Below are 71,314 nucleotides of genomic sequence, written 5' to 3'. Positions count from 1 at the left end.
CATCTTCATTCTCCTCTTGATCATCAAACTTCTTTTGAAGACATGCATCTTTGTGCTCTTGATCCTCCTTCTCCAAATTTAAAGCAAAACTTTTGTCTTTCATATGAACATTGAACAATTCTTTGTTGTGTATATCTTTAATCACACAATTTTTATCTTCAAATAACACTTTATAGCCTTTTCCTAATAATTGAGAAACACTCAACAAATTTTGGTTAATATCAGGAACGTATAAAACATCAGATATTAATTTAAAACCTGAATGACTCTTAATAGCAAGTGTTCCTTTGCCTTTTACTGCAAGGTGTGCTCCATTTCCCATTTGAACTTTAGAGATGTTAGTTTTGTTGAGTTCTTTGAAGAGTTCTCGATCATAGGTCATATGATTTGTACAACCACTATCAATAATCCAAGCTTTTGAGGGTTTTTTGGTCATAAAGCATGACATTGAAAGTAGTTATTCTTCTCCCTCTTCTTGTTGATCTTCAACAATGTTGGCTTCTTCTTGTTGCTCATGAGATTTGCATACATGTTTTAGGTGTCCTAATTTTCCACAATTGTCACATTTTACATCAGGTCTCCACCAACATCTTTGTTGTGGATGATTAGTCTTTTTGCAATAAGGACATAGTGAAAAAATTTGAGTGTTATTATGTTGACTGTTCTCTTGAAACAATTCCTTCTTCTTGTTTTTGCCACTATTTTTGTTCTTCCATTTGGCTAAATATACACCATCCACGGATCCTTCTTCTCTCATAAGTCTCCTTTGTTCTAATGCTTGCAATGCATGTAACACTTCTACCAAAGTGATCTTACTCAGATCCTTTGTGTTTTCCAAAGCTGCTATTGAAGCTTCATATCTTTCAGGTATAGTTACTAGAATTTTTTCAACAATTCTAGAATCAAGAAATTGCGTTCCTAGTAATCATACCTTATTAGCAATGCCAAGCAGTTTGTCAGAGTATTGTTTGATTGTCTCTGTCTCCTTCATTCTTTGTATTTCAAATTCTCTCATTAAATTTAATACTTGCATGCTTTGAATCCTTTCATCTCCAGCATATTCTTCCTTTAGATAATCCCAAATTGCTTTTGCCGATTTGAGAGTCATGATCCTTGTGAAAACATTTTGTGAAACACAAGCAAAGAGACAACTTTTTGCCTTTGCCTTCTTGATTTTCCTTTCTTTGTGAATTTTCATTTGGGTTACGGTAGGATTTTCTGGCAACGCGGAAACATCATAATCTTCTTCTACAACTTCCCAGAGATCTAAACCTTCTAGGTATGCCTCCATTCTCACCGCCCAAAGATCGTAACTTTCTCCATCAAAAATAGGTGAGGAAATTTGTGAAAAGTTTGTTTCTGCTTCCATCTCCAAGATCGTAACCTTAGCTCTAGATACTAATGATGAGGTTATTTTTATGGTATTTGTCTGAGAGGATATTTTATGAGTGTTATTTTTATAATTTTATTACAAACATACTCCACAATGATGAGATATTGTCCACTTTGGGCCTTAGCCCTCACGGTTTTGCTTTTGGTCATCACCCAAAAGGCCTCTCAATCATTGAAGTATGTTTGTATTATATAAGTTGTTATTTGTTGTATTATTTTATCGATGTAGGACTTGTTTGAATCCCAACATACACAACCATGGAACAATACCACAACAACAAGTTTTGATCCTTGGACACTTAGATCAATGAGGCAACACTGGTTGCATATTCAGGTGCCAGAGTTTTGAAAAGAGAAACAAGAAAAAGTATATGATGTCCATCCAAATTTATTCGCAGAAGCGAAGCACTGAACAATTGGTGTGCACTCACACAATAATTAATTGAACTTGAGAGATGGTGTTGTAATTGGAGACTCGATCTTTAGGATAAACAAATAAATGAATATATTTAAAATATTTTAAAATTTTTGTCTTTCGAGTTGGAAAGTGCAATGATTAGAATGGATTTTTTATACCTCTTTCTTTTTTAGCTTCCTTTTCCTATTGTGTCTTTTTAATATCAAGAAAAACAAAAGAAAAAAGGCATCAAAAGATACTTTTCATTTAAAGTTATATGTATTACAATATAATTTATTTTAATAATTTATTAGTTAAATTTTTTTAAAAGTTGCCGTAACATTGTCGCCTTTAAGTTAGAGAAATCAAATCCATACTTAGAATACTGCAATTATGACATATAACATTGGTAAATAATTTTTAGTTAGAAGTTACAACGAGGAATATTTAAATAATATTAACTTCTAAGTAAATTATGGCTGCTTATTTAACTTGTTCCTTTCCATCATATTGTTATGCGAATTTATTAAATAATGTAAATATTTTATAGGTTCAAGAGGGGAAATCTATTTCCAAATTCCAACTTGTATTATGCTTATGAAAGGTCACCAAGTTTCAAAAAGAAACAAAAAACGGATTTTTGAGGTCAAAGGGTCACTGAGAATCATCCGATGAAATTAACAGAATTTTATATCATAGTAAAAAAATTGAAGGTACACCTAAAGAGCAGTTCACACAAGTATTAGACGATAGAATTGATAATAGAGCTATGTCAAAAATTTGTTTGATTATATAAATCAATAAACAAATATAAAACTAATGACACATGAGACTTGTTGTCTTTTGAAATATTAAATAAAATAAAGAAAAAAGTGATGATACACAAATATAAATGAGAGAGTACCATATTACATCGATATAAATGTATTAAGTAATATGTATGTAAAAAAAAGTTATAAAGCTAATAGTTTAAGATTTTGAATTAAAATATGATAAGGATTTATTATGATTTTAATAGTTTTTTTTTTCTTTTGTATTTAACATTTTTGTATTCTCATCTAATACATTGAAGAAGGAATGTAAAGTGATAAACTTATTGTTTTCCGTCATTTTGATGTGCACAAACACAAAGAATGGAAGAAAAAAAAGGTTTCTTGTTAAAAAGTTAATCCACCCAAATCCGATGAAATTAGTTGGTGCACACATGTTTAAGCACAAAAATGTGTATCTTAGTTTTATTTGTGCAGCATTTACTATTTAAATAATGAAGTTATAAATAAAATATTATTTATTAATTTAAATATTTTTTTTTCTTTCTTTCTTTTTAGATTCTTCCATACCAAGCAATTTAAAAGTTATTTTATTTCTTTTCACTTTCTTCTTTGAAATAAAACATATCATTAAATTTCATACCTTAGAAGATGATATTGTTATCTATAAGTGGAGGTCAAAGGAGCATCCAATTTAAGATGGGTGTTTATCTTGAATTCGAACAATTCCTTTAACATTGGGTGATATCCAACATAGAAATTTGAGAATTCTTGAGACACTGTGACTTATGAGTTAAATTGATAACTAAGATATTTCAAATTCTTTATCATAAGGGAGATATAAGTATAATAATGGGAATTTGGTATGTTACTTGGCCAACAATGTAAATTTTAAGATAAAATATGACATTTTAGGATCTAACTAGGGAGTTTAAATCCGCTATTAAGAAATGTTCTCAAACAAATATTGTGAATTTTATTTTGTACCATTTTATTTTGCTAAATTTTATTCAAATCTCCTAACATAAAAGATTGGTTTTCTTTTATATATACCATTTGTGTTTATTTTTTATTCTTATAATTTCATAATATTTTCTTTTTAATTTTTATAACAATAGATGTTACATAGGGATGAAAAAAAAAGTTAATATTTTTTAACCCTTAGTTAAATTCTTATTTTTGTCAAATGAATTCAAATTTTAAATTTAAATGAATATATTTGTTTTTTTTACCTAGCCTAGCAATATTATTAATATCACACAATAATTTCTTAGACATCGCTTTCACCGAAATACTTATTTCAATTCGTTAGCAATCAATTTACATCATAAATTATTCACAATTTCTTTTACATTCCCTTTGTTAAAGATTAACATAGGTATCTCAAACCATTCATATGGTCAAATACTTAAAGATAAAATTATCCATCTTCACCATTCACAGTTGCCTTTTTATAACTTGTTCTTTTATGGTATTAAGTGGTCCAAACATATAATTATGTACATTCTTTCAAGTTGATCTTAATTTTGTTAAAAATTCAAGATAATAATTTACAATTTTTATGTTGACCTTAAAAGTCAATTTTATCATCTACTAATTTTAAAAATATAAAATTGCAACGTTTCAACCTAAAATTAATAGTTTGACCTCTACTCCCTAATTTAATTGTAACCTAAATTATGAAATTCCTTTTTAGGCAATTTTAGTGGTATTTGAAAGATAACATATAAGACTACAACTCTTTTAAAAACATAGAAAGTTAATTCAATTATTTAAAATGGTTATACAAGCGTGCAAGTGGGTGCACGACCTATCATTTGTTGTCTTGGGAGAGAAATTCATTGTAGGGAAAGGCGAAAATCAAACATTATGAACCCTAAACTCCAACTAATCGACAAAAATATCGATTAAAGCTTAATACTATTTTTCTATACTATCAAAATTCAATCTCAATTTAACATATTCATGCAATTGACATCAATATTCACTTTGTAGTATAAATTAAGGGTTTCTTATAGGAATTACAATCACATATCCTTAAATAATTTAAATTACATGAAATTACTAAATTATATAATTTAAACATTACATATAACCAACATAATTATATATTTATATTAACTTTGCAAACAATTCAAATTTCACAAGATTAGTTTGATACTCAAAATAAAACTTACATATAGGCTTAATATATTAATTAAAACACTATATAATCACATTAAAGACAAAACATAATAAAGTCACAATTTGAGATTTTTTTGTCATATGATTCATACAATAAAGAAGAGACTCAAGTCAATTTTACTATTCAACAATTATCCCACATTTAGAGCAAAATTATCCACTTCTCCTTATCTGGATGAACAAGTATGGATCTCCCGATGATCTTTAACACAAAGTAAAAACTCATGTAACCTCTCTTAAAACTTTTAATCCATTAATAAACACAAATAAACTATAGTTATTCTTTCATTCTTTTAAAATATTTTAAACTTATAATCAACACGTAATCTCGTGGAGGTTTCGTAAACTCGTATCGTAAACTCGTAAGAGTTTACTTAATAGAAAAATATGTTAAAAATACATAAAAATAACATAATAACTGTCATTTAATTTCATATTAAAGTAAAATAGTAAATTGCAACAAATAAAAAATAAAATGACAGCAAATAAAAAATTAAGAAAAGATTAATATGTTAGATAGAAAATAAAAATATATTAGATAGAGAATAAAAAGGAGAAAGAACACGGTCTAATGCAACTCGCGGAAGAGCACGACACTACTCGACTTAACGTCCGCGCGGAGAATGACGAGTGCGGCTGCGAGCATTGACAGCGAGTGACTGCGACTCTCGGAGAACAACGCACAGAGGAGGAATGATGCGCAGAGGAGAAGCAGCACCAGCGGCGCGAATGCGCAGAGGAGGCGCGGCATGGTACGGATCGGAACGACGCACGGAGGAGCAGCAGCACGGCACAGATCCGCATAGATCAAAACGATGCACAGAGGAGCAGTAGTATGGCGCGGATCCAAACGATGCTCGAAGGAGCAGCGATGTGAAGGAGAAAGACAAACATAGGAAAACCAGACAATGTGCCAAGGAGAGAAGAAAAGAATGAACGACGAGGTTACCCTTAGAGTTTTGAGGTTTGGTAAACTCGCAGATCTCATTGTAAACTCGCGATTTCATGCAAGATTACTCAAGTTTACCCGAGTTTACTCAAAAACGAGTTTACCTCCGAGTTGTCCCGTTTTATTTAATAAACTCTTAATCTCAAAAGATATTACGAGTTATAACTTGAGATTGACAACCATGCTTATAATTAATATATAAAATAAACATTTTTTTTCAAAATAATTATGAATAAAATAAAACACATAAAATATATTTTCTAAAATATATTTAATTACATAATTAATTAAAATACATTTTTTCTCTAAATATTTTATATAAAAAAATAACATTCAAAACATGAATTTCATCGATAAATATTATACAAAATAATTTCACAAATATATATTATTCAATTTCAAAACACTCGTAATAATTAAAAGCCTTTAAAATATTTTATAAAGTTCATTTAATCAATAAAAATATTCTTTTAAAAATTTTAGAAAATTAAGAGTGTTACAATATACTAACAAACTTTTTTTTAACTGAACAAAGATTTTAATTGAATATTACTAGATTTTGATGCATTTTAAAAAAAATATTAATTATCTGTTAAATATTACCAAATTTTAATGTATTTTTTTTAAAAATTAATCATCTTCATTAAATATCATGTAATTTTTTATTTAAATTGAATATCATATTTTTTTATAATAATTTTTTTTAAAGTCTTTAAAATTTTAATCTAATACATTTCTTAAAAAAGTGTCTAGCGAATTTGCATTCGTTTGGTTTCAAATTTATTGTGTTAAATAGTCCTTTTTAATTAAATAAAAACATTTGACTACATTTTAAGAAAAAAAAAATAAATTTAAATTATGATTATATATGAGAACATGCATCAATTATCAATCCGCGTAAGATTATTCGATTTTTTTTTATAGAAAATACTTGTAATTTTAATCATAATTATTTAGGTATATTTTTTTCCAAACTGTTTTGCTTCAATGTTGTTAATGGGTAATCCCACAAAAATATCTAACTTCATGTTTTGACATTTTCGTAGTGTTGTGACTGTATGTTTGTGTGAAAAGGAAATTGATATTTTGATTCATGAAAGATCGTGTACACAATCATTTTAACTTTTTAAAAAATGCTCGATTGATTGTAAAAATATTTCAAATGAATTAATATCCATGCAATGTTTTAAATATTTTTTTAAGCGAGCGTAGAGGGCTCTTAGATTTTTTTCTCTCTCTAAAGTTTATTTATTTTATTATTATTATTTTTTTATTTATAAAAATTATAATAGTAACAATAAAATTTGAATACAAGATATTGTGTATGCTTTCGTAATTTCTCCTATTAATCTCACCTAATAGTTCGTTTTAATATTATTTTAATTATATTTATATATTTTATTTAATTTAAAACAAATTGAAAGACCTTAATAGATAAATTTTATATTCAATTAAATTTAAAAAAATTTAGTTAGATTTTACTTATTATTTTTTTTTTATCAAAACATATTCATCTAAAATGAAATCTTAATATATTTATTAAATATAATATAATTAAAATTTACAATAAGTTATATTTAAAAATACTATATGTAAAGACCCGGCTGGTCACTACACCCGGCATAGCACACTAGAAATACCAGACAGATAGAACAAGTATATAAATATAAGATCTAGAATATATAGATATACAAGGTTCCAGTCTGACTAGAGTTAAAGTGTACTAAAGAAAATTACAACCAAATGCTACTATCCCAAGTAGCCACAAGCAAAATAACATCACCAAGCAAAACAGCTGCAAGGTCCGCCAGAGACTCACCACAAGACGCCCATCTATTCCTGCCCTGCTCCCATACATAGTATGATCATTGCAGTCCAATAACATGGAAAGCAACAAAAGGGTAAGCTAGTGAAATAAAAATTCAACATACAATTATATAAATATCAATATAAATAACAACAGATACAATTATCAGCACACTTGTACAGCTTATACCACTCAACAATATCAACACCGCAATGCGGCAATATCAGCACTGCTCAACAACAACAACAGCACCACTCTAGTGGCTATAACGGCACCGCAAAGCAGCAACAACAGCACCGCCTTAGCGGTTAGAATCAGCACCACATGTGTGGCTAACAACAGCACCGACTTAGCGGCTATAATATCACCCAACCCAGCATATCTCAGCACAACACAACACAATACAGCACAGCACAACAATTCAACAAAATTATTACTTTCTACAATTCAGCCCAACGGTCTATAATTCCGCTATACTATATAATTTCTCTTATTAATCCATTGATTCCAGCTCAACAATACACCTCTAATACCACTAACATATTTATCTCAACTTTATCTCCTAATCATCACAGCATATTCATCAAATTCACTTGGCTCAGCATATAACATCATTGATTAACAATTTCGGCACAACTCAACAGTCAACATCATATAGATCATCATCTCCTTGCGCGCTCGGCGCACTCGAGGTCGCGCCCAGCGCGGCTCAACCCGAGAGCACCAAGGCTCTCCCGCGCCTGGCGCAATTCCAAATTGCGCCCAGCGCCTGCCTGGCAGAGACTCAAGGAGTCTCGTGCGCCCAGTGGGGCCTAACCCGTGCCCAGCGTGGGGAAGGCAGAGACCTACCAGGGTCTCGCGCCCAGCGCAATTCACAATTGCGCCCGACGTGCTCTTGGCAGAGACTCCCAAGGAGCCTCCGCGCCCAGCGAGTCCAAACGTGCGCCTAGCGCGGTCCAAGTATCCCAAAAACATGTTACTCTTGATATCGCGCCCAGCGCAGCTCGAGTCACGCCCGGCGCGGGCCAACCAGAGACTCCCATTTGCAAGCTCGCCCAACGCACACAGCCTTGCGCCCGGCGGGCTTGCCTAAACAGAGTCTCCTGGTGGTCGCGCGCCCGGCGCGAAGAACAGCGCTCAGCGCGAACTCATCAGTAACTTCCCCAAGTTCGAAAAATTGCTCAAAACCTGCAAATCTTAACAGAAAACAAGCATGCAATCCAGCCAAAATGCCACATTCTCATCAAACATCAAGAAAAATACCTTATTTTCCACATGCAACCACAATCCAAGAATTTCCTCAAAATTTCTCAAAAATCCTGAAAACCCCAAAAGCTTAACTTTAGAAGTTCTCAACCAAAATCATCAATTCTCAGCTGTTTAAATGAGTCCCCAGACCCCCCTTTAACCAAAACACAGCATAAAACTAACTTCCCTTACCTCAAAATGAAGATCGCAACTTCCGGGAATGAGAAAGGAGAAGAAGGAGAAAAGCTCCACGAAGAAGAAAGTAACCCACGCCTCAGTTAGTCCTCAACACCCGAAACAACACCTTGAATTCACACCCCAAGGAGAAAGATTAGTGAAGTGAGGAGGGAGGAGTAAGGAGAGTAAGGGTGAAGGGAAATGGAAAGTGAGTGGGAGAGGGGGGTGTCGGGGAGAGAAAAAAAAATCAAAAGGGGAAGTAGGGTCTCACACTATATTTGAATATATAATTATATTTAAAATAAGTATAAATAACCATTTTTAAATATATAAATTATCTTTTATATTTATGATAAATAATTTATATTATATATATATATATTATTAATAATTTATTTTAAAATACTAATATTTAATTAATAAATAATTATGATAAATAAAATAAAATTAAATAATTAAAAAGAAATCTCTATAAAACTTTTCGTCGAAGAAAAATTCTTAAAAATACTTTCATATAATATAAAGATTTATATTTAATATATAGAGATTAATTCTAAAATATTAAGTTAGATTTATATATTTATAATTCATAAATTTTATAAATATAAAAGTGTATTAAAAATATTAATCATATCTCTTATTTTTTTAAGCTTTTATTTATATAAATTAAAATAGTTATATAAAAATATTTTTAAGAGTTATTTTTTAATAAATTATTTCTAAGAATTATTTACATATTTTATTATATCTTGTTAATGTAACGACCCGCCTAGTCGTCACACAACAAAACACCACAACACCACATCGAAAAGAGCATGCATATATATAAGCAGCTGAAATATATACATAAGGTATAGCCTGAGGCTTAAAATCAAAGTACAAAATATAGCCCAAATAGCCAAACTAGTGGCCAAAACAACATAAACATCAAACTCCATCTGCCAGCTGCAGACCTGCCTACATACATCAACCTATCTCTGCTCTGCTCCCATACACAGTATGATCATTGCAGTCCAAACCATATGGAAACAACAAAGGATAAGCTAGTGAAAAGAATAAGCATATATAGATATATAAGTACAACAATTATAAACAACTACAGCTTATCAGCACATCATCTATTTCAACAATCATCAGCATATAACTCATCACATATACAACTCACATCATTCAGCAAAAACAGCAGTAAACAAACAATGCGTCGTCATGCATATCAGCTCGGAGATCTCCTACAACAGCTCAACCTTACGACCTAAATAGCTCAGCCTTACGGCCTACAACAGCTCAGTCTTACGGCCTACAACAGCTTAGCCTTACGGCCTATAACCGTTTATATCAGCATGCAACACAACATAACATCATACAGAATACAGCACAACTCAACTTTATACAGCACAGCTTAAAGATCATAATTCAGCATAAACATCTCACAGCACAGCAAAATCATCACTCAGCATTAACAGCTTAAATCAACTTAAATCAACATATAACAACATATATAGAAAGATTACATCTGCGCCCGGCGCACTCATGATCGCGCCCAGCGTGGCCTAACCAGAGACTCCAAAGAGTCTCACATGCCCGGTGTGCCAAACCCAAGGAAGGCAGAGACCTCCCCAAGGTCTCATGCCCGACGTGCCAAACCCAAGGAAGGCAGAGACCTCCCCAAGGTCTCACGCCCGACGCAATACCAATTGCGCTCGGCGCCACCCCTGGCGAGACTAAGTCACGCCCGACGCAACACCAGAAAACCCAAAAAGCTAGTTACTTACTGATATCGCGCCCAGCACAGTCCAACCACGCCCGGCGTGGGCCATCCAGAGGCTCACATTCTCAAGCTCGCCCGACGCACACAACCTTGCGCCCAGCGGACTTGCCCAATGAAGCCCTCTAATGGTCACGCATCCTGCGCCAAGAACTGCGTCCGGCGTGATACCAAGCAGCAACTCACCAAGTTCGCAAATTTCCTTCAAAACCTGCAAAGATCAACAGTCCAAACACATGCAATCCGCCCAAAACTCCACATTTTCATCAAACAACACAAAAACCAGATCATTTCAGCATGCAATCATCAAACAAGAAAAACCCCAATTTTTTCATCAAACCCCGAAAACCCATTTTCTTCAAAACAGCTCCTAAATCAGCCAATCATCCAACAATTCATGAGTTTCTAAGCTCATGTCCACACAACCAGCAATAATCTAGCTTCCCTTACCTCAGTGAAGAGATTCCAAGCTCCGGGAAGAGAAAGGAAGAAGGAGAAGAAGGAAATGAAATGGCTCCGATTTTCTCAGCTAGCTCCGCCTACTCTTGATCAGCACCTTCAACCCAAAGAGAAGAAATCAGCAACAAGGATTGAGAGTGAACAACAAGGTGAGTAGAGAATTTTGGGGAAAAATAGTGTATGAGAGTAAGAGTGAAAGTGAAGAAGGTTGGGGGAAAAGAAAATGGAAGTGAGGTCTCACAGTTAATTTTAACTTCTAAATTAAAATTTAATATATTTTAAAATTGTCAATAATTAAAATAATATTACTTCACAACATAAGTTATTTATCATAAATTTAAAAATATTATAAATTTGATTGTAATATAAATTTTTAAATATTTATTTATTATAATTTTAACCATATAAAATAAACATTTTTATTTTATATTATACATATTAAAATACTAATTAATATAAAGAAGCAAACTAAGAGTATGTCTACCGGATTTCTTGAGCGATTCTTATCCAAATAAGATCACATTGAAGTGTGTAGCTTGACGCTTAATAGTTTTAGTAGGTCTACAAATTTTTTTTTTAATAATAAATGATATTTATATGATAAAAAATTAAATTACATTTATGAGATAAAAATAAATATTATGTAATAGTGTGACTCCTTTCAATGATGTATAATAAATAAAAATAAGTAATATATAATGAAGACATGCATTTAAAATATGTAAATAATCTTAATTATAACAATAAATTAGATTTTTCTTTCGTTATAATTATAAATAAAATTCATTAATTTTTAAAGTTATTTAATAATAATTTTTTTTTTTGTATTTTCAATTAACTTTATTTTTATATATTCACTTATAATTAATATTAAATATAATAATTAATTAAAATAAAAAATATTTATAAATAAAATAAAAATTTATAACAAAAATAATTAAAAACAACTCGTTTAATTATTATTTTTATTAATATTTTATTTTATATTATTTATAATTAAGACGAAACTAATATTAATAGGAAATGATATAAGAAGTGTATGTAAAAAGAAGAATGGAGGGAAAAAGAAAAGAATAAAAAAAATCTTTAAAGGGTATGTAAGAGGCGTTTCTATATTGGGATTAGGTATACTCGCAAGTCGCAATTTATTTCATTCATTTTTTTCCGCTCCTATTCCAAGTCTGCAGCTGAAGTAGCAAGTTAGTGCGCGCGCTTGCCAGTTAAAGGTTTAGGGTATTGGCAATCTCAATTCTGAATTGAGCTGAGCAGACATGGTTAGAAAACATGGCTGGCAATTACCTGCTCACACTTTTCAGGTATACTTTTCTCCCTTTTTCTTCTTCTTCTTCTTCAAATTCTCACTTCTTTTTTTGTTAGGGTTTGCTGGAACCACCAATTCATGCTTATCTCCATGTGGATTCTTACATCACGTGTCTTTATTGCCTAATTCTTGTAATTGCGTGTTTTATACACTTCTTTTTTAATTATGTATACTTCCTTTGGTTAACGCTTGACTTAGCCACTGCCTCGGAAAAGTCCACTCTGGTTGTTGAGTAATGTCTCAAGTTTTTAATATCCCATGACTTAGGGCTATTTGATTCTGTTTTGGATGCCCCACTTTGGTACTACTAAGGGTTGAAAAACTGTTTATGAAAACAAGAATGGAGCTGGTGAAATTTGGATGAATTTATTTCCAACTGTTTTGGTAACTGAAGAGGAGAAAGCTTATTTGTAATAATAACAATCCAGACTTTGTTTTTCTGGAGCGAATATGAGGTATGCTGTGTATGCTTGGGAGGGTAAGAGAGGGGACTATAATTTATCCCAATACATAAAATAACTGGTTTAATGTTTATAAGGCTACATTGCCCGTGTACTGTTTGAATTACAAAATTAATTTTGATCCTTTTGTCGATGGCAACAACAAAAGCCTTATTCCATCGAGCATTGTAGATTCTGGGTCTTGAACCCCGGGTCCCTATATTTGATCCTTACATCAGTAAAATATATCCTAATGCTATTTTTCCATATTTTTGTTGATTTAATGTTTGTCATTTTGGTTTCACTGACTTGTATTTCAACAGTTGCAGGCATGTCGAGTTATTTGTCTAATTATTGGTTCTTTCATGAATAGGTTATTGCAATTACTGTATTCTGCTTGTTGGTGATTGCTTTCTATGCTTTTCTTGCTCCCTTCATCGGAGGTCATTTATGGGAATACATCTTCATTGGTGTTTACTCTCCTGTGGTATGTAAATTGCCTTTATATCACTCCACCTCGTTTATTATATATTACTTGCTTACCTACAATAAGCAGGGCTGATGTTGTTGTGTCATACTTGTGGCATTGCAGGCACTCACTGTGTTCATTCTTTATGTCAGATGCACTGCAATTAACCCTGCAGATCCAGGCATTATGTCTAAGTTTGATCCTAGAGGGGGAAATAGGTTCAATTCGGCTCATGATTTATCAGGGAAGCATCATGTTTCCGAACATGATGACATTGCTGCCAGAGAGCAATATTCTCCGTCATCTGCGGCCTCCAAAAGGTCTATGACAAATATGAGCAAGAAAAGTTCTGTGGAAGATCTTGAAAGGGTAGATAATTCAAGGGAACAAAATAACCGAAACTCATGTAATGCAATTGGAGGAATTTGCTGCATATTATTTTCACATGAAGATTGCCGGAAACAGGAAGTTACAGCTGATGAGCAGGCTGGTGGTGAAGATGCTCTGTTCTGCACTTTGTGCAATGCTGAGGTATTGCATTGCGATATATGATTCTTTGGTGCATTGCATTATATATTTCAATTTTAGTTCTTCCTTGTCAGTTTGGCTGAAAGTGATATTTATTATATTTTATTTTATTCATGAATTGACATTAATTGAATATACTTTCATCATCCCTCACCAGTAAAATAATAAATCATGGGTACGTTGAGAATATTTTTCAAAATTAGATTTATTTCTTTGAGAAATGCCATGTTTTGTTGATATAAATTGAGTCAATTATCATTTTTCTGGAAAAATGTATTTATGTTCATATTATTCAGAATGAACTAGTAAGCTTGGTTTTTTTTTTTCTCTTGTTTTTGCAGTGTTATGGTTTTGAATCTGATGAATTTATTTATTTCGTTTATTCTTCATTTTTTCCCATTTAAGGACATTGAATTCTTATGTTTTTATTTTCTTCTTCTCTTCAATAATCTCTCTCTCTCTCTCTCGCTCTCTCTGTCTATTAAATATTTTGGGTTTTGGCTAAAACTTTTCTATCTATTTGTGATCCTAATTTAACTCAGGATTTGGGAATCCATTTGCTCCCTTTTAAACTGAGGTTTCCCACTTTCCTATGCATAAACATTGATGGAAAGGGAAGGATGGCTTGGCATTAAGTTCAACTGAACTGGTTTCCAAACACACACTAAGTGGTAGATATACTGGAGAATTATGGGCCCTTTTGCTTTCATTCTCTATATTTGGAAATTTCTGCCTATAGAATTTTGGGACACAGTTGATTACTCTAATGTTATCAACATCTGTAGTTTCATGCAGCTGTCAGTAGAGGCATTTTAGAGAGATGTAGCTTTTAAACAATGGATCTCCGCTTCTCGCTCAGTATGTATATTTCATGCCTTGTGTTTTGTGTTTTGCAGGTGCGCAAGTTCAGCAAACATTGTAGAAGTTGTGATAAATGTGTTGATGGCTTTGATCACCATTGTCGGGTATGATTTGGTGTGCTGAGTGAAGCATACATCTTGGAGTATTATCCAATTTTGGTATAGTATTTTTATCATTTTTTTTTCAACTTTGAGTTTCGCCTGATGCATCACATTGCTGCAGTGGCTTAACAATTGTGTGGGTCACAAAAATTACAGCTCTTTTATTGCTCTCATGGCTTTTAGTCTTGCATGGGTATGTATATTGGTTCTCACAAATTATTTATTATTTAAAAGCAATAATTTGTTTTGCTTGCTAATAATGCCTCTTGTACATTATTCTTTTACATTTCAGCTAGTTATTGAAGCTGGAGTGGGTGTTGCTGTTTTCGTGCGTTTCTTTGTAAACAAGAGAGGAATGGAATCTGAAATCATTGATAGACTTGGAAATGGATTCTCTCGTCCCCCATTTGCAACTGTTGTGGTATCTCTTTTATTTGTTTTATATTATATCTGTTATATAACAAATGGTTATTATTAAGTATATTTAGAAATTTATTGTTATATTTCTTGTTTCAATGTGTAGGCTGTATGTACTGCAGTTTCTATCTTGGCTTGTGTGCCTTTGGGTGAGCTTTTCTTTTTCCACATGATACTAATCAGGAAGGTCAGTGATTCAGTAGCTGAGAATCTGAGGTTGTTTTTCTGTTCTTTTTTCTTCCCCACCCCCATTCTTTTGTACACAGTTTGTGCTGCTTGGCTAATCTAATTTGATTGAGGGAACTCTGTACAATGAATCTTAAGATACATATGGTGGAGTTTCAGAAAACTCATCTAGAACTAGAAGAGCATTTTTCAAATGAGTTTGTATTCATAATTTTCCCCCTTCCAATTACTTGAAAAAGAACATAACAGTTTGGTCTCAGCACAGAAAAAGTGATTCTATGAAAAGGCTTTTTTTAATTTAATTTCTGAAGCTACTATTTTAGCTTTTGAGGAAAACACAATCAATTTTTTTAAAAGGTTTTTTTCTTTTTTCTTTCTTTTAAACTTCATCATTATATTTTTTAAAAACACATCTTTTAATTAGAAATTCGCTTTTTCTTTTTTAAAAAACACAAATAAAATGCCCTTAATTGTCAGCTTATTAGTAACAGAAAACTCATTTGATTGTTTTTATGGGATAACAGAAGAAATATTATATTTGATTTAAGAAAAATTATGATATAGGGATACTAAGACAGAGGAATGTAAATCGACCTCCTAAACAAAATGGCATTATACATGGTGCAAAACTAAATAAAAAGAAACTGGAATATCTGAACTAGAAAAGAAAAAAACCATTATGGTTAGTTACTTGAAAGCATTTTTGTGGATTATGTCTGGGATGTTTTGCTTCCACCCTGAGATTTACATAGCACTATAAAATCACATTTTAGTTGACCATTATTTTAGTCGTTTCACACATAAGAGTAATATCCTCATCTTCCCTCCTTTCTTGTTGTTGGATCAGGGCATCACAACCTATGAATATGTTGTAGCAATGAGAGCCATGAGTGAAGCACCTGCAGGGGCATCTGTGGATGAGGATTTGCCAAATGTACTTTACTCTCCGACAGGCTCAGCCACAACTGGATTGAGCGGAGGAAGTTCTCTTGGTTTGCAGTATAAAGGGGCTTGGTGTACCCCTCCCAGGGTATTTGTGGATTATCAGGTACTTGGGTTGACATTTGTTTCCCTTTGAATAGTTATTCATTAAGTTATAAGTAAGTTATGCTACTATATTAAATACCCAAAGATGCTTGTTGACTTGTCATTTGATATGATAGATTTGTTTTTAGGAAACTATAGTGAACAAAAAATTGGAGGGGCAGGGATGGGGGATGAACTATATATGTATTATGTAATAACCACTTGTGCAACCTTGACTGAATTTATATAGCACTGTTATGTCCAGTCCTTGTAGAAAACCAAATTATGACATGGCAAGTAATATTGTAGAATTTACAAATTATATTCCCATTGGTTTGCCTAATTAGTGAATTTTCATGCCTTTATTTAATTTATACCTTTTTTTTTACTTGATAACCCTTTCATATGTTTTTTATTCAAATTACATGCTATTAACACTTTCCTCATTGTTTTTCTTGACAAAATAAAAATGATTCATGTGGCCTGCCTTACATGTGTTTTAGGATGAAGTTGTGCCTCACTTAGAGCCTGGAATGCTACCGTCAACTGTTGATCCAGATGCAGCTGGGATTGCAGAAAGAGGGCAAAAGTTGCCAAAAAGACCTGTTCGTATCAGTGCTTGGAAGCTTGCTAAGTTGGATTCACAAGAGGCAGTGAGAGCAGCTGCAAAAGCCAGGGCATCTTCTTCAGTTTTGCGACCTGTAGATAACCACCGTCTACCGGAAGCAGAATTGAGCTCTAGTGGCAACATGAGCATCAGAAGTAGTTTGAGCACAGAGACTGGAACTAACAAGGAAATAAAACATGAGTTGAGATTGTCTCCGGTGAGAAATTCTATTGCTCCTAGTCAAGGAAGTCGTGATGAATACGAGACTGGAACCCAAAGTATGAGTAGTTTCAGTAGTCCTAGCCATGTTCAAGAGGCAGTAACACTCAGCCCTCTTCCACAGGGTCGCAGTTTGGGTGGCTTCAGGGCAGGTACCTCAATTCCTAGTTTGGTGCCTGAGCGTCCTTTAACTTCTATAGCAACTTTGTCAAACTTCAGGAACCCAACATCTAATCCTTCTCTTGGATTTGATGGGAGAACAACAATGCCAACAGTGCCAAAAGGAATTGGCAATGATCCATTGTTGCTTTCAACTTCTAACACGTCTATTCTAAGAGATGTGAAACGGACATCAGTCGTTTGGGATCAAGAAGCTGGCAGATATGTGTCAGTTCCATTATTGCCCTCAGAAGCTCGAAATAGGCCATCCATGCGAATAGAGTTGCCAAATTTAAATGCTGAAACAAGCGGTATTGGTAGAAAACCAGCGATTCCTCCTCAGGAGTTGCCATCATCTGCACCCAAGTCTCCTGGGCAGCAGCACATACAAAATCTGATGTATACAGGAGATTCTATCTTTTATGGAGGTCCATTTTTGAGTGTCCCTGTCAGAGATGGTTTGAAAAATGAAAGACATTTGGCATCAGGGGATGCCCAAGATAGTAGCATATCAGTGAACTTGCCCCAAGAGCCAAGATATAAAAGGGATTCACTTTCAAATCAGCTTCCCGTGTTTGTCCCTGGTGGTGGGTTTGAGAATACCCTTCAACCTCGTTCTGGCCTAAATTAGCTTAAGTTGGTTTGAGATTCCAATGTGTGGGACATAGTTTTTGTTGGAATCGAGAGGATAGTGAAGAGCAATTAAAAGGATCTATCTGGTAGACACCTTTCAGACCATACAAATGAAAAGTATGTATGGTGGACAACTTTTGAGTTCTGACTCCAACGGCAACAGGTGGTTGTTTGTTGGGCCTAATCATTTAGGATTAACATGTCTGTCCTGTTGCAGCCTGTACGTTTGAGATACATCAAAAATGCCTCTGGGCGTTTAAGGGAACGAAATGAACCTCATTGTTCCTTTTGCTGAACATGCCTTGAGAAATGTGAATCTTCCGCGACGCGGTAGATGAAATCTCAAAGCAGTTATCACCATGGCATGAGCCTCCTTAATGGGTTTTAATTTATTATTGTAGCTTTTGTTCCTCTAGGTACTAAAATTGTCACTACTTGCTCTTTGTCAATAGAATATTGTTTGGCTTGTAGATTGCTTTGTTCTCTCTTCTTTTGCTATAGATTTTCTGCCACATGTCATTTGATTTAAGGTATCCTTATCCTAGGCTCGTACCTATCTACAACAGAAAATGGCCTAGTCTGGTTTCTGACAAAATACTCCTAAGTCCTCACTGATTGATTGGTTTGTCATGGAAGGTTTTGTCGTAGCCAAGTTTTGCAATTCTAGAAGCAGCATCACGACACCCGTCGGTATAAATATTGATTCGTAGATAGAGGAAAATTTCCTATAATTTTGAAATAATTGTTTAAAGTTGCGAATGAAAATTTTTAATTATTAATTTTTAATTTTAAAAATATAAGTTCATTAGTTAACAGTTAATTATATTATTCTGTAACTATTTTTTTTTGTTTTGTTTATTAGATGAAGATAAAATAAAATAATATTTTCTTAATTTTTAAAAATAAAAATAATGTATAGTAAGTCAATCATGTGTACAAAACATCTTATGAATAGCATGAATGTTTGGTTTTATTTTTCCTCAAAATTTTATTTTTAAATTGCTGTGTTGTTTTATTGAACTTATTTAATAAGATGTGTTTAATGTGTCAGAAGCATATTATAGATATGTGGACTCACTTTGTTAGGGGATTTATTGTTCACGATGAACGAAAGGTGAACGAAAGGTGAAGAAACTTGACGTTTGTTTTCGCTGATTTGCACTGAAAGAAAAGCAAAGAAAAGCGAGAGAACCTGCGTGGCCTCTGCCCAAAAGTTGAAAAGAGATGAAGTTCTGCCATGCTCATGCATGCAGAGACTGTGCCATGCAACAGAGGAATTGTTGCCATGGTTCACGGGCCTTTGTCCTTCGTTTGAATGGCACAGTGACGCGTTTGAAATGAGACTGAATGGGTCTCACTAGTCACGCGTTTATAAGAGACTTGGAAGCTCTGTGTGTGTTGTGTGCTCGTGCGAGGGTGGTTGTTGCTGCAATGATTCTCAACGGGGCAATCATTGTAGGTAAGCTTCATTTATTTATGCATGAGGGAGGGTAGCCGAGGTATGAGAATGAAGAATAGAGGGTAAATCGCGGTGAAAAACTGAACTCCCAGCCAGCATAATCGATTATGCATGACACATAATCGATTATGGTAGCATATTTTTTGCTTCTAGACGCGTTCCTTCCTCGTCGCTGTTGTGGGGTTGTGGGGTTGTTAGGATGATTTTGTGCTTCTTGTTTCATTTGTTTATTTGTTTTTTAATTCTATAAAATCCAATCAGCTTACACCCTTTCTTTAATTATATTTTATTAGTTTAATTAATTAATTAATTTGTACTCTAATTTGATGTCACTTTGGCCATTGTCGGTTGCCATTGCCAACTTTTTTTTTTAATAAATAAATGGCCACTGTTATAATGTCCCTTCCCGTGAAGGGAGCCTATTCAATATTTAATATAATACATTAGTGGGATTTATTTGCGGATAATATATAATGTGGGTCAAAGTTTTGTTTGTGCATGGATCCTATTTCTCTCGGGTCTGTCAAATGTCACATTAATTTGTTAATGAATAATGGTTATTTAATACTTTTTTTCATATATATATATATATATATATATATATATAAAAGTGAGAAGATAGAAAATATTAATATTTAATTTATATATATATATATATATATTTATGAATAATTAAAAAATAAAATAAATTAAAAATAAATATTCGTTGATTTTGAAGATCAATGGTTAGTTATATATATATTTTTTAAATTGATTTGGTTCTAATTATACTCTTGATTTTTGATTGGCAACTCTATTCTATTGTTAGACTTATATTGTTACATTTCTAGTATACTGCTGGTTCCATTGGTTAACTTATAATTAACATAAATTTTAATTATAACCTTCAACTTTTTGCAATTGTTAAAGTTCGGTTATTATTTATTATTATTTATTATTATAAATATTATTATTATTATCATTATTATTAATATTATAATTATTTATTATAATTAGTATCATTATTATTTATTATGATTCTTATTATTTTTCTAATATTTATTATTATTATTATTATCATTATTTATTATTTTTTAATAAATTATACCTATTAATATAATTTTATTGTAATTATTATTATTTACAATAAATAATATTTACTCATTTTTAATTCAAGAGTAAAAGTGTAAATTACATATTCATCTATTAAATTTTTAATTTTTATCTATCACATCAATTAATTTTACACAAATTCTCACAAATTTTTCACTTACTTTCCACTATCTTTCCCTTAATCCAAACAACCTCACTTTCCACTCTCTTTCTCTTCAAATCTTTCTTTTTCCACTCTCCCAAATCCATCCTTCAATCCAAACACAACCTTAAGGTGAGTGAACCAGTTAACATGTGTCAGCTTATTCTTTTTATAGTTTTTAAATTTAATTTTCCCTTTTTATTATAAGTTTTCTTATTTTTTTTTTAATTTTCTTACTTATTTTGACTTTGTTATTATGAATTAGTATGTTATTAGATTTTTGTATTTATATTTTCCTATTTTCTATATATTTTTAATTAAGTGAACTAAATGATGAGTTAACAGTCATGACAAACTGAGTTTGTAATTTTTAATTCACCAAAAAAGTAAGACAAATTAAATTAATTTATTTCATTAATCATGATATTAATACAAATTAATTATTATAAAAAATAATAACTAATTTTTATTGCGTGAATCGTAAGGACACATAATATATATATATATATATATATATATATATATATATATATATATATATATATATATATATTATAATTCATTTCTTCGAGTTAGTTTATTATGATATCTCTATAAAAAAATATATATTACATATTGAAAACATATGCATTTTTAATTAAATTTTATCTATCAAATATTAAGAAATAGTTAGGATGAAGCTTAAAAAATCAATCATGTATTAATAACCAAGTATAGATCCTCTTTGCCAAGTTGATTTATGCTATTGCTCACTTTCGCATCATTTTTCTTAGAGGATCTTATAAAACTATTTTAAACTAAATTATTTTAAAAACTAAACTGAATTAAATTATAAAAAAATGAACTATTTTTAAACGAAATTATATTTTAAGTTCAGTTTAAAAAGTTAAACTACTAAAATGTAGTTTAGTGCACTATAGTTATAAAAAAATTAATATAATAACTTTTGCATAATTGTTGTATTCATTTGTACAATTAATGATTTTTTTAATAAATAAGGCTATATATTTTTAAAATATTTAAATGTTATCCAATTATACATTAACATGAATAAAATGTTATCTTTTTAATAATTATTTGATAAATTATATTTATAATGATTTTTATGGATTTTATTGTATAAACAATGTGTTAAAATTAAACTTTCTTTTAAAACACATTTTCTATAAATCAAATTATTTAACATTTTAGAAAAATTTTACGATAAATTTAAATCATGTTTTCTTGTTTTAAATTATTTTATCTATGTAAGATTCATCTTTACTATTTTTTTTAAACATAAAGAGAAAAATGATATTTTTTAGGGGTCTCATGTTTTTCCCTCTAAATATTTAACATAACTACATATTTATATATACTTAAACTCGAGAAAATTGATCAAGTTGAAACTAATTCCTTTCCAATTAATAGGATTATTCAAAAATTATTTCAAACTAAACTACAAGAAGATTAAATAGAACTAGACTATAAAAAAATACTCAATTGTATTTTTTTTTATAAAAATTAAATTGAAATTAAGTTTGGTTTTAAAAATAAAATTACTGTAAAAATCAATTTTATTCAATTCAAATCACAAGAAACAACTTGATTTAGAGTACAAAAATAGTTTAATTTAGTACAAAGTATAGTTTAAGTAGATGGAACATCAATTCTATAACTACTATTTATGTGAACTTAAACTATTTTACCTTAATTTTTAGTAAACGATTTTAGTTGATTTATCATTTAAAAGATTTTAGTTCTTCCATTGAAATAAAAAATAAATTTTTTATAATGTAGTTTAGTTAAATTTATAGTAAAAAAAAAAGAAATTTAGATTAGTTTGAATTATAGTATAATTCAAACTTTTAAAATTATAATTCACTAAATTAAGAAATAGTGTGATTTAATTTTTTTTGAATTATTTTATATAACCTACTTTTATATTTCAGTATAATTAATAGATAGTTTACTTCAACCTTTTTAAACACGTCTAATTTTCTCCTCCTACCTTCTTCAATGTTTTTGAGATTTGCCCATGTCCTGTCATAATTGTGGATTGCAAACCTTTCTTTTGTCCCTTTATATAAATTGACCAAGGAATGCAACACAATACTATTCTCCTTTTGCTTTTTGCCTACATAGTTAGACGATTCTTATGGATTGATGTATGACTTCTTACAATAATTACATTATGATAAATTCATCGATTTGAGTAGTAGTCACCAACCAAGTATTCTTTATTTTTCTAGTAATTTTTCGTGTGTCTCTAGGATTATATTTAAACGTTTAATCTAAAGATTAAGATAAATGTTCAAACTAAAAAAGAGTGTTAAGATATATTCACACATTTATTTATTTTTTCTACCATTTTAAATTATCTTTTACTAATAAAAATTAAGATAGATAATGGTATAATCACTCCAATTTAAGGTTATTAGTTTTGTTTAGATAAACTTTATAAAGGATTTTACTAACAGACTGCTTTAAGACATTTATAAATTCAAACTTAAAAAATGTGTTTGTTATTAATAAGACGCAACTTGGTGAGCCATTTTTGTTGACATTGTTTTGTGGATCTTTGAATTGGCATTTTAGACACCTATAAACTTGCAATTTCACCTTAAAATGTAGAGGGGAAAAAAAAAACCAGAAGTAACACGGAGTTGCTTTAGGTTTACTCATTTTCATTATCTATTTACGAACACAATTTATGAATGTAGAGTGAACAAATAAACAAAGAACTTTTTTTATTATTTATAATTTTTAATAGAAATTAATACTTATTTTTATTAAAAATGACACATTTTATTACATACATTTTTTTTACTTACATATGTTTTTAGTCACCATAATATACACATTTTATACTTTTAATCTTGTAAAATAATTATTGATTTGATCTCTATAAAATTTTATTTTATAGTTTTAGTCTCTTATACTATTTATTGATGATGTGATAAATATTTATTGAAAAAAATTAATGACTAAAATAGTAAAATAAGATTATAGGAATCTTATTAAAAATTAACATTTTATAAGGACTTAAAGTAATATCAAGAATTAAAATTAAAAAAAAAATATTTTATAGATACCAAAACTAACTCAGAAAAATTATAGAAACTAAAAACATAAAACGAGTATATTATAGAAACTAAAAACATATTTAATTCATATTTTCTTCTCCCATAATTAATTAAATAAATATAGATAAAAAAATATTTATTTCATATGAATAGGTGTTACACATAGATCATGATAAAAGAGAATAATTATATATATATATATATATATATATATATATATATAACTTTCTAAATATTTTCACGTTTAAGTATAATGAAAATGTTAAAATATAAATAATTTAATATTTTTATCGTAAATTTATTTATTTAATTATATTTTAACATTGTAATATATATATATATATATATATATATATATATTATAATTAAATAGGTCTAACATTGTTAATATTATAATATTATAAATATTATTTATACTTATAGGTTTTGGTAACCACCCTTTTAATTTTAATTTTTGTATTGAACACTACTATTTTTAGATTTAATAAATTTTATTCTTTTAAAAATAAATTTTTATTTTTGTATTAGATATTATTATCCATAGATTTAACAAAAAAATTTCTTTCAATTTTTTAAAAAAATAAATATATAAGACATGAAGTATCTCTTTCTCTACTAATATTACATAGTTAATATTATATTTAACCAACTTTTTTTATAAATTTAATTTTAGTCTTTTTAAATAAATATTTTTTTAAAAAATTTAAATATGTCATTCTTATTAAATAAGTAAAGACAAACCAAACTTTAAATAAGTTAGATCATAAATTTTTACTTCTCAACTTATTCGTAATTTTAATGATTAGTGACTTGGTATAACAATTTATTTAAGGAAAGTGTTATCATTTTCTAAATTTTCTTAAAATGTATTTTTTATAAAAAAATAATAATAATTGAATTATACTCTTAAATCCTAAATGAATTTTTCCTGCAATACAATTATTGTTTTTCATATGAATTAGTATTTACAAAAATACATATCACAATTAATCCTTATCATACTACTATTTCTTAATTTCTATAAATTAACTTTAAACAATTAGGGATTTAAGAGAAAGGGAGTAGTTGGCAATGGTAAGGCAATACAAAATTTGATGAGAGAGGACCTAACAAACGGGCAAGTAAAGTAAAATATGATGTGATGTGGTTTTTGGGAAAATGATAAGAGAATTGGGAATTCCATAAAAGCATTGATGAAACGGTGGTAGGATTTTGTGAAGTGCCACCTAAGAATCCACAAGTAGTGATAAATGTTGAATCTGATTTTGGACGTTTCCTTAACTTGCTTGTCTGTTTGTCCTAATAGAAGAAGAAGATAATCCAATTGTATGGTCATTGCTTTTGAAAATAAAACAAAACCATGTTTTGGAACTTCCTTGCCATTCTCACTCTCACACTAAGCAAAACCGAGGGCAACGTTGTTTGTCTTTGTCAAGGCATGTTTGTATTCACGTAACCTTTCCGAATATTAAAACTCTTTCGGCCACCCCTGATTCCCTACCCACCTTAGGTTAAAGACAAAACAAAACATTAAAGTGCAAGTTTTTGTCACAAAACAAAAGAAAGACGGGTTCTAGAGAGAGAAAGAAAGGGACACTTTTGGAGAAACAAATAAAGATAAACAAACTATTAACAGAGATAAAAAATATAGATTTCGAATCACATTTATTAATAATTTTTGGTATATATAATAGTCACTTTTGTGAGATGATGATAATGTAAAATTATATTATAATAATTTTATATACTTAATTTTTATTTAAAATATAAAAAAAATTGGATGGAAAAGATTTAACAGAGAGCATAATAATTCTGCAGCACGTAATAAATAATAATAGTAATAGTTTTTGAAGAAAGGGAGAGTTTCGGAGAAATTTGTAATAGTGAGTTTGTGACAAATTCCACAGTCCACTGAGGCTGAGGTGTGAAGGACAACAAAACAATAAAGACAAAAGGGACCCTTCACGCATTGTCGACAACGTAGTCATGAACAAGTCGCTGAAACCAGAAGAAGAACAAAGGTCCAAACATTGAAACTCACTCCCTTAGAAGCAGAACAACCAACCCATTGCGGTTCTGGCTTTTTCACTGTTCCAAGAGGCAAATTTTGGATTTTTCTGGGGGCTTTTTCTCGATTATTCTTCAATTTCAAAACCCCCAAGGGATAAGCGTTTCCTCGTTACAATGCCTTCTGTTTCTGACCTGGTTTTGGTAGGTTTCCCTCTTCTTCTTGTAACTGTTTCCGTGTTTTTCTCCATGCTTTTTGCGTGATTTGTGAGAATTACTGGACCCTTCAGTTTTTGAGACTATAAGAAATAGATAAGAGTGGTTCAGGATTGTGCTTCTGATCAAAGTTTGTAACATGGGCAGTGCAGGTTCTTATGATCAAATCCTCTTCTTCTTTGCTTCTCCTACTTTGCTTTGAATTTGTGTTTTCTTCCTCATTCTGTCTTCACTCATTGGATTCTCTAAACTTGTCCCATGCTTTGTAAAACCTGAGATTTGTTATCTGAATGAGTCTAATTTTTTAAGGTTTTTATTTTTATCTAGTAATTTCTCTGTGACTACATTCTTTCTCTTTCGTGCTATTGACAACCATCACCGTTCATTGTTTCCAAATTCCTGAAATTGTTGTTATTATTGTTACATGGGATTTATGTTGCAAGAAGGGTCGTCTTCTGTAAATTCTTCACCCCTGAAGCTCTTCTCCATGATGTCACTTTCACCTAGCTTAGGTTCTCCCAACAATCTCTTGCTTAGAGAGATGAAATCCGAGGAAAGGGGTTTGTACTTGATCCATTTGTTGCTCACTTGTGCAAATCATGTAGCTGCTGGTAACCTTGAAAATGCTAATACCACCCTTGAGCAAATTTCCCTGCTTGCTTCCCCTGATGGGGATACTATGCAGCGAATCGCGGTATATTTTATGGAATCACTTGCTGATCGGATTCTTAAAACATGGCCTGGGATCCACAGAGCCCTCAACTCAACCAGAATGACCATGCTATCCGAAGAAATTCTTGTTCAGAAGCACTTCTTTGAGCTTTTCCCCTTCTTGAAGGTGGCGTTTGTTCTCACAAATCAGGCCATCGTTGAAGCAATGGAAGGGGAGAAAATGATTCACATAATTGATCTCAATGCTGCTGAAGCTGCTCAGTGGATTGCACTCCTTCAAGTTTTGAGTGCGCGACCTGAAGGCCCTCCTCATTTGAGGATCACTGGGGTTCATCAGAAAAAGGAGATTCTGGACCAGGTGGCTCATAGACTTACTGAAGAAGCAGAAAAGTTGGATATACCATTCCAATTCAACCCTGTGGTAAGCAAATTAGAAAATCTTGATTTTGACAAACTTCGTGTGAAAACTGGGGAGGCACTTGCAATAAGTTCTATTCTTCAATTACATTCCCTTTTGGCCTGGGATGATGAAGCCATGCAGAGAAAATCTCCTCATCTTTTAAAAAGTTCAAATGGAATTCACCTGCAAAGAGTCCTGCCAATGAGCCAAAGTACATTGGGTGATTTACTTGAGAAAGATATGGTAAATGGGTATACCCCAAGTCCTGACTCAACCTCATCATCACCAGCATCTTTGACTGCTTCAAATTCAATGAGTATGGAGACTTTTCTTAATGCCTTATGGGGATTATCACCAAAGGTCATGGTTGTGACCGAACAAGACTCTAATCACAATGGTCCAACTCTGATGGATAGGCTACTGGAAGCTCTATATTCCTATGCAGCATTGTTTGATTGTTTGGAATCCACTGTATCAAGAACATCATTGGAGAGATTAAGGGTGGAGAAGATGCTTTTTGGTGAGGAAATAAAGAACATTATTGCATGTGAGGGATCTGAACGAAAGGAGAGACATGAAAAGCTGGACAAGTGGTTCCAGAGATTTGATGTAGCTGGGTTTGGTAACGTGCCTTTGAGCTATTTTGGCATTTTGCAAGCAAGGAGGTTCCTGCTGAGCTATGGTTGTGAAGGATATAGAATGAGGGATGAAAATGGTTGTGTGTTAATTTGCTGGCAGGATCGGCCAATGTTTTCAATATCCGCTTGGAGATCTAGGAAGTAAGAATTAAAGGGATATATTGATGGTCTTTTTTTTCTTTCTTTACTTTTTATAAGTGTGTTTTATCCTTATGGTGATGATTATTCTTCAAGATCGTTTTTTAGAGATACTCCTTATTCATTGCCTGGTAAAACCCTATCAAGAAAGAAAATTGGAAAGACAAAGAAAGGGTAGAAGGACAGAAGAAATAGAAGTTTTACTAGGGATTCTGTTTATGGTTTCATTTTTTACAGCTGATCATTTTATTTTTATTTTTATTTTTATGAACTCCTGTACCCTAACTTGTATCTAGTATATCATATATAATATGGTTTTGTTTATTTACTTGTTTAGAATAAGTTTGTTTTCAGAATTCTAGGACATGTGTCGGTTCTCTTTCAGCGAATGTTGCAAGTTGGCTTTTAGTGGATTTAGATGAGTCCTGAAAAAGCATTGCCATATAGGGGTGCTCAAGAAATTAGGTGGTTCATTCCTAATATATACCATACAATTTAATGAATTTATGCTTTTGCTGCTTTGGTCATAGTGACGACTGACGTATGTCATGTTTGAAAGATCGGTGAATTGTTGTCTGATATTTCGTGTAGTGGTGACAGATAAGCCAACTGGCTTAAATGCTTTTTGACTTTAGTATGATACATGCGATGCATCCGAACGCAGCCACATACACACCAAAATAAAAACATCACTTCCCCCATGTTATCTTTTTCTTCTGTTTTGCTTTTTTGGTTGGTGTGGTGCCTGTTGGAAAATTGGGGCGAGTAATCAATTCACAAATATTTAAATAATAGGGTGTGGTGAAGTTCTGTTGTTGACTAAATAAGTCACTTTTTGAAAGTGCTGAGGGAACACTTGTTTGTCAGAGAGGTAGTCAATTAATAATAAGGTAAAATCTCTCATCACATAAAAGACTTCTATGAGAAGCACCAAAAAAATAAGAATCCTCTTGAGCTCACCCTTCATCTTTATCAAAATACTATGTTTGCAACTGTTTTTGACTGTACAATCCAACATTTTCCATGGTTGAGATTCTATACTTCTTTGATAAAGCTATAGGCATCTCAATCCTGGAAGAGGAACTTTGCCTTTTCAATTGGTGATAATTCTTGCGTGAATTGGGCGTCAGAATTGATTCATCAGGATTAAGCTTGTCGGAATATCTATCTTTTCTTTTTGGGAATCAACCAACAAGGTTAATTGGCAAGACTTGACATAAGAACGTATTTTAGATGCATGTTTTTCTGTCATCGTTATTGTAATTGTGTTGAACCACTTTGCATGAGCTACATACATAACGAGCAATATGTTATATGTTTGTGACATGACAGACTAGTATTTTCCCAAATTCGTTGTAAAAGACTAAGGATGCTATGGGCCCTGGAGAGGTTGAGAGTAATGACATTGGAGAATAACATGGGCCCACTGTCGAACTCATCCACAAGAGTGACACACAAGCTTCTTTTCCCTTTCAAGTGCTTGGGTCAGAGACTATGCCAAGTTGAACCAATTATTCAATGGCCCAATTTATCAATAGACTGGTTTTTATTAAGTGAATTTGATTGATGTTTTATCAAATAGGCAGTGAAACTTATATGATTTATCAGGTTTAACACAAATTTTATCTAGGGTTAAATAGTAATTCATTGACCATGTAAAATAATTTTACATTGTCATCCAATCATAATTTATCATAAATAATGAATTTGATAGACTTTTATAATAACTAACTTAAAAATCACATAAATTGTAATTTTAATTGATTGACTGTATAATTTTTTTTCACTAACAATACATGACCATTACACTTTTTTATCAAATAAAAAAATTAAATTTAGAAGTGTTTCATTGATTTCTTTTTATTATGATGTAAACATTAAAGAAACAGTATTTATATTTTTTTTACAGTGAAAACGATAAGAGAGGAGTACGCAATAAGATAATTGATGTGATGTTGAGACTTGAGAGACAGGGAAAAAATAATATTACAAAAAATTGTTGTATGAATAATGTAATTCCTAACATTATTATTGAGGAAGAAAAAGTTGGAATGAATTTTTATTTCTACATTAAATTATGTCCTGTGTATCTAACCACCTCGCGCGGCTTCATTCCCTTCTAAAAAAGGAGATTTCGTTTTCAAGGAATGATGATGATAACAACAAAAGGCATACGCTGTAATCTACGTGCATGTATTTAATGTTCCACCTACCTTCTTTTTGTATTTTCTGTCTAAACTTTCCCCACAAGATGGGTGCAGGAACATCACTATTAGGCCTGTCTCTTTCTAAATATGAGTATTGAGAGAGTTTTAAAAATCTTAAGTATAATCTAGAGTAGATATATTTCATAAATCTAAATGGCAGTATTGATTATTTTTGTGGTTGAAGGAAAATGGTGCTGGTACAAAGACAGGGCAGGTATAATTCAAGATATATAGATGAATTAGAAAATCGCCATGCTTTCTAAACCAGACTTCAAGCTTGAAAAGGAAGTTATCATAACTTTGATGTTGTACGTACAATAATATACACTGCAACTTTCTGCATATTAATGATTTATTTATTACATGGATATATGTATTCCATATAAACATGGTTCTTCCTTCCATCTCTGAGCATATATACTATACTGTAGTTTGATATGAAGAGTTATTTACTTATTCATTTATTATTGCAGATGAAGGGTACTTTGTAGCCAGTAGTACATCGGAAGACACTTATTAAATTATAAGACAGTGAGAGAAAATGTTCACTTCATGGCTTTCGGCGGGATTACAACAGCTGAAACAATAACATCATAACTTTCATATCGATATTAGTTTTTCTTACTCTTTTATAATATAATAATTACTTAAAAGATATTTATCATAAAAAATTCATAATTTATTATGAAAAAAAAAGTTACTTATAAATGATATAAAATAATTTTATATTATCATTTTATCACAACACGATCCTAATAATTATTTTAAAAATTATATTAATAACGATTTTTGATTGATTTATAATATAAAAACTTGTACAACATTAAACTTTTTTTATTAGTATTGGTTGATGAAGTAAAAATATACAGAAATAAAATTCTTTGATTATTATAAAGATAAATTAAAATATGTTGAGCATAAACTCTTTAAATGAGGTTAGATGAGTTAGGTAGAAGATGTTACCTCCACAATGCATTCCAGCGGGAAGGTTCAAGCCACAAGAGCGTGCAACAAAGACAGCTTTGGGAATACTCACAAGGCTTGCAATTTCTTTAGTGATGAGTTTGCATGCGCATGGAACATTGAATTTTTTCAGCACTGCACAGCACCCTGGTGAAGGCTTAATAAATGGTCCTGACTTTTGTACAAACTGTGAGCACTGAGATACAAGATCACTCACACTTCCTCCACACTGAGCTGAGACCTCTTTTGTGTTATATATTAAAGATCCAGCAACTACCAGAATTGCCAAGCTCAAATAACTGTTAGAACTTGCCATGTTCCTACCGCTTAGAAATCCCACAACTTTGTCACAACAATAATGCTTAGAAACTGGTCTGTATACTGTATATAATAGAAGTGAGAATAGGAACAAATGCAACTTCGATTTTTTCATATTTTATCTTTTAAGGTCTTGTTGTCTCTTGTGCAATAAACAAATGCCAACTTCGTGAGGAACTACGCCCACACCATAAAATTGAACGCATAAGTGGAATTCACCGAATTGCTACTGTATCTATGCATCCTTTATTTTTTTTAATACATGGATATAATTTATGTAGTGTCTCAAAACTCATAATTAACTAATTTGTATTCACAAAATACGATTTTTATTAGATAAATATTATTTTAATATTGAAAAAAATAAAACTTAAAAGGAAGGAAAGAAATTCATCAAATTTGTCATTTTCCTTGAACATATATATATACTACGTACAGCTGGACAATCCATAACATTCCTTTCAGCTAGAACATGGAACAACTCAAATAGATTTTATCTCTTGTATGAGAAAGAAAATGATATCATTTCGTTAATACTAAGACAAACAAACACATTTTGTTTCTAATTTGCTTTAAATTAAATTGCGAGAGAAACATTTGTTTGAAGTGAATGACAAATAATGCAGCTGTTTATGCTTTAGGCGGCTGATAGAAAACAAAAGGATATATATGCATGATTTTATTTTTCCTGACAAATAATGGCTGAGGTATATTTTATTTCAATTTTTCACTGGTCATAATACTATACTAGTCAATCTTTTTGACTGTGCTATCCTTATAAGTTTTACATTTTTATATTTTTACTAACTTCGATTTTTTGGACCTGGTCACATGGCCTGCTATGATGGCTCAGGATTGATCTGTCTGAAGGTCATTTCGAGGAGAAGACTTATTATTAGGTAAACTTACATATTACTAAACTCTTTATTTTAACAGCTGGTTACCTGTTTGTGTAAGTGTAAGTTTGGTTATACTCTTTTTCTAGATAAACTTACATATTTGTGTATCCACACTTGTTTTCTACTCTTAGGTCGCCAATTTTTTATTTTTTTTTTATGTGACATTAAATTCTTTTATTGGAAATTGTTGAATGACTTTCTGTTCAACTTCTAGGCTGCTAGTCCCACAGTTATCCCCATGTATTAGACAATATATACATTCCCTGCATTTTAGATTGTCCCTGTCTACTTGATAGTAAAATTAGATGTTGGAAGATTTCTTGTCGAAACATGTATAAATTTAAGTATTGGAGCATAATTCTAATGTTGCCGCTATATAGAATTAGAAAATAGAAACTAGAGAGTTTTGTAGGTTTTTCTTATGATGATATATTCGTGTTTCTGTTGACAGGTGTGATGCATATAAACCAGTATAAAATAGGACTATAAAAGGATTAGAATGGTCAAAGATTGTCTGATGAATTGGCTATCTTTTAATTTTGGGTTTGGCCCAACATATGAGTAAACCGAACACTAACTTTTATGGAGATTTTGTGGAGTGATTTTCGGCAACAATAGAGATTTGGTATACTGTGATCGTGGTTTTAGCAATGGAGGGGCCACCCATTGTAAATCTTCATTAGTTTAGGTTGAACCACGATAATTTGATTCATCGAGTTATTAGATGATTTTTTTAGCTGTCGACTTCTTGTGTACTTCCTTTTTATTTTCTTTCAATGAATTTTTATTTATCATTATACATGCATGTGGCTATTCTAGTTTTATGCATAAATCTTTTGTATGTTAATTAGGTAATTCGTTGTGTCTCACCTAATCAAATGGACGTGAGATTAGGATAGTAAAAAACTCATTATTGAGAGAAAAATAAAAGCAAATAAAGATTAAAACACCATCTTATTTAAAAGAGTTTTTCATGTTAAGGTTTAGTTTATAGCTAACAACCCTTTTATAGAGAGCCTGTAAAACATGTGACAAAATTATAAACTGATAATAGAAATTAATATAAAATGAAATAGTCGATATAAAATTTAAACCTGAATAAAATCCTAAAATACGTTGGGATGTGTTTTGAATATAAAATAAAACCATTGGTGTTTATTTGCCTAAGAAATTAAGCTTTATTTGTAGATAGTACAGTATCATAGCCTCTTTGACTAATTGGATTAGATTTCGATCTTTGCTGTCATCGGGCCTCATTTATCATAATAAAAGGTTGAATTTTAGCAAAAGTTAGGTAGGCCTATGCAATAACCACACTTCAAGCCCAACAGATATTATCAATTTATTAGTTAGAATTTTATCATATATTTTTAATTTTTTGTCATAACTTCTGTAAATTGTCAAGGAACTGCTCTATTAAGAGCTTAGATTGAGCTTACATTATTTTTAAAGCCTATTATATTTTTTTACACAAATATTTTTTTCCGCAATTTTTTCACTTTTAGTTCCTGTAATTCTTTTTGGTTTGTGATATATTCAAACATCAAACGTGTTATTTTTGTTTTTCCAATACAAAAAAATGCTTTCAAATAATGCCACATAAATAAGAGCATCTCTAGTGGGGGTTGCTTATAAGCAACCTCCTGTGCCACATCATGCCACATCAGCTCTTTTTCACTTTATGGGTTGCTTAAATTTTAGTACTGAAGCTTCTACAAGCAACTTTGTTAAAATTTAAGTAACTCATAAAGTGGAAAAGAGTTGATGTATCATGATGTGGCACAGGAAGTTACTTATAAACAACCACAATTACAGATGCTCTAAGTATTTATAATGAAAAAACAAAATTAATTTGATATATTTACATGGAAAAAAAAGTATTAAAATAGAAAACTTAATTTTTTTTCTCCCTTAATTATGTAGTCCCACTTCAAATCACTATCATCGGTATATCTTCTTGGATATTATTATAATTCTTATATACAATAGATACACACAAAATAAGGATAATGATTAAAAAAAATTAACCATTTTATATTTATGTGTAAATCACTACACATAGATACTAACACTACCTCACTAATGATACTAACTCACTTGCTGCTATCACTTGTCATGTTACAACTTCCATCACTATTGCGATAGTGTATGAAACTTTGAAAACTTATTTTCGGAATTAATTCATCAAACTATTTTTGATATTTTTATTTTATAAAATAATTTCTAATGATAATAATAGAATCAAACAAGTTGGATGAAGCCCGTGATTGATATTATATCATGTAAGCATTAATTCGTAGTAACAAGTTGTAAAATATGTGTGATACATAAATTGGTACATGTATTAGGAAATTAAAATGCAGGAATAGGACTAAAGAAGGTTGTTCCTTCCATCTCTGAGCATATTACAATTTGATATGGATAGTTATTCACTTATTATTTTATTTTTGCAGATGATGGAGGGTGCATGCTTTATGCTTCGTATCAGAAGTCACTTATTCAGTTATGAGGCTGCCGGAAGAAAATGCTCACTTCATGGCTTTCGGGGGCACTTTAATAACTGAAACAATAACATCACAAGTTTGAAGTTTCATATCATCACTTTCTTTCTTTTTCTTTTTTAATTTCTCATTGACTACTATAAAATAAAATACACGCTTATGCATTTATAAAAATGTGAGAAAAAAGAGGAAAAGACATAAATGAAAGTGGCAGTATGAAAAAAAATAACATAAAAAGAGAAAACTCAAAAGTGAAGCGAGGTTGATAAGATAAATATAAAGAAAATGAGTGCACAATTATCGGAACGGCTCTCAAATTTTTTATTCATGGTGTTAATTTGTGAGGTGAAAAAAAAAATATTTTCATAAATATTTAAATAATATTTATGATCTCAGTTTTCGAATCTAAAAATATAAGTATATACATTAAAAAGAAGCTAATGAAAATTCATCTTTGATTTTTAAATTTTATCTGAGTAAAATATGTTTTGATTTAAAAAAAATAGAAAGAAAATAAAAAAAAATCTAAATATAAAAGAAAAAAAATTAAAGATAATTTTTAATTATAATTTTACATTAACATTTGTGAAAGTTCATATAAAAAAAAAATCAATTATATGTTACACTTTTTTTTACATCTAATATTACTAATTTTTTTCTTAAAATTATTGTTAGATTTTTATTAACTAATGATAAAAATTGATTATTGATTATTTGTTTCTAATTATTTTATTTTCCAATATTTTTAATAATTTAACTATATAGTTCATTTATGTTATATATATTAAATAATATTTTTTTATTATTCCTTTTTGACAATGAAATCACAAGCGATTATTCCATCAGCCCGTGCTTAAAATCGTCCCTAATAATTATGTTGAATAGTCAACGAAGATATTATAATAAAATCAAAAAATTATTCAAAAATATTTATTATATAAAAAATAAAATTCATTTAATATACTTATTTTTTCAATATCGATAAGATAAGCACAAAGGTGTAATTATAATTTTATACCTGTTCAACATAATAAGAATTCTAATCACATTATACCAGCAATAAAAATTTAAACTTAAAATTTTATGGAGATTATCCAACTTTATCATTAGATGAATCCTAATAATTTAACAAATGTTTTTATAAAAGAAAGGTTAAAATTGATATGTTGGTGAATGAGCATAAACTGTTGAAAATAAAATGTTATATATACCTCCACATTGCATTCCAGGAGGGAGGTTCAATCCACAAGAGCGTGCAACAAATATAACCTTGGGAATACTGACAAGGTTTGTAACTTCTCTAGTAATAAGTTTGCATGCGCATGGAACATCAAACCTTTTCAGCACTGCACAGCACCCCGGTGAAGGGCGAACAACTGGTCCTGACTTTTGCACAAACTCTGCACACTCTGATATAAGATCTGCCAAACTTCCTCCACATTGACCTGAAACCTCTTTTGTATTATATACTAAACATCCAACAACAACCAACATTGCCAACCTCAAATAACTGCTACCACTTGCCATGTTCTTCCTTACAAATATCCCACAACTATGTCACAACAATGTTACAATGCAATGAGTAGGTGAGCCTTTATGTAGGCGTGAAAATTGGAACAAATGCAACTTTGTTTTTTTTCATATTTTATTTTTTAAGTTATTGTTGTCACTTTTGAAATAAACAAACCCCATGAAGAACCACGCCCATACCATCAAATTGAACGTATATGTTGAATTCACGAAATTGCCATATCTATATATATGTTCTATACGAAGGAAAAAAATCATCAAATATCTCTTGTATGGAAAAGAAAATGATATCATTTCGTTAATACTAAGATAAATAAAATCATTTTGTTAATAAGTTGCTTTATATGATCCTTTGTTTTAGGTGAATGGCAAATAATGCGGCCGTTTATGCTTTAGGCGGCTTAAAGAAAACAAAAGGATAAGGAACAAGTTATGCCATTTTATTTCATTAAAGTGATTAATTAATCACAAAGAAAGACCAACCTTTTTTTAAAAAAATAACATAATGAATTTTACATTAAGATAACTTTGTGAATGTAATAAAGAATTACATCAAATATATTATTGTTGTGAAAAGAGATAGAATTTCTGATTCATAAATGTGACAACAAAATAATTTGCTTCTATAATTACATCGTGAAAGTTATGATTAGTGAATCAAGATATTGATAGTAAGATGCGCTAGAGAGAGAACAACTTAGGAATAAACATTTTAATTTCCTCGACAAATAAAAAAAAAAGTAATTTAGTTTTATCTCGTTTAAGTAATTTTCAAGAAAAGAATTTTAAAATAAAAATTGTAAAACGTACCTGAAACAAAAATATGATAAAAAAAATGTCCTTATTCGATTTATCTTGTAGGCCCAATGCTTCAATGACTTGCTGTCAAATATGTGAGCACAATACTTCAATCCCTCGCCGTCAAATTTGTGAGACCAATGCTTAAAATAAAATATATTTATTAGTTTATTTAAAATAAAATTTATCTATCTATTTAACATTATTAATATAAAATATATTTTTATAAAAGTTAATAGACTAATCAAACTTTTAAAAATGTCATACTAGATTTATTAAAAAAAATATAATAAATAAGTTATATTTAAATTTTAATTTTGTAGAACATGTTCAGTTTGTGTACCTGTCTGTCTGAAGGGCACACTAAGTCTTCTTGTAATTCGAAGGCCGAACGAGACTCCCGATCCAATAATCCGATACGCCGAAGAGGGGGTTGGTACCTGCAAAAGGCACTCCAACGCTCAAGTCAGGACAAGCTCGAATCTCTAGGATAATTAATGAACAGTGACGTTACCTTTTGACCTGAGCTATTTATACTGACATTTATGGGCCTTGAGCCTTATGGGCCCTATAGCGTATTTATCGTATTAGGGTTTAGGGTTTAGGGTTTAATCAAGTAATTATCCCCTAAGCCTAGATTAAGTGTTAAGTGATGATGGGCTGATTCAGGTGGCCGATTGGCGTTCGGCTACCTGATTCTTCCATTTGGTGGCCGATGTAGGAATGACCAAACGTCCCTACCTGTACACTGCCCCCCAGCCTTAGGGGAAGGTGAGGCTTCCCTTAAGGGTAACAAAGAGACGATTGTTAGGGGAATGTGAACGGGTGCACCATTGTAACCGTTGGATCTGGAGGATCGAACGGTTATATGCACCACTGTAACCGTTGGATCTGGAGGATCGAACGGTTATATGTAATTTGAAACTTCGAATTTTCCCGCTTCTTTTTGAGTTTATAAATAGGTGGTGTGGTAGGGCCATTCACACACATTGCTCTCATCCGAATTGTGATAGCTAAAGATCTCCTAAGCCGATCCAACGAACGATTGTGGTCTTTCAGAAAACTGGTAAGTTTTTTGTTGTCATGGTTACTATTTCTGTAACTTCTTCGGCCAACAGCTCTCGGTCGTCGTCATCCGGGGGGTCCTCGTCCAGTGATTTGAGTCATCCCACAGCATCTTCGTCTCCTGTGAGTGCCGAAAGGCCAGATCAGGGTGATTCTGCTTCGGGAGAGGCGTCTACCAGTGGGAATGAAGAGGTTGAGAAAAAACCAAAGCGGGCATCGAATCGTCAACGATATGGTCCATCCGAACTACCTGGATACGAATGGGTAAACGGGGAAGTAACTTCCTACTACTCTCGGTACCGAGATACAGACATGATCACGAGACTATTGGATTACACTAACTGTCTGAACTTCGATGCCACCGAGAATCCCTACCCAATTGGGGTTCGGTCATGCCGAAATGATGCGTCTCCAAATCCCGACACGGTCTGCCTTGATCAAAGTGGTGCTAGAATGGAGTCATTTTATATATATGACTGCCTTCTTCGGGATCTTAAAGTGAAACTGCCGTTTGATGAGTTTACCATGGGAGTACTAAAGATTTTAAACGTTGCACCCACACAATTGCACCCGAACAGTTGGGCACAGTTACAAGGTTTCAAACACTTGTGTAAGTGTCTTGATATTAAGCTTTCTCCCCTCCTTTTCCTGTATTTCTATTCGTCTCGGCCTACCGTATTAGCGAAGTGGCACTCCTTAAGCCGAGTGAGTGACCGACTATTATTCGATAGCTTCACTTCTTCGTATAAAAATTTCAAGGCAGGATTTTTTCGAGTAACTATCCGGCCGAATGGGAGGCGGTTCTTTTTTGATAAGGACGAAAGGCCTTTATTTCCATTGTACTGGACGCGCACCCCTCGGCCGTATGACGTCGTACCGAAGAAAATGCTGACTGCCGAAGAGCGAACAGACCTCAAGTTACTGCTTCGTCTCCCTCGGCGGTTGCCGATTAGGTCTTTAATCAACGTGGTTGAATCCCCTCGTTGGTGGAATGACTTGATAGGTATGTTATCCATCCTAATTCAACTGTAAACTTAATTCCTATTGATGTTTTACATAATCCTTTTTGCAGGAATCATGGTTACCAGTGGTGCTGACGAGCTAAATATTCGTAATCTGCTTGCTGCCCGGGTGAAGCAAGTTCGGCAATCCGGAGGGGTGGGAACTTCTACCGTTGCACACTCCCCTCGACCATCCAATGATGACCGACTACCTCCTCATCCGGAACGCAAGAAGAAGAAAGAAAAGAAAGGGAAAGATTCCAGTCGGGAGCATTCAAAGAGAAAGAACTCCGAGGAACATCAAGACCAAGCTAAAAAGGCCAAATCAACGGCTATAGCTTTGCCAAACCGAATCGTGATTGTGGTGCCGCCACCGCTGATGTCTTGGGCCTTTCTGAGTGATGATGCTCCGGCCGAGACAGTGATTCGGCCTGACATGGTGTCTCCATTCGGGCAGGAATTTTTGGCTACTTTGGACACGAAGGCCAAATGGAGGCTTTTTTGCGAGGTACAAACTCGTTCATTAGCCTTAGCCCACCATCTAGCCATGGAGCCTGTCGGCGAGGTGGTACACTTGAAGCAAAGTGTGGAGGAAGCCGAGAAGATTGCAGCCGAGGCAATGGCAGCTAATGAACAAATATTAGCTAAAAATCGAGAGCTAGCAGCTGCGCTGGATGTTGCTCGGCGAGACAATGATACTCTCCGTCTAGACCTCCAAAAAGCAGCTAACGAAGAGCGTCGCCGAGTGGAGGAAGCTCAAGCTGCGTATGACAATCTGAAAGAGCAAGCAAAAGAAAAAATTGTTGCTCAACATGAAGCTGGTTTCAAACACGCCGTTCGGCAGGCCAAGCACTTCGGCCAATTTCCTGAGGATTTTGAGTTCGACATGACTCAAGATTTTTACCAAGGATCTCTTGTGTCATTTGCTGATATGCCCGAAGGGGCGAATCCTGACGACGAGGAGCCGAATGATGCCCCCAAGCCACGGATGTTCATACTTCATCTAGTGATGAAGATGAAGAAATTACCAATCCTCACCCCGAGGGGGAAACGGAGGCCCCTGCCCAGAATGATCCAGTAAGCAACACTGATGAGTAATGTTAGGATTCTAATTCTTGTAGTAAGGGGGCCGATAGAGCCTCCACTCTTTGAATGAAGTAATATTTTCACTTTTAAAACTTGTCATCTTGAATTGTTACTGATCTGTATGGATATTAAATTTTCTAAGCCGATAAATATTTTATGTTACCGACTGATTGAACCGAAGCAATTGTAAAACTTAACTTGAGCAAAATTAAGAGAACACTTGTGAATTTATTTGCTTATCGTTATTCGGAATTGCCTATCCGAATGAACAATACCGAACGGGTTCATTCGGAATTGCTTGCTTTTTGAGCAATGCCGAACGGGTTCATTCGGAATTGCTTGCTTTTTGAGCAATGCCGAACGGGTTCATTCGGAATTACTTGCTTTTTGAGCAATGCCGAACGGGTTCATTCGGAATTGCTTGCTTTTTGAGCAATGCCGAACGGGTTCATTCGGAATTGCTTACTTTTTTAGCAATGCCGAACGGGTTCAATCGGAATTGCTTGCTTTTTGAACGGGTTCATTCGGAATTACTTGCTTTTTGAGCAATGCCGAACGGGTTCATTCGGAATTGCTTGCTTTTTGAGCAATGCCGAATGGGTTCGTTCGGAATTGCTTGCTTTTTGAGCAATGCCGAACGGGTTCAATCAGAATTGCTTGCTTTTTTTAGCAATGCCGAACGGGTTCATTCGGAATTGCTTTCTTTTTGAGCAATGCCGAATGGGTTCATTCGGAATTGCTTGCTTTTTGAGCAATGCCGAACGGGTTCATTCGGAATTGCTTGCTTTCTGAGCAATTCCAAATGGGTTCATTAGGAATTGCTTGCTTATTAAGGCACATCCTTAGCCGAGTTGAACAACTCGGGAAGGAAGCCTTTTTCGAGGTTTTTTAAGGCACATCCTTAGCCGAGTTGAACAACTCGGGAGGGAAGCCTGTTTCGAGATTTTTTAAGGCACATCCTTAGCCGAGTTGAACAACTCGGGAGGGAAGCCTGTTTAGAGATTCTTTAAGGCACATCCTTAGCCGAGTTGAATAACTCGGGAGGGAAGCCTGTTGCGAGATTCTTTAAGGCACATCCTTAGCCGAGTTGAACAACTCGGGAGGGAAGCCAGTTGCGAGATTCTTTAAGGCACATCCTTAGCCGAGTTGAACAACTCGGGAGGGAAGCCTGTTGCGAGATTCTTTAAGGCACATCCTTAGCCGAGTTGAACAACTCGGGAGGGAAGCCTGTTGCGAGATTCTTTAAGGCACATCTTTAGCCGAGTTGAACAACTCGGGAGGGAAGCCTGTTGCGAGATTTGAACAGCTGTTAAGAATTGTCAAATATAATGGAAGAACTGAAGTAATTTCATTAATGGGTGCCTCGTTAAAAACCTTGTCGGCCAAAACCCCTTTTCACTTTTTTACAAGGGGAGAAAATACCGATCAAGGAAAAGAGTACACCATCTGTTTACACAAGGTCCTTTTTACAATATATACTAGCTATAATATGTCTTCAAATGAGAAGCGTTCCACGTTCTGGGAATGACCTTGCCCGAGAGTTCTTCCAACTTGTATGCGCCGTTTTCCAAATTATGTCGTACCCGAAATGGACCATCCCAGTTAGCAGCCAACTTGCCTTCTTTCGTATTACGTCTTGCCGATCCTTGCACTCTCCACACCAAGTCGCCCTCCTGGAAACTTCTTTTAATGAGGTTGGAATTAAACCTACGAGCCATCTTCTGCTTGCAAGCTTCCGCTATAATCTCTGTTCTAATACGGACTTCATCAACCATGTCAACTTCAGCTCGGAGAGATACATCATTGGAATTTTCATCAAAATATTGTCGTCGAAAAGATGGTTCTCCTACCTCAACAGGTATCATTGCATCAGTGCCATATGTTAGCCGAAAGGGTGTTTCTTTAGTCGTGGACTGAGGCGTGCACCGATAAGCCCATAAAACCTCTAACAACTCCTCTGCCTAAGCTCCCTTGGCATCTCCCAATCTTTTCTTTAGTTCACCAAGAATTACTTTATTTGCTGCTTCGGCCTGCCCATTGGCTTGCGGGTGTTCTACCGATGTGAATCTGTGCTTGATGCCGAGATCCTGAATGAACCGATTAAGTTTTTGATCGGTGAATTGCAAACCATTATCGGTTACAAGTGCATATGGAATGACGAAGCGAGTAATGATGTTTTTCCACAAAAACTTTTGAACATTAGCAGCTGTGATGCTAGCAAGTGGCTCGGCCTCGACCCATTTCGTGAAATAGTCGACAGCAACTAGCAAAAATTTGCACTGACCCTTGGCAATTGGGAAAGGTCCAAGAATATCCATACCCCACATTGCGAACGGCCAAGGTGAATTAATACCATGAAGTTCTTCAGCTGAAGCATGAATAAGGTTACCATGCCGTTGGCATGATATACAGTGTTTTACGAACGTTACACAATCGTCCCTGAGAGTAGGCCAATAGTATCCTGCGCGAAGCACCTTAGTGGCCAGAGTTCGTCCTCCCGAATGAAAACCGCATATCCCTTCATGAATCTCTCTCAATATATAATTGGCTTGCTCTTTATCAACACATTTTAACAACGGAACTGAGAATCCTCTTCTATACAGCTCTCCTCCAATCATAATATATCTAGCAGCCTGCGTTCGGAGCTTTTTAGCAGCCGTTGGATCCGATGGTAGTTTGCCATATTCAAGATGCTCCACTATCTCAGTGATCCATGTTCGAGCAGACTCCTGCACTGTCAAACATTCGGCAGCTACCACACTCGGCGCTTCAAGTTCCAAGTGAAGCGTGGTTCTCAATTGTCCGGGTTTTATGGTACTGCTTGCCAACCGAGCCAACTGATCTGCCCTCTCATTGTTTTCTCTCGGGGTGTGCTTTACATGAACTTCTTCAAACATATCACGCATTTTTTGAAACAAATGATAATATTTTAACAAGTTCGCATCTTTTACTTGAAAACTATCATTCACCTGCTCGGCTACAATTTTTGAATCGGTCCAGCACTCCAATCGGCTGACTCCGATCTCTCATGCAAGCCTTAAACCTGCCAACAGCGCTTCATACTCGGCCTGGTTATTTGAAGCTTTAAACGAAAACCGTAATGATTGTTCTAGAATCAATCCTGTTGGTCCTTCCAAAATTATGCCAGCTCCACTACCTTGGCTGTTTGAGGAACCGTCCACGTGTATCGTCCACAAACTATTCACAAAACAACCTTTCGGCTGCAACTCATTGATAAAATCCACCAAGCACTGGGACCTGATCGGCCCTCTAGGCTGAAAACCAATGTCAAACTCCGATAATTCGATAGACCAAGCCATCATTCTTCCTGCCAATTCTGGTTTACGTAACACTTTAGCTATCGGGCAATCAGTTCGAACGACGATTTGGTGACTCTGGAAATATTGCCGAAGGCGCCGAGCGGTATGGACTAGCCCCAGTGCCACTTTTTCCAAGAGCTGGTACCTTGTCTCAGCCTCCTGTAGCATGCGACTGATGAAGTAAATAGGTTGCTGTCCCTCCCGTTCTTGAATTAGAGCTGTACTTATTGTATCATTTGATACACATAAATAGACCACAATTGGTAGCGTTAGATCAGGCTTAGAAAGTATAGGCGGCGAATCGAGACGTTCCTTTAGGGTCCGAAAGGCCTTTTCACATTCATCAGACCATTCAAATTTTTTCGCTTTTCTCAACAATCCCATCATGGGTTTCGTTATTTCGGCCAAACACGGGAGAAATCGTGACAACGCTGTAAGCCGACCTGCTAGTTGTTGAACTTGTTTAAGGTTCTGAGGGCTTGTCATGTTGACGATTGCCATACACTTGTCAGGATTAGCTTCAATACCTCTCGCCGAAAGCATGAAGCCTAGGAATTTGCCTCCGGACACTCCAAATACACACTTCTCCGGATTGAGCCGCATATCATACTTGCGCACCTGTTGGAATACTTCCGAAAGGTCCGTTACATGCCGATCGATGCTTCTGGATTTTACGACCATGTCATCCACGTACACTTCCATGTTCTTGCCTATTTGGTGTTGAAAAACTTTGTTCATCAATCTTTGGTACGTTGCCCCTGCATTTTTCAACCCAAACGGCATTACCTGATAGCAGTAATTGGCCGAATCGGTTATGAAGGTCGTCTTTTCCTCGTCACGGTTATGCATGGGAATTTGATTATATCCCGAGTAAGCATCAAGAAAAGTCAACATTCCATGACCCGAGGCTCCATCAACTAATCGATCTATGTTTGGAAGTGGGTAAGCATCCTTAGGACATGCCTTGTTGAGACTTGTGTAATTAGTGCACATTCTCCACTTCCCATTTGACTTTTTTACCATTACTACGTTTGCCAACCAAGTGGTGTAATGGACCTCCCGAATGAATCCGGCATCAAGCAACTTGGCAACTTCCGTGTCAACCGCAAGTTTTCTTTCGTTCCCCATTTTTCTTTTCTGCTGCGCGATCGGTCTTGCCTCGGCACAAATTGATAACTTATGACACATAACCTTCAGGTCTACACCCGGCATGTCAGAAGGTGTCCAGGCAAAAAGATCTTTATTCTCCACTATAACCTTGCATAGGGTCGAACGGTCGTCTTTGGACATGTCGGCACCGATGTATGTAACCTGCTCAGGACGTGAACCTATCTGAAAATGTATTTTTGACTCAATTGGCTCCACACGTTCTTCATGATTCATTCTTGGATCAAGATCCCACTCAGCCTCCTCTAAAAGTGCCGAACCATTCACAGCATGTATTCTGTTTGATTTAGATTTTCTTTCTTCCAACGGTAAAACTCGCAAACTAGCATAATAGCATTCTCTAGCAGCCTTCTGATCGGCGTGAATTGTGATTATTTTCCCTTTGTCGGATGGAAACTTCATCGCCAAATGTGGTGTTGAGACGATAGCCCCCAATGCATTCAAAGACGGTCTGCCGAGGAGGATATTATATGAAGTGCTAGCATCCACCACAATATATTTTACTTGAACTTCTCTGCTTTCTTGTTCGTCAAAACAAAAGCGTGTGAAGAGTTTAATGTAACCCCTGGTACTGACCCTCTCCCCTGCAAAACCAACCAACGGATCGTCATAGGGAAGCAATTCTTTTTCAAAAATACCCAACTGTTTGAATGTGTTCCAATATATAATATCTGCCGAACTGCCCTGGTCGATCAATGTTTTTTTGACGATGCAATTGTGGATTTCTACATTGATAACCATCGGATCGTCTTGCTCCGGATCAATGCCTTTGAAGTCGGCATCAGTGAAGGTTATTGTTGGCAACCGCCGAGAAGACTGTCTATGAATAGTATTGACCGATCGGATAGCTCGAAGATGTCTCTTTTGGGCTGAAGAAGTGGTGCCTCCACCCGCAAATCCACCAGCAATAGTATTAATAACCCTCCTATGTGAAGGTGCCGAGTCATCTTTTCTTTCGCGCGACCTACTTCTTTCACGCCGAGCTCTATCGGAGGTTTTATCGGAACGATCTTGCCTGTGTCGATCTTGATATCTGGGTTGATATGAGCGAGTCTGGGACGAACCTGACCGGTCCACAAAATTATGCAATTTTCCTTGCTTAATCAAGTCTTCAATCTTGTCTTTAAGTGCTGCACATTCATCAGTTGAGTGTCCGCGATTGCGATGATACCGACAAGATTTGCTAAAATCCGCACGTGGTGGAGTGGACGCTCTCTTCGGAATTGTTAACACTTCGGAAGCCAAGGCCTGTTCGAGTACCGCCGCACGATTGGTATTAAGCGGAGTGTATTGAGTGTATTTCGGACCCCGAATAGGCCGCTCCCGAAGGGATATTTCTTTGCCTCGCCCCCTGTATGGTTGTTCTACCGATCTCTCGGGTTTAGCAGACTGCTCGGCTCGGGCTTGATTTCTAAATTCTGCCAACTCCTCCATCTGCATGTATTTATCAGCCCTCCTACGTAGATCATTCATGTCCGAAGGAGGCTTTTTACAAATGCTGTTGACAAATGGGCCTGGTTTCAATGCTGTTGTAAGATGATGTAGTGCCACAGCTGGGTTGAGATCTTTGATTTCCAAAGCAGCCTTGTTGAACCGGTCCATAAACGCCCGAAGAGACTCCTTTTTATCCTGTCTAAGACCAACCAGAGATAAAGACGTTAGACTATGAGGGCGACTTGTTGCGAATTGGATAGTGAACTGTGATGACAATGTATTGAAGGAATCGATTGAGTTGGGTGGGAGACGAGTGAACCAACTAAGAGCTCTGCCTTTGAGGGACGTGGGAAAAATCCGACACAACGCAGCGTCATCTGTCGTACTTAGAGTTACCTGTGTCAGAAAAACATCTAAATGTTCATCAGGATCAGTAGTACCATCATATTTATCAATAGGCAAAGCCTTCCAATTATCCATTAAAGGGAGCTGCATAATAGAGGGAGTAAACGGATGTCGGTGTGATTCGACAGTGGTCATATCTGCAGGACGACCCATAGTAGGTAAAGCCGAAGGGAACTTCTCAGGGGCTACTGCCGAAGCATGAGGAGCTGATGTATGAATCGCGTGAGATTGATACGACCCTTGAGTTTGTGTGTTGGTGACATGAGTAGGCTTCCATGAAGTATCCTAACTTTTCAATGCTTCATTCTCAGCCCTCAAGGCCGAAAGCTCCCTTGCATCTTTCTCTCTTTGTTGTTTCATTAACTCCATTTCTTGTTTCAGCAATCGCACTGTTTCAGAGAGGTCAGTTTCATCCACAACCTCCACATGCCCTTCCGTAGGACGATCTTGTGTTTGTTCTCCTAGTTATCGGCATCGTTCTTCTCAGCAAACTTTCAACCAACTTCGTTCGGCCCCACGGTGGGCGCCAAATGTACCTGTCTGTCTGAAGGGCACACTAAGTCTTCTTGTAATTCGAAGGCCGAACGAGACTCCCGATCCAATAATCCGATACGCCGAAGAGGGGGTTGGTACCTGCAAAAGGCACTCCAACGCTCAAGTCAGGACAAGCTCGAATCTCTAGGATAATTAATGAACAGTGACGTTACCTTTTGACCTGAGCTATTTATACTGACATTTATGGGCCTTGAGCCTTATGGGCCCTATAGCGTATTTATCGTATTAGGGTTTAGGGTTTAGGATTTAATCAAGTAATTATCCCCTAAGCCTAGATCAAGTGTTAAGTGATGATGGGCTGATTCAGGTGGCCGATTGGCGTTCGGCTACCTGATTCTTCCATTTGGTGGCCGATGTAAGAATGACCAAACGTCCCTACCTGTACAGTTTGTATATTCAAAGTTTGACATGGTCTATTTTCACCCTTAATTATGAGTTATGGACTATAAATTAACGAATTGATTTGATAAAATGTTCAACAATATAAAGAAAGGAAAATATATTTAATTTCAACAAATCAGTTATCTTATTTCACACACAAGCACATAAATGAGAGATTTACTTATTCTATGAGTAAATTTACTTATATTTACTTAAAAAAATTTAATGCATAAATTAAATTTGTAATTTTTTAAAAATTTTGAAAATTATTTAATATTTTGTTATATAAATCCAAATCAATATATAAAATATTTTTATGACTATTCGTCAATTTGAATTAATGAAATAAAGTATCAAATAATTTTTAAATTTTAAAAAAATATACAAACTTGATCTATGCATTAAAAAATTTTAACTTAATGATTTGAATATTAAAAATTAATGTAGAATATAAGTTATTGAATGAAATAAGTTTAAGTATATCTACTCTTAGAAATTTTTAAACACATTTAAATTCGATAGATTAGTCGATAAATTAAGTGAGTTAACTCATTTTATCTCATTTTCAACGAGACAAGTTAGAGCAAGTTAATTCGGTAAAATTGTCGCGGTCTTTGTCACCCCTATTTGACCTTACTTATACACCTTTTTGTGTTATGTGACAGCACATCAAAGACTTAACAAACTTTTCCACCATAAGAGTAAATTATGTATGATTCCCTTGGTATTACTACAATTATTGACATTTAACTTTTATTTTTTTCTTTTGTCTTTAGATTACAAATGTCTATTAACCTCTTCATTTATTGTAATTGACTCTAATTTTTTACTTAATTAATTTATTATTTTAAAGGTTAAGATTCCAAATTTATTAGCATTGACAAAATTTTCTTTATATTGGTATTTTTTCTTCTTCAAACATCCATGATTATGTTGGTGTTTTAAACTGATCCCTACACATACACTAGATACGAGAGAATAAAATGAAAGAAAACTTGTATTATCTCATGTAAGTATATGCACACTTTTATACATGCCTTATAAAACTTAAGTAACTGCTAACAAAATTAACTACTATATTTTGAACTAATTACAACATTCCCTCTTAGTTCAAATCTAGTAAAGACATTACTCTTAATTTTTCACTCATTTCTTTAAACTTTATGTTCTTTGAAGGCTTGGTTAATATTTCTACTCGTTCCTTAAACTTGCAAAATTCAAGTTCAAGTTTTTGCTTGTTTACTTGATCTCTCAATAATTAGAATTTGATTTCCATGTGTTTACTCTTTCCACGTGCAACTAAATGCTATGTGCAACTAAATGCTTTGCCAAGTCAATAGCTGATATGTTATCAACTAGTAGTCTCGTAGGCTTAGTTGATTCTAGATTTAGCTTTTTCATCACAACCTCAAGCCAAACTGCTTCACATGCTGCCATAATTGCAGAGATGTATTCAGTCTCACATGTTGACAAGGCAAACACTCCCTGTTTCTTTGAGCACCAAGAAACTGGTGATGATTCAAATTTGAAAAACATAACTTGTGGTGCTTTTTTTATCTGTTTTGTCTCTGCACCAATTTAAATCACTATAGTCATAAACTTCTCATTCTAAATTCGTCTCATTGTGAGTATAGAAAAACCCAAATTAGGGTACCCTTTAAGTATCTCAAGATTTTTTTTGTTGCTTGGGGATGAAAAGTCCTTAGCTCCCTCATAAACCTGCTTATTAACCTAACACTATATGTAATATCTGGCTTGGTATTGCATAGGTACCTTAGTGAACCTACAATTTTCTTGTACAATGTTGAATCAAGTTCCTCTTCATCTCCTTATAATTGAAGATAGATTCCAACTTCAACAAAAGTGATCAAAAGATTGCACTCACTCATTAAGTTTCTTTAAGATATCCTTAACATATTTCTTTTGGTGCATGAGCATCCTTTTACTTGTCTCAACAAACTCAATACCTAAGAAGTATGATAGCTCTCTTAAATCAGTCATCTTAAATTCCTGCATAGTTGTTCTTTTGATATCTCTTGGATTACTTATAGTAATCAAAAGGTTGTCTACAGAGAGACATATGATAAGTAGATTATTATTTTGATTTCTTATGTAGATGCCATGCTCAATAATACATATATATAATTTCTATTGACTCAAAAAGTTGTCAGTCCTCAAGTTCCAAACTCTTAGAGCTTGCTTAAGGCCATATAACGCCTTTTTTAGCTTGTAAACCTTATTTTCTTATTCAATCACTACATACCCAAGTGGTTGTATTGTGTAAACTTCTTCTTGTATAGGACCATTTAGGAAAGCTAATTTTATATCAAAAAGGTAGATTGACCAACTTCTATAGTTTTTAGCTGCTACAATCAATCTCATAGTGTCAAGCCTTGTTACCGGAGCAAAAGCTTCATTATAGTATTGGCCATGCTTTTGTAGGAATCCTCTTGCAACAAGCTTACCAGTTCACATCAATTGGCTTATTTCCTTTTGCCAAATCAACTAATTCTCAAGTCTCGTTCTTTTCAATTGACTTTAGTTCTTTCTTCATGGCTGAACACCTTGAGATGCTTCCTTTTGACTTTATGGGTTTGATTTAGCAAGTAAGGTGAAATGCACTAATTCTCCCTCTACCTTGATTGTTGTCTCATAATAGACTTCATAGTTTTCAAGTGAATGAGGTGTTTGTCTTATCCTCTAAGATCTTCTTCGCTGATGATCAAGTGATTCAGTAAAATGTTGAATATTAATTGAGTCATCAAAGTGCATAAGAACATCCTTGTCATGTGTAGACCAATCCCATCTTTATGACTTATCAATGAGGACATCTCTACTGATGTGAACCTACTTATTTATAGGATTATACAACTTGTAGTCACCTGTTAAATGTAGCCTATGAGAACCATTGATTCTGCTCTAGCATTAAGTTTCTTCCTAAGTTGGTTAGGCACATGTTTGTAGCATAATGAGCCAAAAATTTGAAAGTGATTTGCACTTATAACTTGGACATGCCTCTTGAGGAGTACATCATTGCAAATTTTTTATAAGACTCCTATTAAGAATATACACAACAGTAAACACTGCCTTTCCTCATAAATAATGTAACATTTCTTTCCCTTTCATCGTACTTCTAGGCATATTCAGAATGCTTATGTTTTTCCTTTTTGTTACACCACTATGTTGTGGTGTATATGGTGCAGTAACTTCATGAACTACTCTTTTTTTTATCATGTAACTGTTGAAACTTGTTGGAGTTATACTTTCCTCCTCCATTAGTCCTAAAAATATTTAGAACTTTATCACTTTGTTTCTCACTCGATAGTGTAAACTTCTTAAAGTTTTCAAACATTCACTTTTTTTGTTTGATGAAATAGATCTAGATATTTCAAGTAAACTCATCAATGAAGGAGACAAAATAACTATTTCCTCCCAAGGATTGTATCTCAAAGGCTCTACTCACATCACAATACACCACTTCTAGTTTATCATTTGATATATTAGGCATTCCAAATTTGAAAGAATTTCTAAGTTTCTTAGCTTCACAACATTAAAAACATAATTGCTTAGGAATTTCAATGTCAGGCAAGCCATGTACCATTTTTTTTTTGTTTTTCAAATCACTTAAGTTTTTGAAATTCAGATGACTATATCTATGATGCCACATCCTATTCTTATCACTCAAAGTTTTCGAGCATTTTTGTTCTCCAATTTGGAGTTCAATCTTATATGCCTTATTTATAGATAGATTTGACTTCAGAACAGTCTTACAAAATGGATCCTACAACTTCATATAGTTGTCCTCCATATGTATTGAAAACCCTTTTTCAAGCAACTGTCCTCTGCTCAATAAATTGCTCTTTGTGTTAAGAACAAAAAGAACATTAATAATGGGAGTTTGTTGGTCATCTTTCCTTTGAACCATCACTTTGCCTATTCCTCTAGCATTAATAGAATTGTTGTCTATAAACTTGATTTTGCTTTTCACCTTATTATCCATAGAAGCAAACCATTTTCTGCACCCTATCATGTGATTTAAACACCATGTATCCAAGTACGACAAATTTGTACTTTTTTCATCATAAGTGGTTGTTGCCATGAATAACATACCACTACATTAGAATCTTCATCATGTACCAATTGATACATCATAGTTCCTTGGAACCTTCTTTCCTTTATATTTTTAGCAAAGTGACCAAACTTTTGACATTTATAAAATTGTTTTGTTTTTCTACCAAGTTTCTTTATCCTTTCCTTATTGGGTGCATCATTTTTTTTTTAATCTTCAAAATTTTGTTGTTTCTTGGGTGCAGAATTCGATGACTCGTCATCTTGATTTCTCTCTTTCTTCCAATTTCCTTTTCTTTTCTTGTTCTTATTTGAGTTCACTTTTGATGTTTGTGCCTGCAAAGATTAATTTGAAGATCTTATATAGTTCCTTTCATTTAATCTGATTTATTGGGCCTTAAGAATGCCTTGTAGTTCATCAACCTTAATCCCATCAATTCCAACTCCTTATTCAATCACAACAACAATGTGACCGAACCTTAGAGCGAGGGTCCTTAAGATATTATCAATTACAACACCATTTTCTATCTTGTCACCATAATTCTTCATTTGATTGATGATGGTCAACATGCGAGTAAAATACTCAGCCACACTCTCTTAATCATTCATCTACATTAGCTTGTACTGCCTCCTCAAAGTCTACAACTTCACTTTCTTCAATTTGTTAGTGCCTTCATAGGACTTTGCAAGTGTCCCATGCTTCCTTTGCAATACTAGCCCCTAATACATTATCTAAAATATTTGTATAAACACTTTGATGAATGATGAATAAAGCCTTCCCATCCTTCTTGTTTGCTTCTTGAAGTGTTGCCTTTTGTGGATTTGTTGCTTTAACATCAAATCTTGGACTCCTGTCTTGATAATTTGATTCACATCTTGAAATTAAAAGATAGCCTTCATTTGAGCACACCATCGATCATAGTCATTCCCATTGAGAATAGGAATAGAAGTTGATTTCCTAATGTTGTTGCCATTTAAAAAAAAACTCTATCTCTATCTCTAAGATCGAAAACCTAACTTTTAATACCAGTTGTTGGTGTTTTAAACTGATCCTTACACATACATTAAACATGAGATAAGAGGATGAAAGATAACTTGTATTATTTCACACATGTATAAACACACTTTTTATACATACCTTATAAGACTTGATTTCTAACTATTTTGACTTGATTTCTAACTATTTACATAAAAGTATCTGCTAACAATATTAAGTATTGTTTTGAACTAATTAGAACAAATTATTCGATTTTCTCATTCTATGAAAAACCTCCATATAATTATTGTGGATTGACTCCAAAATTGTAGGAGTGTGATTATTTTTCAAATCATAAATATTGTCATGGTTATTGACGCCATTGTTGCCATTGTCAATTTTAGTCATGCCATTACTAATTGGAACTTGCACATTCTTTATAGGTTTTAGTCGGGGAGGTGGGTTAAACAAGGCAACTTGGGCTTCATTACGATAATAACCACACATTGAACAAATAGTATAAAGTTCATTTTAACCTACTCTATACTAATGCCCATCAACTTGTACTTTGTTGGTAGTTATATTGTTTAAATAATTTTTTTACGACATACTTATGCAAAATGACCATCATTGCAATAAGAGTGTCAATATCCATTTTGATTGATATATATGATTTAATACAATACAAGAAAAAAACTTTTATTGTAACGAACTCAATGTGGGGTGAATTTGAGTGGACTCTACTTAAATGTCATTTAAAATTTTGACTAAAAGTGTCACATCATTATTATAAGAAAGATTACCTGTTACTTTGTTAGAGTTAGATTTTGAATGCTAGTTTAATCTTTCTTATAAACATCTCCCCTTATACTATAATTCATAATTTATTTTGGAGATTTTTTCATCATCATACCAATTAATGTAGGCTTTTATATTGACTTTGTTATTATAAATGTTTACATTTTATGATTTACATTTAGATATTTATAAATTTCGTGTTTAAAAATATGTTGTTTTCACTGAAAATGTAAATTTACTCTTTCTAAAGCATTAAAATATGAAACAATTTTTTTTTATCTCTTCCTTTAAAGGCATGTTTATAAGTTTTCAACAACAAATCAAAGACATTATTGCATATTTAGTTACATGTTATTAATAGTCTAACACAAGTCCCTTAGAATATTTCATAATTTTTCATCATCATAACAACTAACAACTAATATACAATTTTTATATTGACTTAACAATTATATTTTTTACAATCCACGCTTAGATATTCATAGATAGATGTTTGGTTGCATGTCATCAATCTTGTGACGCAAGTATTTTCAGAACATCACAATATCATGTATGTATTCATTCTAGATTTTGATATGATTTTCTCACTAAACATACACAAGGCACGAGATATAAAACTTGCAAAGAAACACTTGATAAAAACTATATCTCATTAATTTTTAGTTTTAAGACAAACACAAATTAAAAAAAACAAACATTTCTTACACCGATTTTTATTTTATTTTTTATCAACCCATGAATATACCATGAAATTATAAAAGTCGCACTTATAAATCAACCTAAGACGAAATAGACAAGGAAAGAGTAATATATGAGACCAACTCAAAAACAAAGCGATCTGTAATGTCAAATTATTAACATTTCGATTTTTTGATAAATTTACGGAGAGAACAGTTTTCTTGTGTTTTCATTTCTGGTTTGTTAGTCTTTTTGTGTGCAAACCATTGAATGATCTGAAGAGAATTGCAGATAGAATGAGATCAAAGATGATCGAACCAACTACGAATTGCCCTTTCTCTGACCAACGCATTTTCATTTTTGATATTTTTTATAAATAAAAAAAAAAATCGACATTATAAATTGAGAGTTATTTGGTAGAGAAAAAAAATGGTTTAAAATCCGAAGAATTTGTTATTACTGTTTGGTTTCTCTTCTCTCTCCGCAGTCCGCACTACTTGGTTTGACCCACTTCCACTTTAGAGAGAGGGAGAGACTCCTTTGGGTTTCTTTTCGTTCCAACTTCCACACCCTTTCTCTTCCCTCGCACTTCAATTCCCAAACACTCGCAATTGCTCTCTTCCTCCTCTCTGCGCCCAAGGGTTTGGTTTCTCTTCCCTCACTTTTTATCTTCCCTTTCGATCATTTTCTCTTTTTTCACTTCCCTCCTTAATTTCTCACAGAGATCACGTCGTTTGTTAGGATTGTACTGTTGCCATGGAGTTCGTGGGGAAAGCCGTTAGGAAAGAGGTGAAGGGGGTTGGGTTTGTCTCGGGAACAGTGAAATCCTACGAACCTTCCTCTGGTTTTTTCGAGATCGTTTACGAAGACGGCGATTCTGAGGAGTTGGAGTCCTCTGACGTGGCTGCTCTTCTGCAATCTCAGCCGGAGACTGTCAAGGCCAAGCCTCGGGTCGGTCGGAAACCTAAGAAGCGCCGTCGCGTCGAGCGGAGGCGCGATTCCGGAGCCGTTTCAGGTAATGCTAGCGAGAATTCGCTGCCGGAGGGTAGTGATTTTAGGGGGGTTTTGGATGGTGATGCTTCTGCTGGTGCTAGTGAGAATTTGGAACTAGGTTGTGGTGGGTTTGAGAGAGCCTTGGATGTGGGAATTGGGAATGGAGGGAATCTTATGGGCAATGTTAATGGGACTGTGAAGGAAAACGGGGTAAGAGAGACAGAGGGTAAGGAAATTGGTTTGGAAGATAGTTTGGATAAGAATGTTGTTGCTAATGGTAATTGTGTCAATGATGGGCTTGATTTGAATGCTGGTCTTAATCTTAACGAGGATTTAAATTTGAATGATGCATTTAATTCGCCGTCGAACACTGAGGATGGTTTGAAGAGGAGAGATTGCATTGATTTAAATTTGGATGTGTGTGCTGAGGATGATGTCAGCCCGAATGTTGGTTGTTCGGGAGGGGAGACGTTACAGCGGGAGTGTAACTTTGATTTAAACGTGGAGGTGTGTGAGGAAGTTAAGGAAACTCAGTGTGATGCTGACAGAAATGGACATCCTGACCTAGGTGATGCTTTGTTTGGTAAGATGGGACAGCTCGGAAAGGAAGAGATAAATATTAGTATGGGTTCCGTCAAAGAGGATGGTGTTCAAGGTAATTTGAATCATGTATCTGATGCTGTCAAATTGGAGGTAGTTCATGTTTCTGGTGTGTATGCAGCTGAAGATGCTTCTTTGTGTTTGGTTGAAGAGAATGGAGGCAATGATGGCAAAGAAGATGCAGCAGCTATTGGTTCTCATCAGGTTTCAAATGCTATTTCTGTTAGGGATTCTGATTCTGTGGAGGTTCAGCAAATGGATTGTCCTTCTGAAGGCGGTGTTGCCATAATTCATGAATACCAAGACGATCCAGGTAGTCCATGTGAACCAGGAAATGGTCGAAGGAAGAGAAGAAAAGTATCAGATAATCTGAAAGCGTCACCAGAGACAGTTTTAAGGAGGAGTTCTCGTCGAGCATCAGCTAGAAAACGGGTTTCAAGCACTGTACTGGTGGAGGTGACTGAAGATCCTTTGTTGTCCATGGAAACCAGTGCCTTAACAGAAGAAAAGCCTCTAATCCCTAATTCTCAGAAATACGGGCAATGCAATGATCCTCTTCCAAAGCTTCAATTACCCCCGTCTTCTACAAGTTTGAATTTAGATCATGTTCCTGTTCTTGAACTTTTTTCTATTTATGCCTGTTTAAGATCGTTCAGTACTTTCTTGTTTTTGAGTCCATTTGAGTTGGAGGATCTTGTAGCTGCACTAAAGTCTGAAATCCCAAGTATATTATTTGACAGCATTCATGTTTCTATCTTGCAAACTCTGCGAAAGCATTTGGAATTCCTTTCTAATGAGGGTTGCCAATCTGCTTCCAGTTGTCTGAGGTATATTTTATTTCAAATTTTCATTGGGCATAAATACTACTATACTAGTCAATCTGTTTGACTTTTTTTTATCTTTATGACTTTATAAGTTTTACATTTTTATATATTTTACTTCAATGCAGGAATCTTAACTGGGATTTTTTGGACCTGGTCACATGGCCTATTTTCATGGCTGAGTACCTTTTGATTCATGGCTCAGGATTTAAAACTGGTTTTGATCTTAAACACCTAATGCTCAGAACTGATTACTACAAACAACCTGTAATTGTGAAGGTTGAAATTCTTCAGTACCTGTGTGATGATATGATTGAATCAGAAGCCATAAGGTCAGAGCTTAACAGAAGATCTTTGGTAACTGAGGCTGATATAGGTTTTGATCAGAATATGTATTTTGACACTTGCAAGAAAAGAAAAGCTGTAATGGATGTGTCTGGTGGCTCTTGCTTGACCGAGGAGAATGTGGATGACCCAACTGACTGGAACAGTGATGAATGTTGCCTCTGCAAGATGGATGGTAGTTTAATATGCTGTGATGGTTGCCCTGCTGCATTCCACTCAAGATGTGTGGGAATTGTCAGTGACAGTCTGCCTGAAGGTGACTGGTATTGCCCTGAGTGTGGTGGCAAAAACAGGGCTTGGATGAAATCACGGAGGTCACTTCGAGGAGCAGACTTATTAGGGATTGATCTGGATGGCCGTCTCTATTTTAACAGCTGTGGTTACCTGTTGGTGTAAGTGTAGTTATATATCTTTTTTCTGGATAAACTTGCATATTAGTGTGTCCATCACTTGTCTTATACTCTTAGCTTGCCGAATATTCTTTCATACGTAACCATCAAATTCCTTTAATGGAAATAGCTGTATGACTTTCTGATCAATTTCCAGGCTGCTTGGAAGCCCTTCCCACTATTATCCCCAATGTATTATACAACATTAAAGCAGGGCCTCTAGTAGACAACATATAGATTTAGATTACCTACAGTTTTCTTGTCCTTGTCTATTTGACAATCATTTCTATCACAAACCGTCTCTTTGGTAAATTTGGTTTTCCCTATTGAGTATGAAGTTTGAAGTGGATAATGTCCTTGAGTATTTCAGATGTCTTAAGTGTAAACTGTTCTGTGCTTCTTTTTATCGTATTAGTATGTTCTCACTTTATTTTATTGCTGAAACCTTTGCAGGTCAAGTTCATCTGAAATAGAGTCATCGTTCAATTACTACCACAGAAATGATCTACATGTAGTAATTGAAGCTCTAAAATCTATGGATCCTTTATACGAAGGCATATTAATTGCTATCTATAAGCATTGGGATATCCCTGCTAACTTGAGTATGGGGGATAGTGTCTTTAATCATAGTTCCTGTAAGAACATGCAGATGAAGGGAGAATATTCTACTATGCATACATCTTTAGGACCTTTGACTTCAGAGACATTTTTGGACAAGAATCAGGCTAATGATCAAAGAAAGTTGGATGATAATTCAACTAATGACTGTTGTATGCATCTTGGCCAAGAGTTTCCAAAGTCTGGGAACCGTCTAGATTCAACGACCACCATAGAAAGTCCTTGTGTTGTTTCAGAAGGATCAGCTGATACCACACAGATGAAAACAGGCATCGAGAATGTTCAGATATATGGGCTCAATGATTCCAATAGATGTGATGATTCCTTGAATCAGCTAGGAATACCAGAAAGATGCCATCCTGTTGGTGACTGTTCTTTGACATCTTCCAGCTTAGACGTGGGACGTAAAATAAACTTAAGATCTGTAGGTGCTAGCAGTACCCCCTCAACAGACAATAAGGATACTTCAAAAGCACCTTGTGGAATTGACTACATAAACTATTATAGCTTTGCCCGAACGGCTTCCTTTGTTGCACAGGAGTTGATGTGCAAGTCACCTGAAAAAATGAATAAGATTTTTGCAATGTCTGAAGAAGAAATTATTTCAGACCAAGCAAAAGTCATTATGAAAAAATCTGCTAACTTCTGTTGGCCAAGTATTCAGAACTTGAGTGCAGCTGCCCAAAAAGAAAAATGTGGGTGGTGCTATACTTGCAAAGTTGCAAATGAGGACAGGGATTGCTTGTTTAATTCTGTGGTGAAGCCTGCTTGGGAAGTGTCTAAGACTAATAGTACTTTAGTTGGGCTTCAACCCAGGAAGATTCAGAATGGACATCTTAGAGATATCATATGTCAGATCTTCTCTCTTGAGGTTCGGTTACGTGGGCTTTTGTTGGGTCCATGGTTGAATCTGCATCAGACTAATCTTTGGCATAAGGATCTTTTGAAGTCATATGATGTTCTTCCTGTTAAACAATTATTGCTTCTTGTAAGGATAAGCTTTCTATCTGTCTATCATTTTTATCATAGACATTAATACTATGAATGTTTTATGTCTGGTTCCAAGTTATGAGATACTAGTTTGACACGATTAGTCAAATCATTTTAGAGCTCTTTTCTTTTTACAATTCATGGAAATCAAATAAGAACATAATCTTTTTTGTTAATTTAAGTATAGTGTTTTGCACATGAGTGTGTGATTGGTATTTTAACTTGGGCTGTGCTAAAGGTTTTATTCCTTTTCTCCTTTGTTTTTATTTGATAGATGAGGAATATATAAATAGAAGAGATAATGTACATGTCAAGGGAGAAGGATCAGAAATCATCCTAAAAAGATTGAAGAGGAAAATTTAGAGCCAAATTGGCTCAAAGATACAGCAGAGTTGTATCTTTTTGCATATCTGTAATAGAAATTCCCTTTAGACCAACCTTAGCAGAGCACCATAGAGAATCCATAAACAGAGCTCTCTCTAATTTATGATAAAAGAGACACTTTGATGATGTAGGCATTCCATGAACCTATCCTTGACACCTTTATCCTCTGGAAGCTTTGAAACTTATCATTGGAAACCATTTCAAGGTGCAAGACTGTAAGGTACAGTCATTGTTCACCAATAATTCCTAATGAGCTATTCCATAACAAACCGACTCCTTATGATATGAACATAAATGGTCTTCTATTTTGAGCAAGACAGACACAATTGTGATACGATATCATCAAAGAGAGTGGTTTGAAGTCTAAGAATCAGTCGCAATTGGTCTTCTTGGACATGGTTAACCACTTGAGCGGTTAAGTGTTCCTGAATTGGAAATTGAAATATTTAACAAGAATTTGTTTTTTGTAATTTTCCCATTAATTTTGAATTAGGATCTTAGAGTAGTTATTGTGGTCTTTTCTTTTATTTTTCTTATTTAGGTTTTTGTTTGTTTATTAGGTGTTGATTATTTGACTTGGGCTTTAAGTTCTAGATAGCTTGTGCCTAGATTTGGCTAGTCATAAGTGATATAACTGATTGACAGAAAATAAATAAACAAAACCAGGTGGAGTGGGTCTTCATGATACACCAAATAAATATGTATATGTCTCCATAAATGTACATAGATGTATATCTTTTTACTATTTTCTCACTATGCTTTTTATAACGCCTTTGCTATTAAAGAAGCTGAAATTATGTTGTAGAATTACTTAATCTCAAGACTACTTGCAACAAAAGAAACACCTTTTTATAGCAAGCTGGCTAACATCACATGGCTTTTCGATTTACATTGCTCTCTGAATATTTCTATTTAAATGTTTGACACTGTCTAATTTTGGATTTGGCAGTTAGAATCCAATTTACGGCCTCTTGGACTTTCAGCAGATTGGTTAAAGCATGTGGATTCTGTTGCTACAATGGGATCCTCTGCTCATATTGTAGTCAGTTCATCACGCTCATCGTCAAGGCATGGTATTGGAAGGAAAAGGGCCAGACATTCAGATATTGAAACCAGTTCATCTTCAAACACTGCTAGTGGTTTGGGGATGTACTGGTGGAGAGGTGGTAGGCTTTCCCGAAAATTGTTTAATTGGAAGGTTTTGCCTCACTCCTTGGTTACCAAGGCTGCTCGACAAGGTATGCAAATTGTTCTCTTTAGCATGACATGCATAGTGGTTATGTTAGGAGCCTCTTTTCATTTTATATGAATTTCTTTGAAATTGTGAAATTCTGTAGGTGGGTGTAGGAAGATACCAGGCATTTTATATCCTGAGAATTCAGATTTTGCACGGAGAAGCAGATATGTTGCCTGGCGAGCTGCTGTTCAGATGTCAACTAGTGCTGAGCAGCTTGCTTTACAGGTATGATAACCTGCCTTGTTGAAGATGATTTTTGCTTTGGTATAAAACAATCCTTTGTTATGTTCAAAAGAAAAGAGGGGAAATACAAATAGGAGATTAATAATTATTCAAAACAGAAAAAGTAATAAACAAAGAACAGTAAGGTTTAAGAATGCAACAATGTTGTCTATTCTCTTGCATAACAAATTTTGGGAATTTCCATTGTAACATCCATGAGCTGAGCATGGCAGAGATGATCCTTGTCCCAGAAGAAAGCTGGGAGTTAAGAGATGCCACTAAAATGGTTTTGCTCTGACCATTTTTATGATAGAAATGGGAAAAAATTGTTACTAAACTTTTGTCTCCTTATTTTTATTCAAATCTTTTAAAACAGAGCAAGTGAAATTGTTACAAAATGAATGGTCATGCCTAATATTCATCCTTCTCATCAACCATTATTCTGAAGTACAAGACCTCTGGACGTTGGAAACATTAATGGACTGTTGTTTCCAAACTTGAGCTGCACTAAGCATAAATATTTGGAGAGTGTGCTACGTGGGGCCAACATATCTGTTTAGTTAGTATCTATTCTAAGGGCTTGATTATTGAGGAGATTTTAGATTCGTCTCCCTGGCATAGAAAGAGACTGAAATTAGATTTGCTTGTCATTGATTTTGCTATAGTGATTGTATAAAAAAAGAGTAAAAAAAATAAAGTAACATGACTACAGCAGCCATCCAAATTTGAATAGGACCAGTGGTTTAAAACTCGGACAGGTTATTGACTCAGTCAGGGTTAGGGTTGATGGGTCACTACTTGAACCACATGAATTAATATTTATTAAATTTATAAAATTTATATTGAATGTATGCATATAAATAATATTTGCCACATAAATGTTAAATATATGCTTTGGAGAAGTGGTTAAGTTCTTTTTTAAATCTTATATGGGTTCGAATCCTACCTGCTTCCATTTAAAATTTAAAATTTGAATTTTCATATAACTACTGTGGAGGACGGCAAAAGAAAAAAAAAAAAAACTCTTTGAAAGCATAAATGTGTTGCGTGTTGGTATCTTGCAAGGTAAAAAATGGTGCCTTGTGCAGTGTGAAAAGTAAATATGGGAAGCATGGAACAGAGTTTGAATAACCTGAAAATCAGTCAAATTTACTGGTTTTGACTGGTTTGAGGCTGAGTCAAAGACGTAACCACCAAGTGAATAGCATATCCGATCCAATAAGATGAATGGAATGGACATAGGTCGAATTTCCGATTGAACCAGTTGGTCTGAGTTTTAAAACTGAATAGGACCTTGAAGTGAACACAAATAATTGTTTGCTCGTGTGAAGTCAAGGGAGGATCTAACATTCTATTAACCTGGGAAACCTAGAATGAGGATGAGAATTAGAGTGATATATGTAAAAACATTGAAATCTTGATATTGTGTACATGTTTTATTAGTATCTTTCATTCAATGTTGCGCTCTGACATTTCATAATTGGTGGAAGCTGATGAACTTGTCTTATTTTTGTGTAATGAAATAGGTTTTAATCTTAAGATCAACTATTTATGTTTTCAGGTTAGAGAGCTTTATTCAAACATAAGGTGGCATGATATTGAGAACAGCCATCCCCTATATGTGTTGGACAAGGAATCTAGAAAATCAGTCAGGCTGTTCAAAAAGGCAATTGTACGCAGGAAGTGCACTGAAGGGCAATCTGTGAAATACCTTATTGATTTTGGGAAGAGAAGGGCTATTCCAGATGTTGTTATTAAACATGGTTCTTTGTTGGAACAATCCTCTAGTGAGAGAAAAAAATATTGGCTGGAGGAGTCTCATGTTCCATTGCATCTTCTAAAGAATTTTGAGGAAAAAAGAATTGTTCGCAAGTCCACTGATAAGAAACTCGGAAAAATTCTTGAGGTGGGTAGAGTAAACAAGAAAACTCGTCAAGAAAGGGGGTTTTCATATTTGTTTACCAGATTGGAAAGATCTGATTATCATCAGTGCGGGCACTGCAAGAAAGATATTGCAATGAGGTATTTGTGGTATTCTTGTGTTTTGATAATTACCTTTTCTGCTGTTTGATATTTGGGTTTTCTTTTCTTTATTGTATTTTAATGTTGTACATGATACTTTTGTTTTTGTTGTTTGAGGATGGGACTATGTTTATTCAAGTTTACTGATAATATTCCTGTGTCTGTTAACTAAAGAGGAAAAATTACAAGGCTGAGAAAAAGAGTCTACAAAATAAATATTCCTTCCCAAATCTTCCCAAAACCTGAAATGAAAACTAAAATTCAAACTTGGATACTGTTTGTCTGTAAGGAGCATATACCTGAGAGATACTTCTTAAGAAACAAATCTAATATTGGCATTATAGAGAATATGTTGGACTTTCATTATAACAACAATTCATGCATTTGTATGATGATATATTTGTGTTTCTAGAACATTAGCTTTTAACTAGTGTTATGCATTTAAACCAGTACAAAATAGGACTCTAGATGCATTATAATTGTTTGGCTAAAGATGAGATTTGTCAAAGATTGGTCAACATGAGTCAACCCCGACAATAAGTTTTTATGGAGATTTTGTGGAGTGTATTAAATTTTCACAACAATAGGGATTTTTGTATATTGTGATTGTGCTTTGAGCAATTGAGGGCCACTCATTGTAATAGTTATCAAGTATATGGTATTTTTATATTTCTCCTGTGGACCGAATATATATATATATAATTATTTTTTTATATATGTTGAACCACAATAATTTGATTCACTGTGTTATTAGAGGATTGAGTGTTATCTTTACTTGTACTTATTTTTTTTCTTTTTAATAATTTTTATTAATCATTATTATGTGTTGATTCTTGTTTATGCATCTATCTTGTGTGTTGCTCGTCACAGGCAACTTTCAAATGCACTGAGATCTTGCCTTTAAAATGTGTAATTTGTTACTTGACAATTTACATACTAATAAATATACCCTTTTTTTTTATGAAATTGGCAGGGATGGTGTGAGGTGCCTTCATTGCAAAGGTGTGCTTCTCTCTTTTAATCTGGCCCTTATTTCTCATTATTTTGCTTTGAATCCAGGGAATGGTTTTATTTATTTCACAATTTTCTTAACTCTTTTTTATATTCCATTTTAATGTATAACTTGTTTCTAACTGAATCTGATGTTTTAATTTCAATGTCTTAACATAAGATGTAGTCAACGTAGTCAAAATTGAGATTCTAGATCGACTCGGAACAGGGTCACAGAATTGTAACTCGTGGACTTATAACATAAAATTCTACTAAAATTATAAGATCCAAATATAAGCATATAAATTCTTATCTATGCATCTAATATAGCAGAAATAAGGGGAAAAAACCATCATTAGTTCATAACACAGGGAATACTTAATTATTTAAGCTTAAATTTATAATAACGTATTCATAAGCATAAAAAGGCAAAATCTAAACTTCATACAAAATTGAAATAACCAACAACACAACTAAAAAAGTTAAAATACTGCACTGTAACAAAACCACTTAAACAACGTAGTTTAGACCTCTAATAGACTAGGTAACGTTTGACTCGGTAATTTTTTTGAAGTTTTTTTTTCCTTAAAAGTAAAAGCTAGGTCAAACACTTTTTTTTATTTATAAAAGCTCTTAAAAAACTATCTATTAATATTATATATAATAAACTATCTTTAAATCATCATTAAAATATTTTTATTAATTAATTAATATTTTTATCATAAAAATAATTGTAAATAATTAATTAATTTTCCACAATTTAATTTTATAAATGTACTTTTTAGTTATATAATTTTTTTTATAAAATATATTTTTATGTTGAAAAATGAAAATTAACAAATAACTTTTAATTATTTTAGGTTTTAATTTTTAACTTAAACTTTAAAGTAACTCTTAAGTAAGATTTAAGTGAGGCCAAACCTACCATAACTCTGACTCCAATACTGAATAGGTTAACTTTGGATGTTGGTTATTTTTCATATACTGTTTGCGTTTCTATTCCTCATTATTATTTTATAATTTATAGGATATTTCCACAAGAGGCATGTCAGGAAATCAGGTGGGACAAGGACTACTGGAAGCACATATTCATGTCACAGATGTCAGGATGGGTTGCCTGCAAAGACTAATACTAATAAAAGGAAAATTGACTCAAAACTGCAGAAGATTCAAGCAAAGAAACGTAAAACTGTTCCTTCAGTTTGCAAATCAGTGAACCTCAAGGGCAATAAAAAGACATTGAGCAAGATACGACAGGTGAGGTCTCGAAACAGTAAGAATATCCCATCAAGTGTACCTCTTCGCCGTTCTACTAGGAAGGCCAAATCCTTGTATATGCATAATCAAATGAATGGAGGACATAAAAAAGGAAAGCAAGGTAAAAAGAATGTGGGGCGTAAAAAGGGAAAGCAAAGTAAATCGAAGCTGACCTCTCAGAAGTCCAAGGAAACCACTAGTCAACATAAAAAGTTGGCAGTAATAACTGCACTTAAGAAGAGAGCAAAAATCTGTAGCAGTTACTGGCATAATGGTCTTCAGTTGTCCAGAAAGCTAAATGATGAACGAGTAACGCTGTTTAAAGAGAAAAAGCGTGTTGTCTTCTCTGATGATTTTTCTGTCTCTCTTGATTATCCTAAATGCAGCCTTTGTTGTGGAAATGAGTGCACTTTGTGTTATATTGCTTGTGAAATCTGTGGAGGTGACTACTTTTCTTCTTGTCTGTTTTTCTTCCTTTTGGGCAAGGGGGCTGGGTGGGGGAAGGAGAGGCCAACACTTGTTGCAACTTTACTACACCTTTTGAGCATCTATCAAAATATATTTTGAACATACTTATTCTATTATACAGATTGGTTTCATGGTGATGCTTTTGGGCTCAACGCGGAGAATGCCAGACAACTTATTGGATTTAAGTGCCATGTTTGTCTTGATAGAACTGCTCCAATCTGTCCCCATATGAAGATTAATGCATTGTCTCGCACTGAAAGCAATGCTGCAATCGATGGTGCAGAGGAACTATCTAATCCTGTTTCTCTCCAACCTTCAAGCGAGGTATGTTTGCCTCTTTTAAACCGGACTTGTTGATTGACCTAGAGAATGAAATTATAAAAGGTCAATTGAACAGATCATGCATTTTCTTTTAATTATATATAATATATTAACTTTTGGATGATGAATTTGTCCAGTGTGTATGTCATAACATTTACTGCACATAAAGTTTCCTAATATTAGAGGATTTGATGGCCAACTTGGTTTTAGATTTAGTCTTGATATCCTATATTCCTATTTAGTTATATGCTGTGGTCAAAGGCAATTGGTGGACAGTATATCTGCCATAGTAGTTAATAGCAGCTACAATAACGGTGGAGCGGTGCGATAAAATTTTGTTGCATAGCATTTTTGCGTTGCAGTCAGAGAGGCCGCAGTAGTGGCTGCGGAGCTGCATTTCTGCTCCTTGGGTGTTTTTAAATCCGCATCATTGAAGACCTTATGAAATATTCCCATTGTATTTTAGATCGAATACTATGCTGGGGAGGCAGGGATGTTCTGCAACTTCTGGCAAACAACCTCTTGTTGGTTAGGAAGAGATGATTTCTTTTTCTTCAAAAGAAGAAGATTAGGAGGTGGCAGCTGATGGGAGGAGGAATGCGGGACTAGGGTTTCTTTTATTTTCTTTTTGAGAGTGGGTGTTGAGCCTGCATCCCAAATTAGGCCACTCCATCCTGAAAAATCCTAAAATTAGTCTTTTTTTACTCATAATTAATAATATATTATGGTAAAACTATAAATTACTCTTATATTTAAGAATTTAAAAAAATGTAGTAAAAAATATTAAGACATAATTATTTATTATGGAATAGATATAAATATATAACAATAATTTATAAATATATAGAGAGAAAATGTATATAAATAGATAATAATAATTTAATAAATAATTATGTCTCCAATCTCATTTTTAGAAACCTAGCAGCAGTAGAGAGAGCATGGGCATGATGACACATCACATGCTCCCTCTGTCTCAATTACGACTCCAAATTACAAATTATAAAAGTTCTAGAATAATTCTAATTAGTCTTTTAGTTTGTATAATGCATAGACTAAATATTTATTATACATAACTAACATTTATAACAAATTATATACAAATAAATATTGTGTTTGAATATATAAATCATGTTTAAAATTTGAATAAATAGATATTTAAAACATATAAATTATATTTTAGATTTAATATAAATAATTTATTTTTAAAATATTAAAATTTAATTCATAAATAATTATAAAAAATTAAAAATGAATTAATTAAAAACTTAAAAAAATTCCTACAAACTCTTATAGAAGAAAAGTCTCTGGGCTCTCATCCAATATAAAGATTCACGTTTCATATTTGAGGTTTGATTACACATAATAAAATAATATTTAATAAAATAAAAAACACCAGCTGATGTGTACGTCCACTCGTAGACCAAGTCACACACTTAATACAGCTGACAACCATACATTGGTCACATAAAACACATCAGGTAACAAAGTACAGAAACAGCATGGACTCCAAGTTCAGGAGCCGTTATTAGTCAACATTAGGAATGAAAATAGGTTAGGCTTGAATATAAAGGCTGATTTTATTTTCCAAAATTAAAGCCAAGCCTCACTTATTATCGATCGTAGGTTTTTTTTTATAGGCCTGACTTATTAGCCTATTTAAAAGCTTATTTAAATTATTAATGTTAATTAAGCTAATAAACTTAATTTTTAAAAATTAACAAAATTATTTTTAAAATATAATTTACTCAATATTATTTTAAAATTTAAATTTAGGGAAAAATTGAATCATTTACTATTAAAGGGACAATTCATGTGTAGTCATGTATGTTGATGTAAGCTTATGAATCTATAATGAAAAAAAATAATTGTATAAAAAAATATTTTAAATATTGATAATTTATTTTTGCTTTATAAATTTATTTGGTCATTTATATTTTTTTTATTATATTATATAAATAAATAGGCTGACCTATCGAGCTTAACAGTCTTTTCTATAAGCTTAATTCTTACCTTTTTATATAAATAGACTTTTTTAATAGCCTAAACTTGTCTTTTCATTAAACAAGCCAAGCAAGACTTTAAAGAGGATGGGCCATAAATCCCGGTTTAAGGCTCGGTCTATTTCCATCCCTAGTTGACATTTAGTTTACGGACTAAAAGTGAAAATCTGGAAAAGATTAGGGACTAAAAATGTGTTTAGTCCTAAATTTCTACTTGATCCATGCTCCATGCCACGTCAGGGATGTCAACCACTTGTCCCACCAGCGGTTTGTGTGCATCCAACTCACCAGATAACGAAGCATAATAACGTGAGGGACTAAAAGTAATAACAGAATCAAAGTTCATGGACCATGGCCAGTCAATGTTTAGATTAGGCACTAAAAGTGAAAATCTAGAAAGTACTAGTGACTAAAAATGTATTTAATCCTAAAATCAGTAAAATAATATGTAGAAAGATTATTAAATAGTATTAAACTATATATATATATATATATATATATATATATATATATATATATATGTACATATATAGTAAAATTAGACTAGCAGTCATCCTGCTATCCCAGTTTTAAAGTCGGCCGTGTTGCGGTCCAGGATTGGCTACTATGATATCTGGATCTATTAGTTTGGTTTCAATGATACAGGAAAATATTTCTCATTTTATCTAAAGAATTGTTTTGTTGCACTGTGAATGTGATAGAAATAATTCCTACCTAGAACTAGAATGAGATCATGTTCAGAGTGAAGATTGGAGGAGATATTGTATGTATTAATTATTGTTGAGAAAAATAGTGGTGGAATGGCTGTATGGCACGACAAAGATGCTGTTGCATAGTGTTTTGTTCTCTTTTCATGTCAGCGCTTGAAGTGAAGCTGCTGCAAACCCACTCCTGGGGCGTATTTGCATCTGCATCATTGAAGATGCTATGAAATGCCCCAATTGTACTTTGGTTGACTACCATGCTGATTTGGCAGATATGTTTTAGGAGGAACAGAAAGATACTAGGGTTTTATTACTTTTTCTGAAAGAAAATGACAGCAGCTGGGAGAGAAAAATAAACTAGGGTTTCTTTTGTTTCTTTTTTTGTTAGTGGTTGTTGGTCCTGCATTCCAAAGTGGGTCATTCTTCATTGCAAATAATCCTAAAATTAGGGATTTTTTTAAGTTCTATTTATAACTAATCATATAATATTATCATAAGACTATAAAATACTATAATATTTAAGAATATTTATTCATAATTATTTATTATACAATAGAGACATATCTAAAATAGTAATATATATATATATATATATATATATATATATATCAAGAGAGAGAGAGAGAAAGAGGAGGAATACTTACTTTAAGAATAAGTTTTGGTAGACGTATTTCATTCAATAACTCCTGTTCTATATTAATTTTAGCAATCCAATTGATAAATTACAAGTTCCTGTATGAATCTAGTTTATAAATTTTTGCAAGGTTTAAAAATTATACAATAAATCTTTATATAAATTCAACTTAATGTATAAAATATTTTTATGAATATCCTTCAATTGAAATTAATAAAATGAATTATTAAATAGTTTTAAAATTTTTAGTCTAATTTTATTTTATTCTTTTAATTTATTGTGAAGTTTATTAATGAGAAATTCACTCATTCCCCACCAAAGTGGATGCTTTCATTGGGTTATTAACAATACAACGCACACCCCGTAGGTTGAGAAAACCATCTCAGAATTATCAGTATCATTTAAGTATAACTACCACTAAAGAAATGTTTCAAGTCCTTGGATTATATTTAGTTAATGAATTTGTTGTCAAATTTCACCTCAGGATATGTACATCGTTAATAACAACATCCACATTGTTTTTATAGTTCCCTCTTCTTTTTAAAAAGATGACATAAAACCTTTTTTGTAGTTTTTATGTCAGTTTTACATAAATGGTTGAAGTGAAAATTTCACTTGTCATTGCAGATCCCTTGCAATTAAATACTGTTGGCAGTCATGGATGAAATCTTCACCGTGCTAGGGGTACGATGCATATCTTTTTGTGGAAAGATGCATATTGTTACAGCTAGTTAGATAAATAAGTTTACAGAAATTGGGTCCAGATACTCTGAGGAGAGGTTTTTCTTTGATATGAGGAGTCTATTTGGGTTAAGCTGAAATTTTTTGAATACAGTAGCTGGTGCGGGGCCTTCTAGTGTAACAGAGTATTGAATCAGCAAGTTTGAAGCGGTATTAACCCCTGTTCTATTCAAAATACAATAGCTTGTAGTTAAAATCAGCAAGGTTGTGTAAAATTTCTTATGTTTGATCCTTGGAAACAAACCTTTTTCTGTGATTCTGTGGTATCTTGTAGACAAGTTGTTACATTGTCTCTTGTGAGTGTTCAATTCTATTAGTAGTTCATGCTTGTACATTTTGTCTAACATTTATCTGTCAAGTCATAATGTCCCTTGTGAGTGTCTAATTCTATTGGTTGTACATTTGTCACATTACACCCAATATCTGCAAGATTCTTATACTTGTATATCTTTCTTGCAGGTTTGATGATTTTCTTTGAAAGGACATGGGAGGACATCAGATGCCAGCTTCTTGTAGGGTTGTTTTTCTTCCTGCAGGATTGGTGGCAAATGATTTTTAATTTTTTATATATATAAAAAAAATTGTGGTTAGACAGGATCACTGTAGGAATGACAGCTTGATCAGGCGTCTGCTCTGTTGTTTTCTATTTCAACTGTCCTCGAAAGGGAAAGAAGAATAACGGAACAAGCATGCTAGCTCCAAAGGCTGAAGATATTTTGTAATCAGGACATAGTTAAGTAGAGTTCATACATCAATTGCATTCATGATTGTTATTCTAACCCATCAGCATTCATTGTAGCATTCTTTAACGTAGGCCTTTCACCGCTCGAACTGATTTCACTAATGTCTTGTCAATTTAACTCTTAAAGGAATGGAGTATATAAATCATAGCAGATCTCAGTAAAGAAAATATTGATCATTGCAGATAGTAAATAGAACCTTGCTCTCTAAGAGAATTTTTCTTTTAGATTTGTCGTTGTCTTGGTGAAAACTTAAACATGGAGCAAGGGGTTTTTTTTGGGGGTGTTGGAAAGTTATTTTTTGAGTCCGAAGTGTATAGAACGTCCATATAATGCTGTTAATTCTAAGATACCCTTGATGTGATACTGTTTGTAGTTTCAACTAAACCTTGAAGTTTGTTAATATTGGAAAAAGTGATGGTTAAATCTGTTTAGAAATTATATTTTTATGATTGCTATATAATTGTGTATGTTAGCCGCATGAGTGCTTGTTAATGTATGCCTTTTATGTTGTGCATTAAGTTTAAATAAGATATAAAGCAATATAGGCATTCATTTTAACCTAGAATTTAGGTCTTCAACATCCCGTTATTGTCTTATTAGTCTGCAAGCACGACTCAGGATTCAATTTTTGTTCCCAGTAGTGTTTTCTCAATAAAATGCTGTTAATTTAAATCTGTTAAAAAATTTATTAACTGTTGTAACATTACTCTTGTATTTTTACAAATTTGGTATGTTTGTGTG

General features: G+C 33.4%; 8 protein-coding genes across 13 annotated transcripts; 3 read left to right on the top strand and 5 right to left on the bottom strand.

Moving 5' to 3' along the window:
* The first annotated feature begins 12,263 nt into the window (after positions 1-12,263).
* On the top strand, positions 12,264-18,585 carry LOC109798641 (putative protein S-acyltransferase 19). 2 transcript variants are annotated; one of them, XM_020358982.3, is made up of 9 exons: positions 12,264-12,464; positions 13,283-13,396; positions 13,502-13,909; positions 14,803-14,871; positions 14,990-15,061; positions 15,161-15,289; positions 15,392-15,472; positions 16,319-16,519; positions 17,001-18,585. In XM_020358982.3, the coding sequence occupies exons 1-9, from the start codon at positions 12,420-12,422 to the stop codon at positions 18,111-18,113; spliced, it is 2,232 nt and encodes a 743-aa protein (XP_020214571.2). In that variant the 5' UTR covers positions 12,264-12,419; the 3' UTR covers positions 18,114-18,585. The 2 variants fall into 2 exon arrangements, with proteins under 2 accessions (XP_020214571.2, XP_029127095.2); XM_029271262.2 differs by lacking the exon at positions 12,264-12,464 and adding an exon at positions 13,130-13,147 and having other exon boundaries at positions 13,531-13,909.
* Positions 18,586-25,755: 7,170 nt separating this feature from the next.
* LOC109798257 (scarecrow-like protein 3) lies at positions 25,756-28,272 on the top strand. Of its 3 annotated transcripts, none has more exons than XM_083062285.1 (2): positions 25,757-26,084; positions 26,543-28,272. In XM_083062285.1, exon 2 carries the CDS (start codon positions 26,584-26,586, stop codon positions 27,949-27,951), a length of 1,368 nt encoding a protein of 455 aa, XP_082918411.1. In that variant the 5' UTR covers positions 25,757-26,084; positions 26,543-26,583; the 3' UTR covers positions 27,952-28,272. The 3 variants fall into 3 exon arrangements, with proteins under 3 accessions (XP_082918409.1, XP_082918411.1, XP_082918410.1); XM_083062284.1 differs by having other exon boundaries at positions 26,540-28,272; XM_083062283.1 differs by having other exon boundaries at positions 25,756-28,272.
* Positions 28,273-29,373: 1,101 nt separating this feature from the next.
* Positions 29,374-32,285, bottom strand: LOC109798402 (uncharacterized). The gene is made up of 2 exons (XM_020358660.3): positions 31,115-32,285; positions 29,374-30,728 (listed from the first exon to the last, which is right to left on the bottom strand). The coding sequence occupies exons 1-2, from the start codon at positions 31,545-31,547 to the stop codon at positions 30,697-30,699; spliced, it is 465 nt and encodes a 154-aa protein (XP_020214249.2). The 5' UTR covers positions 31,548-32,285; the 3' UTR covers positions 29,374-30,696.
* Positions 32,286-34,581: 2,296 nt separating this feature from the next.
* On the bottom strand, positions 34,582-36,426 carry LOC109798352 (uncharacterized). The gene is made up of 2 exons (XM_020358582.3): positions 36,044-36,426; positions 34,582-34,891 (listed from the first exon to the last, which is right to left on the bottom strand). Exons 1-2 carry the CDS (start codon positions 36,357-36,359, stop codon positions 34,860-34,862), a joined length of 348 nt encoding a protein of 115 aa, XP_020214171.1. The 5' UTR covers positions 36,360-36,426; the 3' UTR covers positions 34,582-34,859.
* Positions 36,427-41,790: 5,364 nt separating this feature from the next.
* On the bottom strand, positions 41,791-42,177 carry LOC145950744 (uncharacterized). The gene has a single exon (XM_083062436.1). The coding sequence runs from the start codon at positions 42,175-42,177 to the stop codon at positions 41,791-41,793; it is 387 nt and encodes a 128-aa protein (XP_082918562.1).
* Positions 42,178-42,273: 96 nt separating this feature from the next.
* On the bottom strand, positions 42,274-43,218 carry LOC109813072 (uncharacterized). The gene has a single exon (XM_020377190.2). The coding sequence runs from the start codon at positions 43,216-43,218 to the stop codon at positions 42,274-42,276; it is 945 nt and encodes a 314-aa protein (XP_020232779.2).
* Positions 43,219-43,338: 120 nt separating this feature from the next.
* LOC145950743 (uncharacterized) lies at positions 43,339-46,791 on the bottom strand. Its single transcript, XM_083062432.1, has 2 exons — positions 46,630-46,791; positions 43,339-46,428 (listed from the first exon to the last, which is right to left on the bottom strand). Exons 1-2 carry the CDS (start codon positions 46,789-46,791, stop codon positions 43,339-43,341), a joined length of 3,252 nt encoding a protein of 1,083 aa, XP_082918558.1.
* A 7,752-nt stretch (positions 46,792-54,543) lies between these two features.
* LOC109799180 (PHD-finger and DNA binding domain-containing protein) lies at positions 54,544-71,008 on the top strand. Of its 3 annotated transcripts, none has more exons than XM_029271261.2 (12): positions 54,544-54,735; positions 54,836-56,514; positions 56,637-57,245; positions 57,696-58,848; positions 60,184-60,472; positions 60,572-60,696; positions 62,255-62,715; positions 63,689-63,717; positions 64,733-65,404; positions 65,552-65,754; positions 69,717-69,773; positions 70,290-71,008. In XM_029271261.2, exons 2-11 carry the CDS (start codon positions 54,851-54,853, stop codon positions 69,729-69,731), a joined length of 5,220 nt encoding a protein of 1,739 aa, XP_029127094.2. In that variant the 5' UTR covers positions 54,544-54,735; positions 54,836-54,850; the 3' UTR covers positions 69,732-69,773; positions 70,290-71,008. The 3 variants fall into 3 exon arrangements, with proteins under 3 accessions (XP_029127094.2, XP_029127093.2, XP_020215306.2); XM_029271260.2 differs by having other exon boundaries at positions 54,817-56,514; XM_020359717.3 differs by lacking the exon at positions 69,717-69,773 and having other exon boundaries at positions 54,545-54,735; positions 54,817-56,514.
* Positions 71,009-71,314: the final 306 nt, after the last annotated feature.

The sequence above is a fragment of the Cajanus cajan genome, chromosome 8 (assembly GCF_000230855.2).
Source record: "Cajanus cajan strain Asha chromosome 8, NIPB_CcT2T_4, whole genome shotgun sequence".
Lineage (NCBI taxonomy): Eukaryota > Viridiplantae > Streptophyta > Magnoliopsida > Fabales > Fabaceae > Cajanus > Cajanus cajan.
Note: the sequence above shows the minus strand (reverse complement) of the source record. Positions and strands in the feature narration are given on the sequence as shown.

Excerpts from the sequence above, each read along its gene's own strand:
- LOC109798641 (XM_020358982.3), top strand. The coding sequence starts at position 12,420 with ATGGTTAGAAAACATGGCTGGCAATTACCTGCTCACACTTTTCAG. Across the intron at positions 13,910-14,802 it reads GCACTTTGTGCAATGCTGAG|GTGCGCAAGTTCAGCAAACA; the intron begins GTATTGCATTGC and ends TGTGTTTTGCAG. Across the intron at positions 15,473-16,318 it reads ACATGATACTAATCAGGAAG|GGCATCACAACCTATGAATA; the intron begins GTCAGTGATTCA and ends TTGTTGGATCAG.
- LOC109798257 (XM_083062283.1), top strand. The coding sequence starts at position 26,521 with ATGGGATTTATGTTGCAAGAAGGGTCGTCTTCTGTAAATTCTTCACCC.
- LOC109798402 (XM_020358660.3), bottom strand. The coding sequence starts at position 31,547 with ATGAAAAAATCGAAGTTGCATTTGTTCCTATTCTCACTTCTATTATAT. Across the intron at positions 30,729-31,114 it reads CGCTGGAATGCATTGTGGAG|CTGTTGTAATCCCGCCGAAA; the intron begins GTAACATCTTCT and ends TTATTGTTTCAG.
- LOC109798352 (XM_020358582.3), bottom strand. The coding sequence starts at position 36,359 with ATGGCAAGTGGTAGCAGTTATTTGAGGTTGGCAATGTTGGTTGTTGTT. Across the intron at positions 34,892-36,043 it reads TCCTGGAATGCAATGTGGAG|TTATTAAAGTGCCCCCGAAA; the intron begins GTATATATAACA and ends TTATTGTTTCAG.
- LOC145950744 (XM_083062436.1), bottom strand. The coding sequence starts at position 42,177 with ATGATACCTGTTGAGGTAGGAGAACCATCTTTTCGACGACAATATTTT.
- LOC109813072 (XM_020377190.2), bottom strand. The coding sequence starts at position 43,218 with ATGCGTGATATGTTTGAAGAAGTTCATGTAAAGCACACCCCGAGAGAA.
- LOC145950743 (XM_083062432.1), bottom strand. The coding sequence starts at position 46,791 with ATGGGTCGTCCTGCAGATATGACCACTGTCGAATCACACCGACATCCG. Across the intron at positions 46,429-46,629 it reads TAGATGTTTTTCTGACACAG|GATAAAAAGGAGTCTCTTCG; the intron begins GTAACTCTAAGT and ends GGTCTTAGACAG.
- LOC109799180 (XM_029271261.2), top strand. The coding sequence starts at position 54,851 with ATGGAGTTCGTGGGGAAAGCCGTTAGGAAAGAGGTGAAGGGGGTTGGG. Across the intron at positions 58,849-60,183 it reads TTAAACAATTATTGCTTCTT|TTAGAATCCAATTTACGGCC; the intron begins GTAAGGATAAGC and ends TGGATTTGGCAG. Across the intron at positions 65,405-65,551 it reads TGCTTGTGAAATCTGTGGAG|ATTGGTTTCATGGTGATGCT; the intron begins GTGACTACTTTT and ends TCTATTATACAG.